Here is a 72,089-nt window from a genome sequence, read left to right on the forward strand (position 1 = left end):
TTGAGAGGTTACTAAGCTACCAACAGGGCATATAGAACACTTGTAAGTCAAATGTTCAATTCATAAACTAAACCGGAGATTGACTGAAGCAACATTCATCTACTATGCAATTGCAGAGCAAGAGCAGTTCGAAGGCTATCTGGCTAACTTCAGGCTCCGTCTATAGTTTATAAAACAAACAACAATAACAAACAAACATCTATTTGATCCCCAGTGGAGTCGCCATTTTGTTTCTGGGAAAACTAGTGTCTTTTCGATCTGCTAGCCCTCTAGGATTGGCAGCTATCCTAGCAAACAAACAATCAAAGAAATTTGGGATTTCTTCTATGTATGATAGATAAGAGAGAAGCAAAGGAACCAACCTAGATCTTCCGCTTGACTCCTTGCTTGATTTCTCTCCCCCTTGATAGAGCTTGCAACTCCTCTCCTACTTATCCCGCTTAGAGAATACTTGTAGAAACAAAGTAACAAAACACCATCAAAGCATCATTATCTATTATATCATAAGCATTTCAGAATCAGAAATACAATGAACATACAATGGCATTCACAAATAACAACATTCGCAAATATGCAATTGTATGGAGGAAAACTCAAAGAGCTTTATTAAAATAGAAGGAAGAATTACAACCCAGCTGTTTGATCTAGCATCATCCTCCCAGCATCAAATCCCTCTTCACCTCATGAAAAGCAAGACCACCCAACAATATAATGCTCTTTCTCAAACACAAACTATTAGCACTTCCTTACAAATTACAAAATTCCAGCCTCCAAATCTCTCAGATGAGGGATCCATTTATAGATGTCTGCAAGGGTGTTAGCCATCTTTAGGGTTTGATTAGTGTCATTCCACTTGTTACATTTGTTCCACAAGAGGGGAGATAACTGAAGTTTAGATCTCTTACTTGTCCTTGGGTGAATGCAGAGAGGCAAGTGTGAGAGGGGAAGTTTCTAGAAGATTCTATGAGCATCCAGTTAGCAAACTGTCCTGGACATTTGTCCATCCTCACTCATCGCACCCTATAGAAGGCCACATCAGAATGCATCGCACTTGGCTAGTGTAGAAGTCAGTATGCATCTCACTTTGACAGTGGAGTAGTCAGTATGCTCTAGTTTAGACCAATTCTGGATGGTTTTTCAGGTGGAACTTTTGGGGAATGATGTAATCAGTTGACTATGATCTTTTTGGGTATGAAACAACACTTTTAGGGGTTAAATAGCCCTAGTTTATTGACATATAAGATTGGGGTTGAAGTGACCAAATATGTCTATAACAGAGCTTCAAGATTGATGTGAAAGAATGAGCTCTGATGCATCGAATAAATACGTTTGTGCTCATGATTCACATGCCACAAATTTAGGAAAAAGTGACACTTGGAGGAAAGTTTCTAAAACAACTTTGCATGTAACCTATAGTTGCTAAAAATAGCTCCCTAAATCATGGGATGCCTTTTTCATGTTGCCTTTTTCTATTCCAGGAAAAATCAAGCTATGCATGCAAGTCAATTTTCCTTGATCCAGGGTGGAACTGGTTAATCAGACTGCTCATGCATGAAGCTACTCAATTGCTTGAGGAAAATTCACATTTCTAGCTAGGAGTTGGCCTGGCTGCCTAGGATATTTTTCACAATTTTTGGGTAGAGCAGTTGACTGCTTCCAAAATTTGCGCAAATTCTAGGTTGAGCAACCCTACTAGGGAAAGTTGCACAATTTTCAGTGGGAGTGCTGACTAGAAGAATTGTACGATTCTGGATCCCAGCAAGCTACTAGACATGATTGCACAATTTCTTAAGGGAAGGCTAGTTTCCCTCCAGAAATGCATAACTTCTTGGGGGAGTTTCTCAGCCTGTGGCTGGACCAAGTCTAGGTGATTAGCTTGTGAGGGGAATGCATCAAGCTGTGATTAACAGGATGTCTTTGTGCAAGCAAAACACTGAAGCTTATGTACTTGACGAAGCAAGACAAGGTGCTGTGAAAGGTTGGTAATCAGGCTCCAAAACGAGGCTAAGGAAAAATTTTGGAGGGTGGTTGTAGCTGCTACAACACTTGGCAACACATTGGTAGAACTCCAACTCTAGAAATGGTCCTTGTTCGTGAAAAGCAAGTCTAACACCTCTGAAAGTATTATTCAGTTCTTAGCTCATCTTGGTTTCACACTAGCTTGATTGTGAGATGTAGCATCGACCAAAATCTTGGTCGATTGAGACACATTCCAAGCCAAGGCAACATAGCTGTTTAGATTGGGGTTGAGGGGTATATTGGTGCACAAGCATTATAGTTGTCAAAGTCTCAGTTTCATCTCTAGTGTTGCTCCGCTGCTAGTAGGCTTGGACAGTACCCTGGTAAAGTCGCATAGGAACACAAGCATGGCTCTGCTGCCAATGAACCTGGTCAGTACCCTGACAAAGTTACTTGCATCACCTCCCTGTGCAGAAATTCTTTCTCTTCTTTCACCTTATTCATTTTTCATTTTTTCATTTTCTCATCTGTGCATAACACTTATTCATTTCAAAGGTGGAAGAGGAAGAGAAGAAGAGGTTGTTCCAGCAAAGAAGTATTTTATTATATCTCTGATGTGCCTATTAAGGCTTTCCCCCTCACCTTACTCTACTTGACTAAGCTGACAAGGGTTAACCCAAAACAACCGACTAGAGAAGGTGGCACTAATTAGCATAAAAGCATTGTGTTTTCACCAAGGTTCACTTCGAAGGGTACGTATTTTCCTTCGACGTATCAGGAACTAAAAGTAACAAGTTCTTCATACAGAGGCAAGATGATAGATAAATAAGTAGTGATAGACGTACAAGCCCTCTTGTACTTCACCCAACTCGTTTCAAGATTCATACATGGTTTCATACAAAACTAACCTACAAATAAAACGAGCGAACTAAACGAAACAAATGAACTAACAAAAAATGAGGTAAAGCAAGAGAAGAAGAAAAAGTGAAAGCAAAGCGAGTAAGCAAACAAGCATGCAAGAAAACTGACTGAAAGCAAACACTACTCCTATTCCTACAATAATGGTGCATTGGCCTGATCTCATGACATGATATTTCCAATCCAGCCACCGTGCATTGGTCGACCCATGTTGGTGAAGGCTTGGTCCACGAGCAACCCAGTTGTGTGAACCAGCAAACAAGAAATATATAACAATGAAGACAACCATAGTTCGTGTTTGACAGTGCCCATAGGACATAAGTGGGTGCAAGTACATGACAAGCAGTCGGTGGACTTATCATTGTGTTTTGTGACATTATGTGTAACTTTGAAGCATAAGCACACACTTGACCGAGACATGCAAGAAAACAAAAGAAACAGAGATAACTTGTGTCATACACGTGTGCTTGCAATGTATGATTCCTCTAATGCATGAGTGATGGGATAGTGTAGTTCGAGTGGAGGAAATATGATCTGTGTGTGATATGGATCTTAAATGCATACAGATGGGTGATGAGTAGCCTTGGGTGATTGAACAATTTCATGATTGGAAGTGAGACTAACCCCAAGAGAGTGAGGGCCTGACATAACCATCATCTTGGGCTAAAGTGCCTCAATAGTCTTGGGTGTTTCAACTTCTTCATCAGATAGATCATCATAGACCGGTGGCTTCAAAAGATTGACTGTGATAGAGCCATGATTGTGATCAAATATTGAAACAAATGGATCATGACTGCCACGATCAAAAAAATTAATGATTGCATCGGCACTCCTCATGGTCAGATGAATCAAACAAAGGGGTATATGAAAAGTAGACAAACTCATCCTCCATGTTTCTAGGAAAAGACAGATGAAAGATCAAGTGGATTTTCATTAAATAACTTATCCTCTCCATTATCAAATGATGGACCAACATCCGACGAGTCCTACGAGTGATAAAAAATGGGTGCATCCGTGGATGAAGACACACATGTGAAATCATGGATGGCAGGTTCACCAAAGATGTTAGGAAAGAACAGAGGGGGCTTGGACAGAAGGGAGTCTCCTTCGCTGAGTGTTGATGCTGAATCTCCCATTCATACTCTTCATGAATGGCAACGCATGTTTCTTGTGCAACATGAACTCTACTAATGACATGTTCCTCATTCACAAAAAGTGAAGAGTCCAGAATGGACGAACACAAGACAGTATCATTTGGAGGAACACTCGAGTGTGAAGACGGAGGTCATAGAACATAATGCATATGAGGACTTGAAGGACTCACAGCTAAATCTGTGTGAAAATTGAGTGAAGTGATGTTGGGAGGATGTGAAAGTTGAACAAGTGTGTGAGCATGATCCTCAACATCACTCGATAGTGGTGGAGCTATTGAATGAGGGGAAGGCAGAAAGTTAGTCGAGACAGTGACCACATCCACATGAGATTACACTGCTACCTCATTGAAGAATGTTGAGTGAGTCTTGATCTCAAGCTTCTTATTGGGACATGAAGATTTCTTAAGCCAATACTCGAACCAGTCCCAAAGATAGGCAAATTTCATCTGGTTCCTCGGAGATTGAAGCTGCAAGTCACAGAAGCGCTGCCAAAATCCCATAACCGATTCATGCGGAGCCTTCCGTTGCTATAATATTTTTCAGTCAGGATGTTTTCAATCAAAATGATAGAATGTGTCTTCAATAAGATCACAAAAGTGCTCAAGTGAGTGCACGCTATTAGTCGGTAGGCTGAGAAGCCATCGACGTGGAGACTCGCGAAGTGCGTGTGCAAGCAGCAAGCTGGCATGTTCGTTAGAACATCCATATTCCTCATGAAGCATGGAAAGAAAGTCATGTAAGTACTCAGGCCAGGGCACTTCACCTTCACCATCATACGTGTAAGTGGACAAGAGATCGAAAAACTCCCCCTGTGATGGACACATCTTCACAATTTGAGAAACGTCACGGAGGACAAAGAGTGCAAAAATCCTTGAAAGGTATGCAAAGAATCAAAACTGGATAACAGGACACAACTTATTATTTGGCCCTCCTTCTAGTGCTATAAATGTTGGTGGTGTTGGACCCTCCAACATGTCAAGGCGATCTCCCAGGTAATAAGTCCCAATTAGACCTCAGATCGTTTGGTGTAGGAGTCCCAGTAGTGGGCCATGAGGCAAGTAAGATAACTCTATTGGTAGAAACGGTGTGACCGCTATAGTGAGTCAAGGAAGGTGCATGAGAAGTTCTAACACATGTGGGTTGAGATGAGTGGACCCCTTGGCAACCTGTAATAGTACACCAATGGGAAGGGAACACATGAGTGAAGATGCATCATAAGCTAGAAAGCAAGTTAGCCAACAATCCAAAGTGATCGTTAAACCAAAAACACATCCGCAACAAGATTCATACAATTTCATACAAAACAGTTCATACACAACTATGTAAGTTAAACAACATGCAATGCTACAACAACCGAAATAGTCCAACTACAATAACAACATATGCATGAAAACGTGCTGGCTATTATTCTATAAAGAAGTGTTATTATTATATAAAGAAGTGTAAGTTCCAGTCATACAATACATCCATGTAAACCCACAAGCCCCAACAGTGGAACATTACAGCCACATCCGCTTTCTCCTCCAAAATGATGTACTAGCTTCGTGCAATGGAGAGGCCAAGGTGCGTTACAATACTATCCAAGCTCTCTCCAAGATAGTCTTATTAGAAGCTTGGCTGACCAAAAGCCTATATAATGAGTTATGAGGGACTATTTATAGCAAATGGTCGGGTGGTCCTTGACATTCCCCTTTCTGATCATTCAACTACCCTCATGATTCTTCACCTACTCTATGACTGCACATCTAACTATTGAAACTTGAATTACACTTGACATGACTTAACATTACAATGCTCATGTACCCATGTGAACAAAATGGCTTGAGCAAGCCAAGCTAGACATCACTCTGACTTAGACAACCATGGAAGTCCAACTCCTCAACATCCTCATGTTGATCAACAGTAACATATTGATGCCAAGATCTATAGTCCTTGATGATGTCCTTGTGTTCTGCGGTAACACCCATATGAAACCTGACTCTTGCCTCGATAGCATCCAGGTACACTGCTCGAGCTCCTCTGTCCAACTCATCTAAAATCATGTGCATCATTGTCTTCAAGGCAGCGGGACCAACAATTTACTTGTGCATGATGTGTGCACTAATACGCAAGTCTCAGCTAGTGGCAATGCACATCAACTCATCGAAGTACGAGTCAAGATCTAGTCAGACCTATTTCTTTGTCTTCGCCTGGGCGAGAGTCCCAAGTGATGGGATCACATGTGTGCACACCAAAACATCCATACTCTTGAATACTCATGCCTGAGAAGCATGTATGCTAGTGATGAACTGCAGGAGATCTTCATAATTCTGGATCTGACTCTGGATACATGCTTTCAGCTTGGCCGCATTGACCCTCATCATCTTAGGCAAGTGAAGTGGGGCTCCCTTTTACTTCATCATCCATGTTTGCATGTCATCAACAATAGCATGCAAATTCATCAAGATACATGCTCTTCTAGCACATCACTGCTGCCATCCATTGAGATGGACGACTGCCTTGTGCACGGTACCAAACTTGGAGTACAATGCTTGCATAACTGTGTCAAGAGACAATACTTCATCTAGTATTGCCTTTTTCAGTTCAGCTCAGGTGGACATTGTCAACAAGTCTCCTCCTTGCTTGGCCATTTGTAGTTCCTTTTCCATTCTCTCATTCTCACCTATTAGGAAGCAAACACTTGAGCTAGTGGCTTCAACATACACTCTAGTTGCATCAGCCAAGGCAGCTAGATGTTTGCACACATTAGTCATGATCACTCATTCCTCAACTTGCACAGGAGATGTATGATCCTTCGGAGTTGACATTCTGTGAGATTGTAGAACTCTATGATGGGATTCATCAAACAAGATGTTGTGCATCTCTTCTTCTAGCTGATCACCAAGGATCTCAGTGCGTCCTCGGTTGTTCAAGACTTGCTCATCATCTGGATGCATTGAAGCAAGTGAGTTGACCTCTTTGTGGTGAGGCATGAGGTCGATGTCCTGTTCCAACTCCTGTTGCTCCATGTTTGCATCCAACTATTGAAGTGACTATTATATCTCATGAGCGAAGTCTTTCCCCTATGATGGTTCACCCTATTCCCGTGATGCCAACTGTTCTAATGAATCAACTACTTGTACGAGCGCTGCTTCGTCTTTTTGCACATATTTCACCCCCTGTTGTATCTATTGTTGCTATGATTCCCTCTCCTATTTGTGAAACTCTTGTTCCTTTCGGAGTTGCTATCTCAGCTCATGCAACTCCTTCTCTACTTCTTCCTTTCTCTTCTTATCCCTCTGCCTTCATGAGATTCACTTGTCACGGTGCTGCCTATTTGCCTATATAGCTATAGTTTCTTTCTCTACAAGTGGATCTACTCAAAACTCACAACTTTTCTCCTCCTCCATGCGATTGAAAATATTCCTCTTACCTTTGTCGTGCACTGGTATGCTTACCTCTGCTGCTATTTCTAGTGCTCTCCATGATGCTGCTTCATGTTGCTTCGCTAACCACTCCATAGTGAAGTCGACTGGTTCATTGGGTCTGTAGAAAATGTAGCAATATCTCCATGGGTCCTCCTTAGCCTAATGACATGTCTCGTGGATCTAGTTGAACTACAATCTCATGTAGTGATCTTTCAAAATCCAACATGGGTCATATGGATTGTAGCTTCGGAGGCCAAATAGGTACTTCTTCATCGATTTTTCTTTGGCATCCGCTTGCTTGATACTCTGGATCTCTTATAATCTAATCCGCAACAGAACAGTGGGACAAGGTGCCTTCTTCTTCCGATGCAGTCTAGCTGTCAATCTTGCTGAGATGTGATATGATACTTCCTGCATGACAAGTACATCCAAGGAAAACTTCAAAAGAACATGCAGAGCCTTCTCTGCATTGAACATTCAGATGAAAGTTCTAGACGGTGATCCATACCAATCTACAATGCCTATCAATGCCTCCATTGCTTCCTTTGAGATGCAGGGTGGACCCTATTCAATTATCATATTATACACAAGGGTGGAAAAATGATTGGACAACCGTGTGATTACTCCTTTGAAGCTGCATTTGGACAACAACTTGAAATATGTGTTCACAGCAGTTTCCTTCGGTGACCATGCCCACTCCAAACCCGGGAACTCTTGTTAGGCACAAACTGCATCTAAGATGTAGGTGGACATGTAAATCTATACATGCATAGCTCCGGGTGACTTTTGAGTCTGCGTTACTTGTTCCTTCAGCTAATGAGACAGTATGCCAGGCGAGTTACATGGTTTTCCTTCTCTAGCCAATTGGTCCAGTGCAACCACCCAACTCTATGGGAAGGTTTCCGTGCTTGCTTGGCCATACATTCAACATGCAAATATGACCAAGTATTGGTATGCCTTCCTCAGTATCTTTGTCTTGTAGATCTGGTTGGGTGTCAACTTGAATCGAGCTAGCTCCTTTACCTAATTCTTCATAATGTCTTTGGAGTTAGCACTACTATTGGGTAAGCTCAGTGGAGTCTTCATGATAGTCACGGGCTCTAACATCTGATACATCTCATCATAATCTCATTCCCAAAAGGTCGCAAGCTTCGTCCCACTGACACTACTCAAGGTCATCGTCTCAGGATTAGTGTGAGAGACAATCCAGTGTATCATGTCTGCTCATGGGAACATGGGATATCTACATGAAATTTGATACAAGACAGCCTTTTGAATGTTCACGTACACCTAACGGTCTTCAAGGTCTTCCCCAAAAGTTCCTGCAAATGTTTCATTGGCCTCTTGCCACTTCAGTTTGATGTCCTTGTCTAAATACAACTTTGTATCTTCATAGATTGGAAGATTAGAGGACACTTGCTCAACTGCTGCTCTAGCTACATTTCCATCAGTGTCCTATGATCTTGTTCTCTTGCAAGCCATTGAGACAGATGAACACCTGAAATATTTGGAGACAAGAAACATGCATGGCAAGAAATCTGTTAGTGAAAACCAAAGAAAATTCGGAGAATGACACAACACATACCTGGGAAACTGATGGGTAAGATTGCACAATTTCTTCTGGGAGGTTGGGTTATTGGCTGCTAGAACTGCACAAAAGGTAGTATGGACTATCTAGGAGGCAAGAATGACTACCGGACTTATGCAATGTGTAATCCAAACTAGATGCTGGCTACTGGGATTAGACAATGCGCTATTCCAGCTGTGAGAGACTACAAGCTCAGGGACTGCATTGCACAATTTTCTGGGACAACAATCATTGTCCCTAAAAAATGCAAAAAACAGTCTTGGAGGATCGTGTTGGGCTGAAATTTGCATTCCTGGGGAGAAATATAGAGCCCTCCTTCCCTAGATTGCATAATGCTATCTCAGTGAACGTAGAGTCTGGGCCAAGGTTGGCCCAACTCATCGACGGGCAACTGAAAGAAATATGTCAATGAATACATGGAAACACTAAGTGAAAGTAGAATTGATATATAGTGCATGTAAACATGAATGAAAGATTCAACGAATAGATCAACATGCATGTGGGTGAAGCGATTCACTGAATTGGTGAACATTCATGCAAAATAGTTTCATGCATGTGACAATAGTGAGATAGCAACGAAAACTAAAACAGAGCTAGGAAAAGCTAGTAAACATGTAAACGACAGTAAGCACTCAAAGAAATCAAGAAAACAACATTCACACAAGTGAATACATAAAAGGCGACATAAATGCTAAAAAAGACAAGTTGAGGCCACTTACCCGTGAATCGCTGAGCCGGATGTGTCGAAGACTCCTGGATGTGCTGTGGGATGTTAGAATTCCAAGATTGATGTGAAATAATGAGCTCTGATGTGTCGAATAAATAAGTTTGGGCTCATGACGCGCATGCCACAAATCTAGGAAAAAGAGAGACTTGGAGGAAAGTTTCTAAAACAACTTTGCATGTAATCTCCAGCTGCTAAAAATATCTCGCTAAATCATTGGATGACTTTTGCATGTTTGCTTTTGCTATTCTTGGAAAAAGCAAGCTATGCATGCAAGTCAAGTTTCCTTGGTCTTGGGTGGAACTGATCAACTAGACTGCGCATGCATGAAGCTGCTCATTTGCTTGAGGAAAATGCGCATTTCTGGTTGGGAGCTGGGTTGGCTTCCCAGAAGATTTGAGCAATTTCTGGGTAGAGTAGCTAATTACTGCCTAGATTTGCGCAAATTCTAGGCTGAACAACCCTTCTGGGGAAAATTGTGCAATTTTCAGTGGGAGTGCTAAGTGGCAGAATTGTGCGGTTCTTGAGCATAGCAGGCTGCAAGACAAGATTGTGCAATTTCTGGAGTGAAGGCTAGTTGCCCTCCATAAATGTGCAATTTCTTGGGTGAGCTTCTTAGCTTGTAGTTGGACAAAGTCTAGGTGATCAACCTATGAGGGGAATGCATCAAGCTATGATCGACATGTTACCTTTATGCAAGAAAAACACTAAAGCTTGTGTACTTGAAGAAGCAAGACAAGGAGCTATGAAAGGTTGGTAAGGAGGCTCCAAAACAAGGCTACGTCAAAATTTTGGAGGGTGGTTGTAGCTACTACAACACATTTATATTAAGTTGCCTTGAAGGACTAAGATCCCAGGTCTCTACATAGACTAAATTAGCTCCCTTTTCCTGGTTTCGATCCTCCCATCAAGCAATAATTTCAAGGCAATATTTAGTTGAATGTGTATTTACTCAACAATATGAACACCATGGTATCCATGGCAAGGGACATTCTAACACCATATGTCCCTCCTCATCACAATTATAACATCTAATCGGGTCTCTTCCACCTGTCCTTCCTCCCCTCGGAGCTCCTCCTCCTCATCCTCGAGAAGTCTCATTAACATGAAAAGAAGAACAATCAAGATGGTCTACTAGTGAATCCAAGGACCGACATTGATCCATATGACTATTTGGGGATCCACAAAATTCACAAAAAAATTATTTGGAACATTTAAATACTTCTATAAAATAGGACATAGATGAGGGTGATAACCAAAGTTTTAACATATCTCACAGTAATCAGTAGCAGACATACCTTGCAGACTAGGAAACAACTGGAACTAAGTATGACCTTGATAGGGAAGCGCAGATAAGATTTGTGCAACTCCCAAGGGTTGTGGTGATGAAGTTTCCATAAGTATATTGTATGATCTTGGCCCTCTTAGTTGTGGGTACTTTGTAGCATGATGTTTGTTATAGATCCATTTAGGCACATCAACCCCAACCTACAGATCAGTACTATTCAGGCCCATCAAACCCTAATTCAATTGTTACATGCCCTAAAGAAGTTAATCATCATAATGCTTAGCTTCCCAAGAAGTTCCATGACTAAAATCATCCAAAAACTGCCTTTAAGAAGATTAGTGGAGGCAGGCCTTCATTAGGGTGAGCTGCAGTGCAGTCCAGTACACTGCTAAGGTGCTATGTAGTGCACTTGAGCCCTCTTTGGCTTGTGCTGGGTGAATTTAAGCAAAATTGCATTGGGGTTTGGGAATATTCTTATCCATTGGATGCATCGAGAAGTTTCCCAAGTTTATCTACTCCTTTGAGCTCGAATTTGGATGAGGTAGGGAGTTAAGGAACATCAATCCCTTTATCCCTTCCTACATGGAACTAAATCCTGAGTTTGGGAGGGCATTCGTTATCACAATTTATGGCATAAATTCCTTCATTCACCTATAAAAAGGCCACTCATCTAAGTGATCAGGGGCTGGAAATCATTGAATTATAGGGAGATGCTGTTAGTATGAGACTTGAGTTGATTTCAAGTATTGTAATGATGTCAAAATGTCTTGCTTCTTATGAGGGGAGGATGGGATTGAACTGGAGGAGTGATGATGAATCAACAAAATTGGGTTGTAACTCTTCCTTTTACTAATAAAGTGTTCAAAGCTTTTTCCATATGCTTGTGTTATTCATTGATGCTTTCATATGTGTAGTATGTGCTTGATTCCATTCCATGTTTAATCAATAGATCATTATCATATGCTTTGATCAGTTTTTGTCTTCTGTCTATGTGAAGGTACTCTTTAATACAATTAAGTATGGAAAGGAGCAACATAATTGGTCAAGGGAGATAAGGAGTAAGTGAAAGCTACTGGTAGGCTTCTTTACTGTCTTATTTAATCTATTGGTTATAGAAAAGGTAGAGAATGCTTTGCACTGTTGTTCTAGACTTAGCTACTAGTCTAAGGGTTTAAGCATTTATCTGTAGACAGTAAAACTTCCCAAAGAAAATTGGTGACTCTGCTGTGGATTGATTATCCATCTTAGTAGCTTATCAGCCTCTTAAGACATTTTTGGATACTGTACTTGTGGTCATTTATTGAATTTTAGTCTTCTTTCATTGAAAATTGAGTCAAAATTGTGTCAAAGTTGCCTTCAAAATGTCTTATTGTCACCAGCGCAGCCCAATGAAGGAAACAGTGCACTGCAATGCACTTCCCACATAGAGCCAACACAATGAAACACATTGTCTTTCACTGCTGCCTGTGCTAATCCCTTGAGGGTCAGTTTCCCATCTAGGAGCCGAAGTTTTTTGCCAATTTTCTCTTGTTTGAATGATTTGCTGAATGTCAATGATGTCCTGTCCTTGAAAATAGTTTTTCATCTCCTTACCTGGCCCTACTTAGACTAGGATTGATAAATGTTTCTTATGTATTTACTTTGTCATTTTCAATCTATAGTAGAAAGTTAGTTTTGGTTGATTAATCTTTGTTGAAAGAAAGTGCCGTTAAATCATGTTTTCCTTCGAAAGTTGAATTGTCGTAAAGTCCTTATTCATGAAATATCGATTGATTGATGTGTGAATATGATTAGTCTTTTCGTTGAAAGTGTCATAGTTCCTCATTTCCTTTAAAACGAAAGTGTCATAAAATCTTCCTTTCCTTGAAAAGAAATTGTCGCAAAATCATCATTTTTATGAAAAGAGTTTATTGATCGATTGTGCATTAGTTTTCCTTTTTTTTCATTCACATTAAGGGAAATCGAAAAGAAATACATGCATGTTGCATTGAAAAAGTTTGTGAATGCTTGAAAGGAATAGCTAGGGAAATTGCATTAGTTGTGCTCTTTTCTCTTTGTCAAAGATTTGATTGCTCTATCCCTACTAGCTAAGGATTTTCATCGTTAAATTGAATGGAAAGCATGCTTATCATAATAGTTGCATTTTAGGAATTGTAGACATACACCACATGGTGAACCTTGAAAGGAAAATTCTAAAGAAGATCAACTTAAAATTTATCTAAATTTACCTAATGGAGCATTGTCACATAACAAAAAACATTTAGAGGTCTAGGCTAGAGACGTGTTCCGACGTCGTAAAACAAAGCAGTTGTTGCTAACTTGTTTGCAATACATCCCGAGTGTGATACCTCATTCCATGTACATGAGTATATCATAGCTCATCCATGTACCTTCGGGTATATAGGGCGGTGTTACAGTATGTAAAGTATATGGGAATGCTCTCACTGTGCGGTTTTGCATTAGACATCACTTATAGGGATTGGGCCTCCACATACTTTTAGGTATATATGGGAGGATAGCTCTAGGTTGCTATCCATCCTTAGGTAACTGAGTTGGCTACCTTGTACACTGTGATAAACCGAACACAACATTTGGGGAGATTTCCTGCCCGTACTTCTTGGTTCTCTAGGAGGTATTCTGTAGTTCATAGTTGCTTGGTAAACCTTTTTCCTAGATTATCCCTCTTTTGTTTTGTTATGTTACTTTGATTAAAATAAAATTAACTGACCGCGGATAACATCCTCCACACTCAATCCTTAGTTGATCTTAGGTTGAAACATATGGTGACAAATCGAGAATCCACCGATCAAGGATTTCCTTTTAATGGGAATCCTAGTCCTTTTCCTCCTTTCAGAAATATTGGTGCTCCTTATATGGCTACATTGTCCCTTCCAGGATTTACCATTGGCTTTCCAGTATGGTTGTTTTCAACCTCCTTGGTTCAAAATATTGTGATTTATCCAAAATCGAGTACACCTCCAACTGGAAAAAATCAACCTCTATTTGATCCTAAAGTTGACCCTTTGCCTTCTTCCTCTGTTGTTTCTTCCTCTCCTTCTTCCTCCTCGCCTAGTGAAAATGTTGGTACTAGTAACCACGTGGCTAAGAAGAAGAAGAAAGGGAAGAAGAAGAAGAAGAATCAAATTTAGCTGAGGGGAAACCAAGCAACCATTTCTTTGAATGCAACAACAGATGAGAAACCACCCATCAAGCCTCACAAAGTTTGATATCCATGCAAACGTCGTGCGGGAGACCATCTTCTTCGAAATTGTCCTGATATTCCATAGACCTTAGAAGAATGTTCTTCTCATTCACAACATCCTGTGTCATTAGCTTCTAGAGATCATGTTAGTGACACACCATCAACTAGTGGTAGTAAAGTTCTTGGACATAAGGGTAGAGTTAAGTTTCCCTATAGGTTATGTGAAGGGAATCACCCCATTCACGTTTGTACCTATCTGGATGAAGCCAAAAAAGTGTTGGATAACTGTCCTGCTTCACCGCAGTGACTTCCATCTGGTTACAGGAAACTATCCCTAAATCCTTCACTAGTAGATGAATTTAATGACCAACATCAACCGTCAGTCAAACCCACTCTCTCTAAAAGTGAATCCTATGATTTTATACCCAACCCAAATCAACAGGTCGAGGTAACAGTTGACCCAATTTCACCTTCAGATAATCGTACCTTTCCCAAAGAGAGTGAACATGATACACTTAGGTTCTTTTTGTTTCTTCAGATTCTAATGATCTTGGGGGTAGTCCTCCTGTTCCATCAAGATAGGAGGCAAATTCTCTAGTTCTCCTAACTCAAGGGGTTAATTCTCCCATTCTTACGGTATCCCCTCCAAGTAGTCTGGTCACTTCCTTCGATTGGAATCGACAGGTAGCATTCCATCTTCCATCTTATGTGCCTTTCCAGATCATAGTACAAGTTTGTAATATGATTGTATCTAGAACAATTATAGATGAAGGTGCATTTGTTAGTATCCTTTCCTCAACTGCTTGGCAAGCGCTTGGTTCACCACCACTTGTTCCTGTTACCTAGAATCTGTTGGCTTTTAACATAGGAACCAATCAACCATTAGGGATCCTCCCTCAGTTACTTATTACTTTGGGAGGAAAAATCGTTTATCTGAATGTGATGGTAGTCCCAGGTCCTTTAGATTACAATTTACTTCTTGGGCACGACTATGTTTATAACATGGGAGCTATTATTTCAACACTCTTTCAAGTGATTTATTTCCCGTATGAAGGTAGAATTGTCAACGTTGACCAGCTTTCATTTCCCGGTCCAAATATGGCTCCTAGTCAACCATCTTCCCTAAATTGTCCTTTTTGTATCAATGTATCATCCCCGCCACGAGTTAATTATGTGGCAACTCGTTCCATACCTACAACAACTGATGATCAATTTTGTGATGTTGTACATCATGTACTAGGGGCATTGGAACCAAACCTCTCTAGACTGTTGCCGAAAGGGCCGATAGTGTGGGATTTGTTTGGCTAAAACACTTCTGAACCTGAGTTAGGCCCCAATAAGCCAACAAATGGTTCTGTTGCTAAGACCAGGATCTACCTAAGAGATGTCTAATTTCGGAATGTTGGAACCCTACGAAGAAGGAAACTGAAGATTGGTTAGATCAGAAGCTTCAAGAATTTGTGGTACAGGAAAATAAAACCCTGCAGATATCTGAAAAGAGGTGGATAGATCGCTACGTATATATGAAAATCCACGAGATCTTCTCCATGTCTTTCTCTTCAGAACTGTATGAGTGGATTGTGGGGCTAGAAGATAGCCAGGGAAGGTGCAAGCATGAGCAACCTGTAGTGCGGACTCCAGAGTTGGTACGCAGGCTAGAAGGATTTGAAGATAAGATCACGTGGGCTGTAGACCACTGGTTGGATCAGATCATAGGAGGGTTTATCAATGAATTTGCGATAGACACAACTGTCAGCTATAGCGAAGGAGAAAGACGTTTTCTCAAGGGACCGCGAGGTAAGTACGTCAAATCGTTGAATACCTAGATTAAGATGCTCTTATGTGAAAAACGGGTGATGCGAATCCATTAATGAGTGAATGACGCAGAGTGGAAGGGCCTACAAAGGTATCGAAGGGTTAGGAAACAGTCCTCTAGTTTCACCTCCGCGAGTGAGCGAGGAAGAGCATGCTTGCGTCTCTACGAGGAGTGCGGTCAGTTTGATCAAGCAGTGCATTCTGCAGATATCATCCCCACTAACGCCTCCACTCCCGTCACTCTCTTAACCCCCATCTTTGCCCACACCACCTCCACCAAACCAGCGGTTTAGCATGGTGAGCGCGATTAAGTTTCCTGTATTCAAAGGGGTAGGGAGCAAAGATCCCAATCAATTTTGGTTCATAGTAAGAGTAGTATGGGAAGCGCACAGAGTTACAGATGATAACATTAAGAAGACCACCTTGGTAAGTGCGCTGTAGGATCGCGCGTTGACTTTGTATATCAAGCATTCAAATGATCATCTGAATGTCAGAATAATGGAAATCCAGATTGCATTAAATAAAGAATTTAGCTGGCAAAAATCGGAGATGCAGTCGATCATCAGATTCAAGGAGATCGTGATGCTGCCAGGTGAAACCTCTTGGGATCTAGATTAATGATTGAAGAGCACGATCCGCGAGGCTAACATGAGGCTGACTGATGCGTAGCACTGTGCATGGTTTGTGGCGTCTTTGACACCACATCTGAGGATGGTGCTATCATAGCAGAAGATTTCAACCTAGGCAAAAGCACTGGAAATAGCAATGAGGTTGCATGAAACTCCGATACAAGATCTTGGGTTGGGAGTACAACAAATCCACGCGCAACTACAAACCCTATGCTTAGAGATGCAAATTTTGAAGCTGGATAGGGTGTCCCGACCAGAGGCATGCGAAGAAGTGTGGTGTATCAAATGCAAAGGCTAGGGTCACGACAAGGATCACTGCCCTGTAATCACGAACTATTTGGTAGGAGGGGGACCAATGCTGTTGAAACCGGAGGCACAGGCAGGGCCAAGTGTGGCACCTGCACTCTGGTGCACGATTTTTCAAGTGGGAGGAAAGCACATGATGGAAAATTGTCACCTATTGCAGAAGTATACCCAGACTCCACATACACTGTACTGTAACTTCTGTAGATCAGTGGGCCATGACGAGCGAACGTGTCAGAGCATGAGCTAACGATGGATAGGACCCTAGCCTATCGAATGCAAACTGAAACGTGAGGTTTCTATCTAGCCATAGCAATGGCATGAGATGGATTCCAAGGACGCAGACGAGGGCAAGGAGGAATGGGACCTAGATGAGGGCATGGACAACTGAACTGTTATAATGCCGGAGGACCGGGGCACTACGCTCATGACTGTATGAATCCAACTAGGATATGTTGTCTGTACTGCTATCAGTTTGATCATGAAGCAGTAGATTATCTGACGTTGATCCCACAGATTCACGAGAAAGGGGTACTATAGCCTACTCCAACTCAAAATATCCAAATGATGAGGTCTGAACCATGCGAAGAGGACCCCAACGTGAATATGGTGCTTAGAAGTGGTGTGACTATAGGGGAAGATAAGGGAAATCAACCTGAGGATGATACGTGGGTTCACAAGGCCCATACCAAGCATCTTGCGTTTGACTTGGAATGCGCAAAGGAGACATTTATGGAAGTTAAGAAGAGCTTCACGGAGGCCTCTACTACAGGTCGTAAGGATCAACCCGAGCCAGAAATGGATCCTTCTATGCTAACTACCTTTTTAGAGACATGTATGAAGCTGCTACGGGACAATAAGCCAATTAACGGATTACAAGAGCTGATAACTAGGTGCATAGGGACGGGCGAACCATGCGTGGTCAGGAAACTAGGAAAGCATGCTTTGCGCACCAGATGGGAAATGTGATTGACGGCATAGATTGGTGACTATGAGATGGATCAGGTCATTCTGGACTTAGGTTCAGATGCGAATGTGCTACCTAAACAGACATGGGAATGCATGGGTAGGCCCGCATTACAGTGGTCTCCTATTCAATTACGGATGGCAAACCAACAAAAGATCTTGCCCATGGGGAGATTGCAAGGAGTAATAGTGGATATCGAAGGCGCAAGCACCCAAACAGATTTTGAGGTAATAGAAATCGTGGATGACAGTAACCCTTACCCCGCATTGTTAGGAATAGACTAGGCCACGGACATGAATGGAGTCATCAACTTAAAAAGACGGAAGATGATATTCGAGAAAAAGTCTCTCCATGTAATAGTTCCGCTAGATCCAGCTGAAGGAGCACGCTACACTGAACTTGTGCATGACGAGGACAGTGATGATGAACTGGACTACATCTACCAAATAACAGCGCAAGACCAGGATCGAGTGAATCGGACAACGGACGGGAGAATCTCATGTGAGCACGACAGTTCCTGCATGTCAGATTCGGATGAAGAAATAGAGTGATGGCAAAACCGATTGCATGAAGTAACAATGCTGAATTGCAAGGGAACTGCCAACAAATGGGGGCACAACGAACATGGAGGAATTAGTAGACTGCTGTGAAATTGCAATACTGGAACAAAAGCAGAACGATGTACAAAAAGGGGCACTGCACGCGAAAACTGCACAAGGGTGGAACACACATTAGAAGATTAGGTGGAACTAGTGTGAAGATAGAAGGCAGGTGCATGTATGGTTTGGAGGTCCCCAACATAGACCGTGCTCGAGATAGCAAGGACGAAGCGGTTTGAGCACCTACCTACAGTGAGGGATGTAGATATATGTTGCGTAACCACCTTCACAACTAAGAATAAAGAATCAGAACCTGATGCTGCAGTAGGAAATGTGACGCATTCCACCAGCCGTTCGTGATGGAGCGTTCGAAAAAACATGCGAGATCTTGAATAGAGTTCGTCGGATGAAACAAACCACTTGGAATCTACGCGTACCAAGGGTTTGATAGGCCTATAGGACCATAAGCAAAAAGAGGTATGTGAAGATGACCCTATCAATGATCAGAAAAGGTGAAAGCAAGAAGACGAAGAGAAGTCCCTTGACCACAGCCCCAACAGCTCAGACTAAACGCAGGGACTTGGGTAAGGGAATACAGTAGTTACAGGAAGCCATTCAGTGAGGGAGTTTGAAACTCTGTGCCCTCAAGGAAGAATGGGCATGACTGAGGAGGAAAAGCGTAATATTGGGTGAAGGAATCAGAAAACTAGAAACCAAAGTCACATAAGCGGGCCGTGCGAGACTAGGTATGATGAGTCTAGGCTTGGCTGACCCTACTACTATGGAAATAGTTATGACCCTACTATCATTGCTGCGACCGCACTTTACCAAATAGGGGGGCACACCATACAAGGAAGAACGATATGCACTAATGGACACAACGGTAGGTGAAGGGTGCCCACAGCCTAGGCTAGCAGGGAAGTTGAAGTCTCATACCTGGGGTGCGACCACCTGATTATCTGTGGAAAGCATAGTCTCAGTGCTCCAAGCAGTTGAAAGAAGGTGTGGGACTATAAACAAGTCTACAGGAGAGCTACGTGGACAGGAGGTTTTGTGCAGGGCCGGTAGGTCACCAGGATCGCGGTTGCGCATAAGAGGCTACCCTCTCATGTGGGTAGGCTGGGAGGTGACCATTAATGTCACTATTCATGACAAGAAGTCTGACTTACTACAAAAAGTAGTGGGCGATGGGCCATTACGACCAAAATTTAGAGCTAGATACGGGAAGATCTACCGCCAAGAAGATATTAATGACTCAGAAGTGGAGGGAATGGTCAAATTCAAATTCAAATGCTACTATAAAACCCCTTGGGGTAGCCTCAAAACAACACTTGGATATTTGAGATTTGAGCGAGTACAGAGCAGCAAGCACTAATCTACGTTGCCACCTGTGACTAAGTACCCGAGGAAATCCAAGATAGAAACCATGTCAGCCACTAGAACTAGAGTGAGATTCGCGAAGGAGCCCCATCTAACTTAGGAGGAGCCTGGAGAAGTATTCACTGCCCTAGAGGTTCCAAAGTCTCCATGCATGCCGCGACCCCAAAAAGACAAGCAGACTATGGGGCCAGTCCGGGTATCACTGCGATTCAGTAAATTGTCAATGGCTGAAAAGGGCAAAGCTATCATCACTGAACCTAAGGAAGAAGAGGAAGATTTACAAGCCATGATTGCTCAGATTGATGCACAAGACGAGGAAGAGGAAAATGTTTCCCAAGTACCTTCGGTGGTAATGCTACCACCATACATCTCCTTGTGGAAAGGGACGACCAAGATACCGAAGGACCTAGAGGCCATGAAGAACATGTTCCAAACCCCACTGCTTCCGGATGAAATAAGGTTCGACGGTTTGCCACTGGGCCAGGTATCGAATATCAAGTTCAAAGATTGGGACCTCGCGGGCAGTGAGAAGTTCCCCCAATTGGCCGTGGAGAAATTACGTGAGGTGTGGAGAGGGCAGGATTACTCAGTCTAAGGTGGATACCACACTATCACCGCATGAACATCACAATTTTTGTTATCCGACAGCTACTATGTCTAGTACATGATCGGTATCTATGGCTAGAGGAACTGATTCCCATCACGGCCGATTTAGTACATCGAATTTCCTAGCTGCCTACTATAGGAAACGATCCTGCAACCATAGTAGGAACGAGTAGCAATGTGGGTCTCATAGAAGCCATGAAGACTAAATATAAGCTAGGGAAGCGGAAGTGAGGGTATGTAATAGCAAGTATCAAAGACCGAGGGGTGTGTGTTTCCACCCAGTTACTGGCCAGCAAGCTCATGAGGAAATGCCATGTAGGTGAGGTGCCAGCATCTGTCATTGCACTCACAGAGTAGTGTGCAAAGGAGGTTCAGTTCAATTGGGTTCAGTTTCTCTGCGACGAATTTTTGATGAATTGTAGGGAAGCCTAGGAGCAGGGTAAGAATTTCCACTATGCATGGTTGCTCCTATTGATCCTACTAGTTGCAGGGGAGCTGCCAAAGGGCAGCTAGTTTCCCAACATTGAGAAGAACCTACCTGAAGCCGTGAGGTATAACTCGCTTTGGGCTACAAAAGACACCATGAGGGTTCGTGAGATCAAGGTGTTTTGGATATTTATGGAGAAGAGTATCCAAAATGGATCAACCACAGACCGCGGTTATCCCTGATAGTATACAGTAGTTTTCAAAGCTCGGCCGAGTTCAATATGGATATGCATAATCTGTATATCCAGTCGCAAAAGGATCCAACTCGAACATGGGTAAAGCTTCCGTTCATTGCAATGGACGATGCAATTTTCGAGGCAGTGGTAACATGGCCTTCGGAGTGGCACACCTTGGACTTGGCCGAATTAGAAAAGATTGTAGCATAGCAGCGGAAGAAGGAAATCAAGCTGTGCATCACAAAGTTGGCAGAAAGAATGCGCTAGGAATAGAAAGCGGTCACACAGTGGGAGTCGACCGAGGTAGGAACATAAACTACCACTGCGCCCGCCGAAGAGATCTTGGAGGATCAGGAAATATCCATGGAGATGGACATGCAGGGGGAAGTAGAGACACAGGAAAGCATGAACGTGACCATAACATTGACCCAACTTAAGAGGCCACGCGTTCAGGAGCAGCCACCCACACACAAAAAGGCAAAGGAAGCAAAGACCTTGGAGGGAGATTTTCTTGCCAGAAGTGAACCAGTATGTGATGTCAATAAGGGTACTATGGAGGAGTTCATGATGGAGCAGACAGCTGTGTTGTGGGCACTTAGAGCTTAGTTGTAGGCATTATCAGTGCGACCCTCAGTAGGGATGATGTCAAACCTTGTGGAGGGTACATGCACAGCTGGGCAGATGGTGCGTGCCCACACAATGAATACTGTAGTGTTACCAACAGGCATCGTCTTAGTAGAGGCCAAAGGTGACATGAGGGGTTGGGGGTTGAATTTGGCCGCCCTTCCTAGAGAGACCCTATACTAGCTGCAGGATGGGATAACCGTTGAGCTCCACGCTAGGGAAGGTCGGGCCCTCCAGGTCTTAATGGATCAAAAGGGAAATGTGGAGCAGATTAGTCTACAACGCGATGACTTGGTTGCACACAACCAAAGACTGGAACAGGCCGTGACAGAGGTCTATAGCAGTGTACCAGAACTAGCTGTGCTAGCAGAACTCCCCGCAGCCGAAAAGATTCATCACATGGTAGCAGGATTCCGTAGGGCCCAAGAGGAGGCCGCGAAAGCGCAGTTGGAGTTGAACTTGCAAATCGTGGAGCTAAGGCTGGGAGCGTAGCCCCCTACACCACTGGAAGTCAGAGAGCAACGCCACCACACCATTCAAGCAGGGTTGGACATGATAGAGCGCGCTGTTGTCGTGGCGGAAAAAGTCGTTTGTGCGGACACAACTGACCTCCCTAGGAGTCTAAACTCTCTAGCGACAAACAAGACAAAATGGAGTGATCTTTCTCTAAATATACCTTTTTAAAACATGAAAACTACAAGTGTTTAGGCTTACCTTATTCCAAAACGCTGTTGTTGTAGTCCATCCTTGCCGATCCGGATGAGCTCCTCCTTCACATCAATTCCTGCAACCACAAACAATCAAACAATTACCAAGCACTTGCATTTCATATAATAAAACATATATTCAACATGCAGACCAAGGAACACATGAAATAACTCATTAACACAAGCTATTGAGAAAAATAAACCAGTTTGTATTAATAACGAAACAAAGAAACTCTTACAACCTGGCCTTGGTGTTGTGCAAGTTCCTCTCAGGGTCCATCAAGGGTTTTCCTCTACTTTGACAAAGCTCACCCACTTCCAAGTAGAATCAAGCAAAGACAATATCTCCTCACAAGGTTCTAAATGGGAGTCCTAATTCCTGCAGCATTTACCCAAAGAAAATGTATAGCTCCAACCTCTCCTCCCTCTGGCTCAATGCCTTTATTTATAGTGCTGTAAAGAGGTTATTTAGGTCCACCATCAATGGGATAATCCCCCTCTTTGGGTGGGATAGCTCCCTTATTGATGGGATAAGTTCCTCCTTAATAGGGATACATGAACCAACTGGAGGCGCATCCATTTCATCAAACCGACCTCTAGAAAGTTCTAGAAGTAACCACAAGTAACTTTTTTAAGATGAAACTCGCGCATTTTGCCTTTTACAGAAGGACGCACCTATCCCTTAACATACAGAGCGTCCAAGGACGCAACTTTTGTGAACATTGTGAGCGTCCCCGCAGGTAAGGCTAGAGAGAACCTGCGACCCCAGAGATAAACACATTTTTTACAAGACTTTCTCTCTTCTTTGAGTTTGAGATGGATAGCAGAGGCATAAGACTTGCCTAAGAGGGTAGCATGACTGTTGATTTGAGCCATACTAACTATAAGTAGTCATGGTGACATTTTTTAGTGTAACAGATTGCCCCCTAAAGTGCGAAGCCTGGAATAGATTAGGGTTTTGTAATTCTAGGAAGGGTGAAGCGCTTTATCATTTCAAGGATTGTCTTGTGGATGACCTGGTTGGAACCTGCAATTTTCAACACAAAATACATGTATAAGATTATATCATCACTGAGGTAGGCATTCCCATACTCAGATTCAAAACTTTAACTAATGGACTAACTACTCTGATACAGGAATGATCTTGCAGTACATCATTTTTATAGACTTTTGTAGACACAGTATGGACGCAGCCATCTGTTTATGATTAGTCTACATAGATAATGAATACAAAACTCCTCGCAGCCTGGATGGTAGAAACTAGATCCAGGGTCTTCACTTCTACTTCCCGAATTGGTACGATTCTAGCCATGTGATTAAATGATTTGATGTCGAACATGGTAGAAACCACTTGATTACCAGTCGATGATGTAAACTGTTAACAAGCGTGAGAGAGACCACCAGTAATGTCAATGGTTCTCAAAGTACCAAGCACAACCCGTGAAATGTGAATAAATGTTTTGATGTCGAACACTTCACGGAATCCTTTGATCGAAAGTCAATGATGTAAACTGACGTCAAAGGCGAGAAACCTGCCATTGATGCATGCAGACTTCAAGGTACTGTCGATTCCTAAGTCATCTTTCTAGATAATGTGTCGATGTCGATAGAAAGCGACCCGTTGCAGGCAAGCCCGCAACACGAAATCATTGTTCAAGTTGAAGAAATGTTGCTGTAAGGACTGACTCAGGGATGGTCAAATGGATGACAAGTATTTTGCAGATGAAAGTTTTGCTTGCAGACCTCTTGAACACATAACGACACGACAGATGGCTTGGTGACGAATAACTCAAAGTTAATCCCCGGAACCCGGTTAAAGACTTTCAAAGTGGTTTGATCAACTGTGAGGTAAAAGATTTCCCAACCCAGGTGAATGAAAAAGTGTCGTGTTCAAGAGTGGTAATAAAGTTTCTTTTGAGACAAAAGGGAACAAATAGGTTCATTCTTCTCTCTTTTCCCCCACCATTTCTGGCAAGTACCTCTTTATTTTTAACAAGCTTGAGGAGGATAACATATGCTTGATTATAAGCTCATCCTTCGGACGAGTCCAACCTAGTTTAAATTCGAACCCTAGGAAGGAGTGGTTCGTTCCTGTTTGTAATTGAACAGGTCCTCTACTGTAAAAGTTTAACGAGCCCAGTATAGGAGAAACTCGGCGTTTTTCAATTTTAGAGAGTCTGAAAAAACTAAAGGAGACTCCACGTTGAACTTTTTCGTACATTTGTGTCCCTCAAGCCCGAAAAAGTATAAAATAATACCTGGGGGAACCGCTTGATCTTGCGACCAAGGAGTACTTTCATAATAGTGTCGTTGACCTGAAAAGTAAAAAGCGATCAAGGACACGTCGTTTTATTTCCTTATCGAGTTTGAAACGACAAAAACCCGGCAATCTTTTCCTGATTTTGCGGTCAGAAAAGAGCTAAAAGGGGACCGTCTTTTAATTCCGTTTTAACGAGTGTAAAAGAAACGCTCGGCGATCTTTTCATGTTTTAGGAGTCAGAAAAGGGCTTAAAAGATGACTCTGATATTTTGTTTGTGAAAAAATGACAATTTCCCTCGAAATCCCTTTGTCCTGCACAAAAGCAACACATTACTCATACCTGTTTAAAATAGGCAAAAATACATCGAAAAACATCTTTTCATGGTAAAAAATGAACTAATTCATCCAAAAAACCTATAAAAAGACCTTTTACCATGTCATTTTTACCGTTTGACTGTTGAGGTTGAAAAAGGAGCTTTTGACAAGAAACTTCCCGTGGTCGCTGCGGAAAATTCGACCGTCGGAATCGAACGCCGTCTTATCCAGGTATTTTACACATCCTACTCTGCATTTCTATCCGTTTAGAATTAATTTTTAGGTCTTAGTTTCATTTTTTGGGGGGGTTTTGGTTTTGGAATGCGCCTCTCGGCGGACGCGGGTGCCCTTCGGGTGACCCGCGTCCCCCGACTTTTTCTCATACAGGAAAACGGTCGGAAGACGCAGCCCGCCTTCAGGCCAGTCGCGTCCGGGCGCCCTGTGCTGTAAAGCCGGGGTGCGTCTTCCGAGAAACGCGCATTTCAAAACCCCAACTCCCTCAAATAACTACCAAAAATTCCCAAATCAATTTCTAATGGCTATTTGTTGATGTGCAGGGCATTAACCATGTTAGATTGGAGAGAAAGAGAGCATGTAGAGGATGATGAAGCTGCAATAAATCATCAACCTTCCCTGGATGCCCTAAGAGCATGCGGATTATACAAATATTGGACCATACCGGGCATGAGGGGCCAGGTAAGATTCTTGGAATGGCTGGTTGAGCGATGGAACGTTCAAGAACAATGCTTTTACATAGGAGGGCACCAGCTCGAGATAGAGCCCTCGGATGTATACTTTCTCACTGGCTTGCCGAACAGAGGTGAGCAACTCAGTCTTGCGGGGACTAGGCCGGGTGGCCAATCCCTTGATAGTCTCCGCGACGAGTGGTGCACACCTGGGGCTCACCATTCAAAAGGCATAGAGATAAAACACATCACTCTGCCTGAACTCAAAGTCATAGCGTTCACGGTTACCAGAATTTGCGGCGCGGCCGCTTTACACATTGCTTCCGGATCCCAAATGCGGATGGCAATTGACTGTTACCAAGGCACCATTTTCAACTGGTGTGAAGCTGTGTCGGCTCATATGAAGAGCCAACTGACCAAGGCAAAGAACGGACGACTAAAGACTTTTGGATATGGGCCTCTAGTCGTGAGCTTTGCCTTGGAGAGAGTTCCAATGCTGATCCCTCAGCAACTCACTGTTGATATCTTGGGTCCTCGGGAGCCAAAGCTGATACGATGGGTTGCGGTGATGGCCCGGCATCCTGACGAGGGCGCGACAGTGGTTCGATTCTCAGATAGTTACTTTCACTGGTTAGAGGACCAGGTTTTTTCGATACAGGACTTTCCGTATGCCGGAGTGGATTTTAGAGGTGATCCGGACATGGTTCTTCCACCGGGAGAACAATGGGATGACAGAGGTACTTTTATTTTCACAAGTTTTCTAATTATGTATTTTTTTTATTTTTCATATATATCGTCTCAAAACTAACAGTAAAATTTTCAAAATGCAGATGTTGGTCCACAGCGTCCAGCCAACCTCCGGCCTTTTGATAGACTACATCCAGCTGCACCGGTACCGGCCCCACAGGACGCGGCTGCAGAAGTACTAGCTGAGTTGGAGCATGATCTAGAGCGTCTCACGGCAGATATACCTGAGACTACTATGGATGACATTCCTCAGGCTTCAGCGCTTCGTAGTCGCGGTCCCTGGACCGTTTAGGAGATTTTTGCGTAAGGTAGCCCGCGCAGTGGTGTCATACAGAGAGCACCACCAGTGATTGACTAGTCACTTTTGTAGTCACATGTGACATTTTGACTTTTTGTACTATCATTTTGCCGATCATAAGGTGTTTTCAACCTATGATCGAAGACGATGTATATATTTTTTGACACACTTCTATCTATATATATCACTATTACCGGCTTATCTTGTTTAACATATGTGATGAAATGTTTTTAAATTTACTTGCATGATTATCGTAAATGTCTGTCCAACATTCGAGAAGCAATTGCATCTGCTAATGTATTCAAAGACCTTGGAATATGTTGATATTCAATGTAATCAAATTCACGTTCCAAGAGACGCACTCTCAAAAACAACCTTAATAACACAGGATTTCTAATGGCATAAACTCTATTAAGCTGTAATACAACAAGTTCAGAATCTAACCTCACTATCAAACGTCGAATTCCAAATGAAATAGATTCGGATAATAATTCAATCACTGCACTGTATTCTGCAATGTTGTTCGTTGTTTGACCGAGGCTTACCCCATGCATAGAAACTAACTCGTCAGAGGGCGAATAGATAACCCAAGCTGCGGAAGAGATATTCCGTGTACTACGACAAGCACCATCAGCAAATCCAATGTATGTTTGGAGAGGCGTCGACATCTGCAATATCAAGAGTAAAACCAAGATAAGCCAGAATAACGACGAAAAACCACACTCTCTAAGCTAAGCACACTGACTAAACTAACACACTTGCTAGCTAGAAAGAAAATCTAACCTATCTAAAAATTTCTCCATACCCATCATTTAAGCATAATACCTCTTTAGGTAAAGTCCATTTCTGGGTTTACCCAAAGAGTCCCCATCAAAGTCAACTAGCTCATAAGCCCCTTTTGCTAGCTTTCGCTTTACAATGTAGGGCCCATGCCACATGGGAACGAATTTTCCGGCACCTAGCTTATCGTTAGCTTGATCATATAATAGTACTAGGTCTCCTTCCGAAAAACTTCGAGGGGTTACATTTCTATCATACTGAGCTTTCATTCGTTTCGCGTGAGTCTCGATTGCCAATGTAGCGTCACGTCGAGTCTCATCTAATTTAGCCAAGTACAATAAACGTTTCTCCTCTTCGGAAGTAGCTGGAAGTAATTCGACAGCCATTTGAAGTGATGGGATTTCGCATTCAATGGGTAACACAGCTTCTAAGCCATAAACTAGCTGGAAAGGAGTGAACCCTGTTGAATTTTTCACTGAGGTTCGGTATGCCCATAGCGCCGAAAATAACATGTTGTGCCAATTCGACCGATGAACACCAATGGTTCGTCGGATCATGATAACTAGAACTTTGTTGATAGACTCAACCAAACCGTTGGCTTGCGGATAATAAGGAGTAGAGCTATCGTGGCGCAAACCAAGCTGGCTTGTAAGCTCAGTCATCATGACGTTTCGAAAATGGCTCCCATGGTCAGTAATGATTGCTTGTGGGACACCAAACCTAGTTATGATATGATTGAATACGAAAACTGCAGCTGTTTTGCCGCTTGCGTCGAATGTAGGCATCGCCTCGGCCCACTTAGTAAAATAATCAACCGCAAGGATGATATACGCATGCCCCCCGGCCGAGTGAGGGTTACAAGTAATAAAGTCGATACCCCATTTGGCGAATGGACCAACGGCAATTATAGGGTGGAGAGGAGCAGGTGGAGCGCGCATCTTGCGATCAAACACTTGACAGTTGTGGCACTTCCTGACTGCAATGATACAATCTTTAAACATAGACGGCCAGAAATAGCCAGCGCGCAACACCTTCTGAGCTGTGGCATACCCAGACATATGACCGCCACATGCTCCAGAGTGACAATCATTCAAAACCCTCTCAGCCTCTTCGTGAGTTAAACAACGTCGAAAAACTAAGTCTGCCCCCCGGCGATAAAGTGTATCTCCAATAATTTTGTATGGCTGGGATTGAAACCGAATTTTTCGACGTTCCGCTTTGGAAGCTTCAGGCCGAAAGGTTTGGGTTTGGAGATAGATGATTATATCCCCGTACCACGGATCTAAAGTACTGATAAGAAACAAAGATTCGTCCGCAATGGACTCCTCTGCCACAGTCTCTGTGTCAGCACTCGGGAAATCACACATCAATTCCGCAAAAACTAAGGATTTCTTAGACTTGGACTTCTCGAACTCCAAGTCGAACTCTTGCAGGATAACAATCCATTTAGAGTACTTGCCCCCTAGCAGTTGTTTTGTCAAAATATAAATCATAGGGTTGCAATCCGAAATAACTGTAGTTTTGCGGAGAAGAATGTAGTGACGAAAACGCTGGACAGCTTGAACGGCTGCCAGGGCCAATTTCTCCACATGCGAATATTTTAGCTCAGTGGGATTCAAGGTCCTACTAAGATAATATATCACATGCTCCGCTCCGAATTCATCTTCTTGAACTAACACCATTCCAATGGTGGAATGCGAAGCTGCGAGGTATAAGAAGTAGTCCTGGTTGTAGTTGGGAGGATGCAATAACGGTGCATGGGTCAACGCGTGTTTAAGTGCATCAAAAGATTGTTGGGCAATCTCGTCCCAAAAGAATTGTGCGTTCTGTTTCAACAACCGTGTAAAACCTTTAGTGACCTCGGCGTAGTTTGGGATGAATCGGCGTAAAAAGTTCGCTTTCCCTTGCAAACTTTGGAGTTGGCGCAAACTCGAAGGAGGAGGCAATTTGATGATAGCCTCGACTTTCGAGGGATCGACGCGAATGCCGGCTTTTGAAACAACAAATCCCAGCAATCGACCTGTTTCTATACAGAAAACACACTTGTGGGGATTCAACCGAATTCGATAATGCCTACACCTCATAAAGATTGCTCGTAGGTGGACAAGGTGATCAGCTCGATGTAAAGAATGAGCAGGCAAATCATCGAGATAGGGTTGCACAATGTGCTTGATGTCATGAAATGCATAAGACATCGCCCGTTGAAAAGTGGCCCCGGCATTCTTAAGCCCAAAAGGTAATTTGCAATAAGCAAATGTCCCCCATGGACAAATGAATGCCGTTTTTGGTTGGTCGGCAGGTAGAATATTGATTTGATTATAGCCCGAAAAACCATCCATGAAGGAAAACATTTCACTTCCGGCACAATCATCAATAATTTGATCGATATAAGGCGTAGGATAGTTGTCTTTTGGACAAGCTCGATTTATATCCCTATAGTCGATACAGATTCTTATTGTTCCTTGTTTCTTATTGACCGGAACAATATTCGATACCCAATCCGTTAACGGGATCGGATAAATGAAACCTGCTTTCAACAGCTTTTCGACTTCTGCTTTAATCGCAGCCGCTTTTCGAGGGTGAATTTGACGCAACCGTTGCCGGACGGGTTTAGCATCCGGGTAGGTCTTTATTTCATGAACAACAATGGCAGGATCAATTCCCGGCATTTCCTCGTAAGACCAGGCAAACACGTCGCGGAATTCTTGGAATAGGGCCTTGTAAGTTTGGATTTCTTCTTCAGTACATGCGGCACCTATATGAATGTTTTCCTCGATTCCGGGCTTCACTGAAATATCAATGGGAATAGTACGAGAAATATTCCCTAAATTCAACTCTGAATCAGAATGTTTCGTTGGATCCTGAGCGTCTTTGACATATTCAGCGGTAAAGATAGATGAAAAATCATTTTCAAATGCATCATCCTTAGGTAAAAACGAAGATCTGTGATGGAGATCCTCCCATGGTAGATCATCTACACTTAGGATTTCGCGAAGTTGTTCGTCAGATGACACGACTTCGGGAAACGTTATCCGTTCTAAGGGTGAGGTGAAAAGTGACTCTTCACTGACCACATTCATTTGGTCGACTTCGGTTGAATGAAAGTCGGTAAAAGACATGAGAGCTTCATAAGCAATTTCATATGGACTCAAAGGCATAGCATCACCGAGTGAGTCTATCTCAGAGTCAGATGGGACGAACCAAGGATCATCATAAATAATGTTTTCTGATGTAATCATATGAATTGTTGCAAACGAAGGATCTGCGCTGAGTGGAGGGAGAGGAAAAGTTCCCAGTAAACCGGAATCCTTAACTAAACCTACACCAACGTCCCTATAAGGGATTGTCGTCTTACCGACATGCTGGATACTCTCTGAAGAGGCTGGGTCGGATGAAAAGTATGTCAGCTGATCAATAGTCACGATCTTACCGTTATGTGGAAACTTAATTACTCTGAAGACCGATGAAACGACCGCTGTCATAGCATATGACCAACTTCGACCCAAAAGAAGGTTGTAGTCTAGAGGGGCATCAACCACTTCCACATCCAGACTAACGGTTTTACCTTCAACCCCTATAGGCAATTCTTGTAGAATACCAAACGGACGGAACCCACGGCCATCAAAGGCCTTAAGGATGGTGGGGGATTGGTTCAACGAAGGAGAACCAAGCGATCTCCAACATTGAATCGACATAATACACGTAGAAGCTCCCTCATCAATCACAGTCCGATGAATAGGCCTGTTTTTGACTATCACTGGAATTTGGAAAGCCATTTGATGGGGGAGACGTGGTGTACTATTTTCTAGATCAAAGATCATTAGGTTCGGGTCCTGAACATCGACAGCTCCGATAGCCGACAAAAGCAATTTCCGTTGTGCTGGGCATGATTGCAGCACTTCGAGTGCCGACATTGCTGAAGGTGAAACAGCTAAGTCCTCAACAATGTTGTAATTCTGGGCTGCTCTCGCATGTGGATTGAAAGCAGACCTTCGAAGTACACCCTTGGCGGGCGGCTTAATCACTAAGTCTGGGTTAGGTTTTTCGATCTGTAGTGGATCGGAACCAGGAGCTGAGGTTGATGGGTTAGAGTGAGAAGATTCTGCTTCCTTACCATCAACAGGAGCCTTACTACCATAATCTTGCGATCGAGTCGCAATCCTCACATGAGACATCATCAAAATGGGTTCTTCACTGGCATTCGAAGAAGAACCTATCATCTTATTCTCCTGCTCTGGAAATGGATTCTTTAACACAGCAGGAGTGGGAGAACCTTTGACTATTTTCACAACCTCGGCCCGATGAGGGCAATCTCTCGTAAAATGATCCTCTTCACAAATAAGACAAGGATATCGAGGTTTGCGTTTTTCGTCATTGGTTTCCGACTTTTCAGTTTTCTCCTTTGGAGCCTTGTCTGCTTTAGCCTTCTTCTTTCCTTTCTTCTTTCCACCGTTTTTTGATTTGGCCGTAGATGACTCTACAGCGTGAATGTCGGCGGTAAGTTCAGGAGAAGACTCTCCTGTCGGAGAATCAGGCAAAGTGATAATTGGAGTAGTTGAAGCCTTGGAAGACTTCTTCTTGCTCTTCGTAGTCACGATACCAATCATACCATCAGCGGCATGAGATCCCGAAGGAGCAGCAGCGATTTGATTCGACTTTGGAAGATCCGGAATCTTCTCGTGTAACGTACCCGACTGAGTGTAAACTAAGTCAAGGTATTGTGCCTGAGCAATGACTTGCTCCTCAGTAACTACTCCGGCCTTAGCTACATCTTCAGTAATCTTCGGTAATAATGATTTGACAAACCATTCAGCTAAGATTTGGTCCGGGATAAAAACTTTCACTAATCTCCTTCGACGTCTCCACTCATGAATGTGATCAGAAATATACGTGGACGTCGATTGTTTTAGTGAAGTTAATAACTCCGTGCCGTTATCGTATCTGACCGGCAACTGAAAGTGAGTTAAGAACGAGGTAGCTAACTGGCTAAAGTTGTAAAAAGAGGCCCGTGGTAACTCAATGTACCACTTGGCCGCGAGACCAATGAGTGTACGCTGGAAAAGACGTAAGCGGATGGAATCATCTGAGATAGAATTCGAAGCACACCAGAGGTGGTAAGTCATCACATGATTGGACGGATCCTCTCCAGACTTACCTTCGAACTTGGGTATATCGCTGGGCAACTTATTTGGCATTGGCGGCCAGAACTGAAGATATTGAATTGGATCGTTCGTTAGGCGCGTCAAGTCGGGTAAATCCAAAGTTGCAATAAACGGTAACTGCCGGTTAGGATCTCTAAAACTCTGGGTCACAATACCAGCCCCAGGAGGAGGATATCCAGGATAACTAGGAACAGGAGTCGCATTTGGGATATTATATCCTCCTGGAAAACCAGGATTAACCGGACCGTACTGGGGTTGTTGAGGTTGTTGATAAGTGTACCCAGGATACGGTTGATACTGGTAAACCGGTTGTTGGACAGCTTGCCCAGGTTGGTACTGTCCCTGGTACGGAGGTTGAACAAATTGAGGTTGAGTAGTGACAACCGTACTTATACCAGGCTGACCTACAGGCATCTGGACTGTGGTTTGAATCGTAGATCCAGACAACGGTAAAGATGTCTGAGGTGTGGTAACAGGGACAGTAGAAACTGGAGCCGTCGATACTCCAGAAGTAAGTATGGTAGATGTAGCGGTAGTTGCAGCAGCCGTTTGAGATGGAGTACTAGGTGCAATTGACGGCTGAGTAACTACCGAAGCTACAGAAGTTTGAACATTTGGCTGGACAGGTTGCGGTTGCTGGGTTGGACCAGAAACTACGGGTTGTCCAGCTTGAGGAACCATCTGTACACTTGGCTGCAACACCTGTTGACCCTGTGATGGATCCCACACTAACATTCCAGGGTATTGACCCGTAACAGGTTGAGGATACTGAGATCCATAACCAGATTGAGGGTAGGATTGATAATTGTAAGGTGCAGTTCCCATACTTGGAACATATGACTGACCTTGAGGCGGTTGATAACCTTGACTTGAGTATTGACCTTGAGGTTGATAACCTTGAGGTAAATACTGATACTGGGGTTGACCTTGACCTTGAGGTTGGTACCCTTGAGGTTGATAACCTTGGGGTTGATACCCTTGAGGTTGCCATCCTTGAGGTTGCCATCCTTGAGGTTGATATTGATACTGAGGTTGACCTTGGGGTACATATTGAGGCTGAGGTTGACCTTGAGGCACGTATTGCACCATAGGTACATACTGACTTTGAGGTTGCCCCCCAGACATGATTTGTGTACCTTGAGGTTGCCCCCCAGGCGGTAATTGGCCACCTTGAGGTTGGGAAACGGGAACTGAACCTGACATCATGTAAATGTCTCCTACACCCAATGGTATATTACCACTGTTTCCAACAAATAACCCATGATCAACGGGTTGAGGAGATGCCCCCGCAAAGGTACCAGAAAGTGACTGATACCCAGTGGGAACAGAAGGACCGCCGTGTAAAAAAGATTCAGGACTTTGAGTAAACACGGACGACTGACCAGACATATTTACAGGAGTATAAATACCTCCAGGTGGAAAAGGAGTACGAGGTGTAGAAAAACCTACTGAGTTGTCTAAAAAATTGGTTAACGCAAGGTACCAAGAAGTACTTCTAGGAGGACTGTAAAAGATGGATTCACGCTCCCTTAGATCAATAGTAAGTTGACCTTCAAGATGAGAGACACCTATATCTTCTTCTGGAGCAAGTTCTTCTATAGCAATCAAACCAGAAGGTAGATTTTCGGTGATAATTCTTTCTATTCTCGGTGAATCAGGGACACTAGAAGTTGGAGTAACAGGTTCGGAAATTTCAGGTTCTTCGCCTGTTTCACTGGCAGATGAAAAACTACCAGCAAGCTCGGAAACTGTAACAGTTTCGGGATTGTAACCTGTTTCTAAACTTTGGTAATCTGGATGGACTACCAAGGAAGATTCTCCTTCTTCAGGTGAACCTACTCTACTGTCACTAGGAGGAGTTACAAGGACCTTTAACCCTTCGTACTGACCCGGAATGTCTTCAGGAGATTCACCCCGCGATTTACGGAGTTTTCTTAACAAATCTATTCGGTAACAATCTCAGGAGACTTGCCCCGAAGTCGACGGGACTGTCTCGGTAATTCCGCCACAATTAAAGATTTTTAACTACAACACACGAAAACAAAGTAAAAATTTCAAATCAAACCACCTAAAGTCTTCTAAAGAAGCAAACAAATTTGAAGCACACGCCTAAAGAATCTAGAGCGTCAAACCAAACACAAACAGTAGTCTTCCGGACCAAAAGCGCTAGTTGGTGATTAGGCCCAACCTCGCAGGATTCAGTACAGAAATGGCGGGTGGAACAGTTACCCCGGCAACCTGCTTAATGAATAGACCGACACAAGTTCCTCCACTTTAACCGTCTCGAAGTGAAGTGAACCCCCGGAAAATCCAAGTGAGTATAACCGACGTCTGCTCCAGGTACAGTGGGACCTTCCCTCCACCGTCACCTCGGTAGAACCCTAAAGATTATGGTCACTAAAGTTACCAATCACAACAATTACACCTGGGGGAACAGTCTAAACTCCGACAGCACGCAAGGGCAGAGTAACAAGCTCAATCCCCTTACCGGCTCCTTGACAATAATCCAAGGTTTACCGATAAGTGACCCCTGGCTCCTCGACAATGGTTAATCCGAGGTTTACCGTTTGTAATACGTACTGTCTGGCGTCGTTCCCAACGAGGGGGGAATGATCCCCTCACTGGTTCGGACACGAGCTCGTGCTTCTCCTTTAAGAGGAGCTTTCCCAGAGTGCAACTGAAACAATTGGATTTAATCTACTCAAGATAAACTATCTGTTTGGTTTTGTAGTCTTGGAGAGTTAAGTACTCACCTACTCCAAGACCCTAGCCTAAGCTATGTTGGTGTTTCAGAGCCCTAGAAAAATAAAATTTACTAGATTGATTTTAATTTAAGCGTTACTTTTAAGGTTGTTTCTTAAGTCAAAAGGTGATGGAAGTGAAACCAGTGGTGTGTTGACTCGACTCGAAACCACTACAAAATGCACCTAGGATGATTTACCCACTACTTTACTTTTTCGATGAATTGCTTAACTAAAAAGTTGAGAGAATGCAATCTTTATAAAAGCAACTTCTTAATTGAAGACAATCAAAGAAACAATTCGTTTGTCTTTTCCAAGCATAAAAACATGACCGCTCTTTACATGCACGAAAAAACTCTTTTTCTCTTTCAAAAACAAAAAGCTACTTGAAACAAGACTTTTAAAGAAGATGTTTTTGTATTTTTCTTTTAATAAAGCAAATAAATCTAATATAACAAAAAATCAATCTTAACAACTATTAAAATCTACGAAAATTCACTCATAAGCAAACTAAAAGGTAAATTTACTCTAAGCAATCTTAACGAGGCCAAAACCAACAATGATTATTCTAAGGTGTTTTACTTGATCACAATCAAATCAAGGACTAGCTTATTGCAGAACCAAAAACTAGTCAAAACAAAACTCTAATCTTTTTGTTCTTTTGTAAAATGGAAATCAACACTTTATAAACAAGTAATTCGAAATTTGACCCAAAACAACTTAAATGGCAAGCTGCTCACACAAGGAGACTTTACGACAGGCCCGACTTCTAAGAAGGCTGACAAACCAGAGAGATCTAAGGCTGGACAACTTTCTACTGTCAAAGTCACTACAGGACCTATTGAAAAATCAAACCCTAGGCCTAAACTTCGTTGAAATCCACTAAAACACTCAAAGCTCACAAAACAAGTTCAGGTGAAAATTTTTGACAGGGTACTAAAGGATCTGGGCAGAAAACACTAAGAAAAATCAAAATCTAAAAGCAATTAAAGCAAAAAATGGAATTTTCCTAAATTTTACAGGAAGACGCAGGCAACCCGTTATAACAGGCACGGGCCCGCTCTGTGCAAACGGCAACAGCGCGTCCAAAGACGCACTGTGCAGTACTCAGAGGGTGCGTCCTTCTGGAAAAGTTAAGAAAAACCAAATCTAACTAAATCTAAAGCTAAGCCACCCAAATACTAATTCTCACAGTCAAAAACCAGAAAATAAAAATGATTTTCTCAGAGCAAAGTTCACACAAAGGAAAAGACTTTCTCATTAATGGATTCCCCAGCGGAGTCGCCAATTTGTCGTGGTGGAAAAAGTCGTTTGTGCGGACACAACTGACCTCCCTAGGAGTCTAAACTCTCTAGCGACAAACAAGACAAAATGGAGTGATCTTTCTCTAAATATACCTTTTTAAAACATGAAAACTACAAGTGTTTAGGCTTACCTTATTCCAAAACGCTGTTGTTGTAGTCCGTCCTTGCCGATCCGGATGAGCTCCTCCTTCACATCAATTCCTGCAACCACAAACAATCAAACAATTACCAAGCACTTGCATTTCATATAATAAAACATATATTCAACATGCAGACCAAGGAACACATGAAATAACTCATTAACACAAGCTATTGAGAAAAATAAACCAGTTTGTATTAATAACGAAACAAAGAAACTCTTACAACCTGGCCTTGGTGTTGTGCAAGTTCCTCTCAGGGTCCATCAAGGGTTTTCCTCTACTTTGACAAAGCTCACCCACTTCCAAGTAGAATCAAGCAAAGACAATCTCTCCTCACAAGGTTCTAAATGGGAGTCCTAATTCCTGCAGCATTTACCCAAAGAAAATGTATAGCTCCAACCTCTCCTCCCTCTGGCTCAATGCCTTTATTTATAGTGCTGTAAAGAGGTTATTCAGGTCCACCATCAATGGGATAATCCCCCTCTTTGGGTGGGATAGCTCCCTTATTGATGGGATAAGTTCCTCCTTAATAGGGATACATGAACCAACTGGAGGCGCATCCATTTCATCAAACCGACCTCTAGAAAGTTCTAGAAGTAACCACAAGTAACTTTTTTAAGATGAAACTTGCGCATTTTGCCTTTTACAGAAGGACGCACCTGTCCCTTAACATACAGAGCGTCCAAGGACGCAACTTTTGTGAACATTGTGAGCGTCCCCGCAGGTAAGGCTAGAGAGAACCTGCGACCCCAGAGATAAACACATTTTTTACAAGACTTTCTCTCTTCTTTGAGTTTGAGATGGATAGCAGAGGCATAAGACTTGCCTAAGAGGGTAGCATGATTGTTGATTTGAGCCATACTAACTGTAAGTAGTCATGGTGACATTTTTTAGTGTAACAGCTGTACAGGATTGCACGAGATTGTTGGATCAGTCCCTTCTTATGCTCACATCATTGCAAGAAGACCCAACATTGCAACAGGTAGAGACAGAAGCACGAGAGTTACTGTCACATGGAATAAGTCGATATTGCGGACAAGATAGACCTTCCTAGAAACTAAAGAAGACCTAATGACAAGCAGACCAACCAGACATTATCTTTCTCTAAATATGCTTTTATAAACAATGGCAAATAAATGTTTTTAGGGCCTACCTTAGGTCCAACGCAAGTTTGTGGATGCCCTCGCTCCTTCGATCCAAATGAGCTCCTTTGTCGTAAATCTGCAAACACAAACAAGGCAAACAAATTAAATAGCACCTGAAAAGCCAATATCATAAAACATATTTAACATGAAAGTGAAGGAGTCCATGAAACAAATAACATGAGATACTTGTTGAGAAAAATGAGTTTTATTGTATTAATTGAAAAGAAGAAGAACTTTACAACCTGTGCCTTGACGCTGTACAAGCTCCTCCCAGGGTCTAGCAAGAAGTCTCCTCTACTTTGACAAGTTTCACTCTCTTCCCAATGAAGCCAAAAAGGTATGTGATCTCTCCTTTTAAGCTCAACTAGGAAGTATTAATTTCACCAGCATTTACCCTAAAAAATGTTCAGCTTCTAACCTCCCCAGCAACTAGCCCAATGCCTGAATTTATAGTGCAATGGAGGGAGGTTACTAGGTCCTCCTTCAAAGGGATAAAGCCCTCCTTCAAAGGGATAGCTCCTCTCATCAAGGGATTAGCTCCTCTTTTGGGATGCATGAACCACCTAAGAGCGGCAAATCCACGTCAAAATTCCTTCTAGAATCATCTAGATTTAACCCAAAGTGAGTTTTTTAGAATAAACTTGTGCCTTTTTTACTTTCACAGGGGTCTGCACCCACACCTTTAGGGACAGAGCAGGCAGGTCCGCAGGTTTTGTAAACAGAAGGTGCGGGACCGCAGGTAATAGTGAGAGAAAGTGCGGAACCAGAGTTTCATTGAATTTTAATGTCTTTCTCTTATTTCCAAAGCTTGACTTGAAGAGCTGAGGTCTAAGACTTGCTTAGGAGGACAGTACAAGTGATGATAGATCCATATTGACTGGAAATAATCATGGTGAGGCTATTTTTGTGTAACAGATTGCCCCCTAAAGTGCGAAGTCTGTAGTAGATGAGGATTTCATTTATCATTTAGGAAGAGTGAAGTAATTTATCATTTCGAGGATCATCTTGTGGAGAGCCCGGTTGGAACTTGTAAAAACATTCAATGCAAGATATATATATGAGATCATATCATCGCCGAGGTAGGCATTCCCATACTCAGATCAAAATTTGCTAGAAAACTAATTAGTGCTCTGATACAGGAATGATCTTGTAAAACATCAGAAGTATAGACTCATGTGGACACAATATGGATGCAGCCATCTGTTTATGAATAGTCCATTATATAATGAATACAGAATTCCTCGCAACCTGGATTGTGGAAACTAGATCCAGGGTCTTCATTTCTACTTCCCGAAACAGTACGATTCTATCCATGCGAATAAATGTGTTGATGTCGAACATGGTAGAAACCACTTGATTACCAGTCAATGATGTAAACTGTTAACAAGTGTGAGAGAAACCACCAGTGATGTCAATGGCTCTCAAAGTACTCAGTACAATCCATGAAATGTGAATAAATGTGTTGATGTCGAACATGTCATGGAATCCTTTGATCGAAAGTCAATGATGCAACCTGTCGTCAAAGGCGAGAAACCTGCCATTGAGGCATGCAGATCTCAAGGTACTGACGATTTCTAGATCATCTTTCTAGATAATGAGCTGAAGTCGATAGAAAGCGATCCGTCGCAGGCAAGCCCACAACACAAAATCATAGATCAAGCTGAAGAAATTTAGTTGCAAGGACTGACTCGGGGATGGTCAAGATGGATGAAAGATATTTTGCAGATGAATGGCTTATTGGCAGTGACCTCTTGAACACATAATGACACGATAGATGGCTTGGTGACAATTGACCCAAAGTTAATACCCAGAAACCAACTGAAGACTTTCAATGTGGTTTGATCAACTGTTAGGCAAAGGATTTCCCAACCCAGGTGAATAAAAGTGTCGTGTTCAAGAGTGGTTACAAAGTATGACAAACAGGCTCATTTTTCTCTCTTTTGCCCCACCATTTCTGGCAAGTACCTCTTTATTTTTGACAAGCTTGAGGAGGATAGCATTTGCTTGATTATAAGCTCATCCTTCGGATGAGTCCAACTTACTTTAAATTCAAACCCTAAGAAGCAGTGGTTCGTTCCTGTTTGTAATTGAACATGTCCTTTACTGTGAAATTTTAATGAGTCCAGTATAGGAGAAACTCGACATTTTTCAATTTTAGAGAGTCTGAAAAAACTTAGCAAGACTCCAGGGTTGACCATTTTCATAAATTTGTGTCTCCCAAGCCTGAAAAAGTATAAAATAATACTTGAGAGAACCGCTTGATCTTTTACGACCAAGGAGTACTTTTCGTTATTAGTGCCCTTGACCCGAAAAATTAAAAAAGCGATCAATGACACGTCGTTTTATAACCAATATCGAATTTGAAACGACAAAAATCCGGTGATCTTTTCATGTTTTTACGGTCGGAAAAGAGCTGTAAGTGGGCCGTCTTTTAATTCCGTTTTAACGAGTTTAAAAGAAAAACTCGGCAATCTTTTCATGTTTCAGGAGTCAGAAAAGAGCTTAAAGGTGACTCTAAATGTTTTTTCGTTGAAAATGATAGATTTCGCCTAAATAATCCGTTATCCTGAACAAAACGCAAACATTACTCATACCTATTTGAAATGGATAAAAATGTCGCAAAAATACCTTTTCAAAGTGAAACATAAACAAATTTGCAATTTATTTACTCAAAAAACTTATAAAAAGGGCCTTTGTCAATTCGTTTTTACCGTTTGAGTTTTGGGTGAGAAAATAGTGCTTTTGTTCAGAAAACTTCCCGTGAAGATTGCGGAAAATCCAACCGTTGGAATCGAACACTGCCTTCTCCAGGTAATCCACATCATCCTACTCTTCATTTTTAACCGTTTCATTTTTATTTTTTAGTCATTCATTTCATTTTTGGGAGGGTTTTTAGGCTTAAAACCCGTGCGCGGGGGCCCGCAGGTTTACGACTGCTGGCCTACGGACCCCAACTTTTTCTCCATTGGGAAAAAGTCAGGGGTCCACACGTTCCATGTAGACAAAGTGCGGTCCCACGCACTGTGTCTAACCCGGAGGGTGCGGCAGGGAAAATTTTAAGAACCCCCCCCCCCCCCAAATTTATAAATATAATAATTGGGCGAATCTCCATGGTATATAGGAAAAATGGAAGGCGATTTTATCAATAATATAATATGTATATATAATTTTCTGGCGAATCTCTCACCAGGCATGGCGAATATTTTACTCAATTATAAAATCTTGTAAGAACTTGGCAAGTCTTTCACTAAATAATAAAACTTTGTAAAGTCCTAGTGAATTTTAGCATTGTGAACTCTTAGAGAATTTTTTGAAGAAGTATAAAACCATATATGATAAGAGCCACATGGTGGCAATATCACTATCTTTTTTCACATTTCCACGACATGGAACTTATCTATAAAATTATAAAAAAACCAACCAGGAACAGGAACAACTCAAATGCTTTGTGAGAGCTAGTCTAGAAAAAACAACAAATAACATGTCGGCAGAATTGTTCATCGGTGAGCCGCTATTTCGTGGGCAATCTATAAAGGAGCAGTTGGATATCATATTTCCAAATCCGGGAAAGCCTTTCCCATCCTTCACAAGATTTGTTAAAAATGTTGGGTGTCTAGAAGGTGTGGATTTGCTGAAACAAATGTTACAAGTGGATGGAAACAAAAGAATAACAGCTAATGAAGCTTTGCAACATCCATACTTTCAGTCCTACAGGACTATAAACAGCTGCCATAAAGATTAAAAATGGAAATCAGCTACAAATCTCTTGATGACAACACTATCAAGATAGAGGCCGATGCTCTCTTAAAGACAGAGCTGCTGGAAATGGAAGCAGGTGCTATGAAGCTGACACTAGTAAAAGATGGGACAGGACAGCTTCCCATAGTGCATCCCACTCTGGGACAATCAGTTTTTTGATGTTTTGCAGATTGGGTTACAGTCTTGCAACTTGTTTTGGATTTGTCACCAACCTGATGTTTTGCTTCTAATTTATTTTCATCTGGTGATAAACAAAGTGTCAATCTTTTCTCAGGATAAAATAGTATTCTTTACAGACATATTAACTTGGCTGAAAAGTCCAGGACAATATGAACAGGACAGCTTCCAGGTTTTTTTGATGATTTCTCCTATCAATTTACTGCCGGAGGGTTTTCTGTGATTTCTTGCACTTCTGAAATTTAATCAAATTTCTACTTGAAATAAAAGTTCAGAAGAGACTATATCACTAATGCTAAACACACATAATTGAGAAGCCGATATGAAGCATTGTTTTTTTGGGTGTGTTACAACTTTGGTGACCATGAAGCTCAGTCATTGCATGTTCAGTTTGTAACTCCACCTTGAAAGAGTGAAATGTGTGGTGTAGGATAAGAAGCTCTCTGTTAAGGCGCAATTGTTTTTCCCCAAAATTCTAATATCTAGATTCTATCTTGTTCCTGTCTGTGTCAGGTGATGTTTCTTTTCATGTGCATGTGTTTAGTCAGATATAAAATACTCAAGTTCTCACCAGCCTGGGCTACAGTGGCCATTCTGATGATCTATTTCATACTCATTGCATTTTTCTAATAAAATGACATTATATTCATTTAAATTATGTGATTGAAATAGGGATACAAGAGCTTATTTGTATTTGAAGGTCTATAAGGCAGAGTATAAGCTCACACCAATCCTTGTTATTCTCTGCAAGAGAAAATCAGTTTCTATTTCACTCCTCAATAACACTGACTAAATCTCAGTTTGAAAATCAGTTAAATTAAGAAGACTAAATCCTAGTTTGAAAATCAGTTAAATTTAGATGAAATTACTCATTCAAAATCATTTGGATGAGGAAATTGTCAAATAATTGTAAGTTGTCGTCTTAGAGAACATGAAGGGAGCACATTCGTCATATTCTACCAACTGCAACATACCTACCTTCAATGCACTCTCTGTAAGGACCATAACGGGAGCAAATGTGGACCCATGTACAATTTTTTACTGCCTCAGGGTTTGTTTCGTCCTGTGACTACTAGGTAGTCCTTCACATAACTCTCGAACAAAATGAATCCAAGAGTGGAATATAGACTCTTTACACGCAATTTATTTTCTAGAAAGTCTATACAGAGAAATGAAAGTTGAAAGTATAAGAATTATGCTTCAAAAATGAATTTTCTTGTGTAGTGAGCTATACCAAGGGTATGCTTTTGCAAAGTTTTATAACAGAAAAATTTGTCAAGAGGAATTTATTAAGGAAATCTCTTGTTAGAAATGAAATCCAGTTGAGTTGAGATAAAGTCCATAGTTACAAAGAAGTATTGTTGTGGAAAGCAATTCCACTATGACATTCCTGTACATTTTAATACAATATAAAAGGAAATTGATGTGATTTCCAAGCTACTTGAATCCATTGAACACAGAGAGAATCAGTTGAGAACTGATGAATGAACATGGAAATCGATGTAATTCCTAAGCTACTTGAATCCATTTTGAACACAGAGAGAATCAATTGAGAACTGATGAATGAACATGAGCTGAAGCAAAAGGACACTATCATTAAGCTAGTCGACCCTGAAATTGAAGAAAATGATCATGTCAAACAAATCTACTAGCAGTGTACTAATAACGGTAAAATCGACTTGCAAGAAGAAAGTAACTTAAATACCACATTTGTTGGAAAATGAAATCAATCAAAAAATGTTCTAACCAGAGATGAAGTTGATTCAAATGAAAGAAGTTCAAATCAGGGTGAGGTGAACCCAATAAACGAGATGTCGATAATCCCAGGAAAAATCAACTAGCAACAATGAAGGAAATCGATTGAAAATAATTAGTTAATTCCATTGTTAAGATTTCAACTTGGATATCATTTGTTGCCCAGGCACATTCTCTTGGAGAAATCGCCCTGCATGTTAGGATGTAAATAAGTTCCAATTAAACAGAACATTTTTATTTGAGGGGAATTGAAGTCCAAAAGAGCAGAGTTCTTGGCAAAGGAACAATATAATTGCAAACACCCATTCAATATCTATGACTGTAGATTGAAGTTCTGCAACCTTGGAAGCACTATTGAGTACTTAACCAGAGCTGTAGAATCATTGGTACTTTATTAGATTTGATATGAAATACAATGCTTGATTCGCCTTGATTCCCATTTATTCTGTTTAATTTCTGCATACTGATTCCTACTGATACCGTTCCAACTGCTTGAAACAATAACATTTTCAAAAGGTCTCTTTCACTCTCACTTCAATTAGAACAGTACCCCTTTCTCTACTACATTCATGCACATATGCTTACATTTCCAATTCTGCAGATTGGTTTTCATGAAATTAACCAATACTTGTTTTGCATCTAACGAATTCACATAACTAAACAAAGCACTGAAAATATCACCAAAACTGAGTGGCCTCTCTAGTATTACAAGAAGATTTATTCAAAAGAAACAAGAAGTTATTTTAAACTACCCTAGAACAAGTCCATGTGGATGCTTATTTATGACATGCCACAATGTTGTCCATCAAAATATTTTCCTAAAAACTGTCTCTATATTGGGTTTCAATGGTAGGAGTTTTAGAGTTTTCCCTGATGATGACTTGATTTTAAAATAACTTACTTACTTGGGACCATTCACCCTTAATTTCAGAGGTTGCCGTGGTAGAGGAGGCAGGCACTCATCTAACAGTCGAAAGCCCTTTACAAAGGGGAATGGTACCAGCATAGAGAAGAAACACAGACAGTTTGAAGAGGATGATGGATCTGCCAAAGATGAACGATCAAATAAGGTCCAAAAGCTGGAAAATGATGGTGAATTACAAGCATCTGAGACTTCCAAAGCTGCTGAGGATAATTGAGCACCTCAGATGATTCAAGAGACCATGCCATACGCTTTATTTTTTATTATTGATTATAGCTTTATTTTCTTGAACAAATTTTGGGTTTCATATTGTATTTCTTGCCTTTTCTTTTTTCCCTACAAAAGGTGTAGGCATTAAAAATTTTGAAGTTAGAGATGTAGGATAGTTTTAATGTTTTGGATTTGAAGGCTGAATTTTTTAAGGTGTAATGTTATAGAACAGCTTTGCAATTACCTGAACTCGAGAAGCAGCGTTTCATGGCAATAAAAATTGCCAAAATATAAATACTATATAATTATAAGTTGAGCTCATATATTTGCAAAATCTGTTAGATTCTTACAATTATTATTCTTTCAGTGATGAGATTAGTATGTTGTTAAGTCAGCAGAATGGTACTTGTCTCTTCATGTTATTATGTAGCAAAATGGTACCATGGAAGGAATATGACCCATGAACATATAGTGGTGGAATTTTACACAACCTAAACCATTCTTATTGAATTTTGTGGATATTGTCATGATTATGGCTTGGTAATTAAATAAAAAGGAATTAGGTTCAGTCCTTTACAATAAGTGATGAATATGCACATTAGTATGGTGACAAGGTCTTTAGTTATTGCTATTGTTAACCATAAATCCTTCCATCGATGGAAACATTTCTATGGATGAAAAGTGAAAATGCAGTGTGGTGTGTGCTGTGATATCCTTGAAGATGAATAAATGCATTCTACTGTGTAGCTTTTAAATTTTGATTCTCATTAATACCATAGTATTCACCGGTACACCTTTGCATTGTCTTCTGTGATATTCAACCTGAATCTTGAAAACCCTGCATCTGTTCATTCCTGATATTATGCAATAAAAATTGCTAGTGTTATAAATGAAGTTTGAAAATTAGACATGGCTACTCTGTTTTAATAGTTGGTGAATGCTAACCATTAACTATTTGAACCCTTGGTCCTTTTGTTAGACCAAAAACGCATCAGGCATGGCCCTTATGGCGCATCAAAGAAGGATCTCAAGCTTCAGCACATTTTCATATTTTTTACTTGAACAAGCTTGACATTTTTGTAACAGAAATGATTCAAATGGCTAGCCTTTTCCATCATAAAATAGACTTGTTTGCTACTTTTTTTTCCATCGTTTATAACTGGTTAGTCCCTTCTATTGACTTGACTTTACATATATGGTTGTAAGGCCTCCTGGTTTTAGTCATCCATTAAAACAGGGGATATTTGTGCACTAAATGTTCACTCCATGCTTTATTTTTCTGCTGAAAAAATATTTGAATCAACAATAACCTCACAGTCATGTTCAAAAGGCCTCTCATTGTCATGCTTATTTGAACTAAGCACTAATCCAGCATTGTAGGCTTCCTATCATTTCCTTGATTTTAGTCTCTACTTCAAAGCAAGATCATTCTAAAGCTACATTTATAAAAAATGATCTATTATTGTTTTTTTGAGTAAATGTTCGCCTTTTAATTATGCCATCAATCATTCACAACTGATTTGACCTTGCATTATTGATTTTCCCGATGGGAAAACAGACCAATAACACAAGTTTATGAAGGCAAAGTAACCCCAAAGCACAGAAGTTGGGATCTTTCTAATGATGGGCATTACTGCAAGGCAGCCAACCGCCATCAGAGATTGCAACAAATTACTCAATTCTTGTTCTTTCACCTCAATAGGAAGCAGGTCATCCACGTCCTTGTCAACATTAAAAATTGATTCATCAACTGGGCATCCATATTCCCAGTACTTGTGGCCAACTGAATTGTGGTCTCTTTCAATTCCTTAAGTGCCTGCATAAATGGTTGGGACATGACAAGACAATAAATAAAGGGAGAGGAAAATTAGATAAAATGAAACACCCAAACTCAAAAATAAGACCATTACCAAGGCAGGTGGAGGCTGATAAACCATTGGGGTCTGCATTTGCTCATAGGCTTCTTGCATGTTTCTGTATAATTGCCCTAAGGTTGAATTTTTCTGCATACTTTTCCAGATTGTTGTCACTAACTTGCTAAGCACCAACTGTAACAAAAGTACTTGTAAGTTACTCGTCTATAAAATGTCTGAATTGTGTCTTTTCCCTGAGAAGCTGTAATTGATAATTCCAATATATTAGTACCTGATGTTTGAGGGTAGCTAAGCCTTTCATGTGCATTGGAGATTCAGGAATAACACCATTTGAAGGAGGTATGCCAACAATACCACATAAAATAGTCTGTCACAATAAAAGGAAAATTTATGAATCCACTAGAGATTTTTTATGGAGGTGAAAACAAAGAATGAAGAGTTAGATCAAGATGTCTTCAGGAGAGCAAAAGCTCTTCCAGAATAGGGTAGCCAGTGATAGTTGAACCTAAACATGAACCCTGACAAAAATTACAACATAGTTCTAAATAATATATATTTACTGTGGTAATGGGCCTTGACACAATCTCTGCAATAATGGCCCTGCTTGATACAACATCATTTTTCAAGGGTTTTTTGTGAAGTTTCCTTTAAACTTTTCTATGCAAACTTCTTCCCTTTCTTCTTAGTGATTTCAGTGTAAGTGCTCGGTATACACTCTTTTAAGTGAATCTGTTCCAACAATGTTCTTTCTGCAGTAACATTCCACCAAGAAAGTTAGCCACTTTATCAGTGGCATTCACACTGGTCACAAATGGCTGAAACATTTTTTTCAACCATTGGAACAGTGGCACTACGAACTTTAGGATCAATTCTATCATCAACTGCTCCAAATTGATCTTGCACATCCTGAATACGTATCGTATAAACAGTGATATACACAACCAATCATTTAAAATGCATACAGTCATTTCCTAGAATAGAGAATCCTTGTTCTGTTAGAGAATCCTAGTCCAAATCTTACAAGAACTAATCAAACTTCTAATTTGAGGACCAATATGATCTGCAATAGTAAAACTTATAATTTACTGCACATCTTCATTGTGCGCCAAAAGCTTTACTAATTCTTTAGCAACAGTGCAATTTGTCTTCTTACCCTCCACAAGTCTTAACAATCAATTCTTCAATTATATGTTTAGCACCCTTCACTTGAAGATAGGATAATTCTTCCCATCAAGCTTAACGTTGGGTAGAGGGATGCTTTAAGATGAAGCTATCCTCCCCCTTGCTCAACAATTCTCTACAGATCTCAGAACAGAACCAAAGGTAATCTCAGGAACAGCGTACTATACTACTATGACAAAGAACCACAATTCTGAAAGAAACATCAGTTTGGTTAGGATCTTCAAACAGCTACCAAGGAATCAAGCAAATGCTGCTCTGCAATTCCAAGACTTCAAGTATCTAGATGCATTGCATTGCTCTATGGCACATCAATGCAATTAATTAAGCATAGAAATAACATCTCTATGTAGCGGCACTTAAATTATTACAAAAGGTGATCATTCACTGAGGTACATTCCAAAAAATATATAATTATTGTTGCCACATCATCCAGATTTAGAATAATAATCTATTGGAATGGACACATTGATAAAAATTCCATTGTTGAGTTTGGGTTTGAGTTATTTCTTCCTCTAACTGCTCTCCAAAGCTAACTATTCAAACCAAGTCACCCTTCAATGACATACAACTCACAAGGTTCTCAAAGGCAGAAAAATCAAAAGCGTATAACAGTTAATATGTCCTTTACTGCTCCATTTTCAGGTGAAAGATTCTCAGTAATATAAACAGATCTTCCAATAGTCAACATGTAACAACAACCAAGAAAATATAGGAATCCACCAATAAACTATAATGCAAGGTCTTTTTTTCTCTTTTCGAAAGGTTTCCATGAAAAACTTGTTCAAATTCATTTGTAGAGTAAGCACATAAAACGTTAATGTAATTAACCTTGAGCATGGAACATAATTCTTCTTAATCTCCATGATATTCAAGAATCAAACTCCAATGGCAGCATTGGCTTCAACACGTCTTCCTTTTATCCCTTCAAAGCTGCCATGGGTCATGATGGCTTGATCAATGATCGCATGATCTTAAGACCAACAGTCTATACATAATTAGACTACAGTCTATACAACAGTCTATACAGACACTGTGTTCAATCCAGATTTTGATTACAAACACCATTGAGGCCAAACGGTATCTCCAATTTTTCACATCATTGAGGTCATCAGTATCTCCAGTTTCAAACAGCATTCAAGCCACATTTGCTTCAAAGTGCTTACAAGTATTGTCAAACGGCAGTACATTCTAAATTTACTCATATTACACTTGAGAACTAGAACACATACCGCTTGAGAAGAGAGCTGCTGCCGCTTCAAGTACCTCAAGTGTAATATGAGTAAAGTTAGGCCTAAGCACCTTTATTATTGAGATTGAGTGCTTTCAAATACCAGGAGACAGGTGTGTGTGTTGACTTCAAGTTTGGCCTGGGAGAATTATTACACACTTTAAGCAGATTCTGTGAGGTTTCAAGGCACAGTGGGAACAAATCTTCAACTAAGGAGGTTGAGAACTGTCTAGTGACCTAGAACAACTAAGTGGGTTATGCGAAGATATTTATTAAGGGTGGTTGTGTTGAAGGTAGTAGAGAGGTTTAGAACGCAAGACAGGGGCGAGTATAGTCACTGTGAGAAAGAACTTGTGGAAAATCTGGGAAAATCAAGATTTTTTGTTATGTCAAAGGTCAAAGGAATAGAGCAATTGACTAGTGGGTCATAACGTAAGGTTCCACAGTTAAGGCTGCTAGAAAAAGGGACCGGAAGAGCCAAAAATGTGAAGGTGAATGAATGAGATGGACTACGTTGAATGATGGAAATATGAGAGTAGCCAAAAGGTATGCATTAAGTCGTACTCCTTCTCTTTCTGTGGCTGGGAATGTCAAATAAAATCCTAATTTAGGAGAATGGTTAGAAGAGAATTGGCATGGACCCAGACAATGCATTCTGTAAAAAGCAATGACTCTGTGGATCATTTATTTGTATACTCTTCATATGCAAGGGAGCTTTTGACTCTGGAGTGAAGTAATGAAGCTACCAAATGGAACAAATGATTGCAGAGGAGAATCCCTTTTGACCTGTTTTGTAAACTGATACAAGGTTAAGACAGTATAGCTGCCCATAGGGCATTGCCATTTGTTCTATTGTGGGGGCTTTTGCTTGCTAGAAAAAACATGATATTCCAAGATATAGATAATCCTTCAACTCAGGTATGCCATCAAATTAGATATGCCTATGGAGGGTCATGAAAACCTGGAAAAGTCAAACGTCCAAGAATTCTTAAGGTTCCACAGATCAACAAAAATAAGGCTGGTTTTTTTTTTACAGTGCCTATCAAGGAACTCCAAGGAAATGTGAAACTAGTAGCATTTTGTATTTAATAGAAAAACGTTATGTTTCTTTCAAGTATGCAACAGACCAGAGGACTAATAATAGAGCTGAGTTTTACACTTTATGGTTACTTCTGAAATGTGCAACTTAAAAAGGAATTGATGGTCTCTAAGATATGGGGGATTCAAAACTGATTATAGATTGGGCAAATGGAAGAAGCCATATTGAAAATCTGGTGCTTATTCTAACCATAAACAGGATTTCAGAGGTAAGAATGAAGTTTGCAGAAATTATCTATTTTCATGCCTATGGAGAATTCAATGAACATATTGTCTAAGTAAGAATTGTCAATGCAGAAAGGGCCACTGCCAGAAAAGGAATTTAAGGGTAAAGTTACCCATCCAGAATCTGTTTAATCTTTATATCGAACTTCAGAAAAGAAAACAAATAGTTTTGATGCCACTATCCAGTCGTAATCTGGATGTTCAAGTTTTAACAAGTTTGTGAAAAGGCCTGGTGGTTTAGGTAAAGATCTGAAAGTCTCATGGGAGGTTAGCTAGAAGTGCTCGTAACATATATACCATATGGGGCTAAAGAGCTTGGTGATTATGATACTGATGCTATGTGTATAGATGCAGATGATAAGGATTTTCGAGAGGGACAATCATTCATAGTTGTCATAAGAATATAAGAAAGAGAAGGAGTACCTTCCTAAAGCATGGAAGGAAGACAAAATTTGATGTTGGAGGCATCATAAGAGGCCAGGTAACCTTTTATTTTTAAAATTGGTGAATTTTATGTGAATGCATGCTTTGCATGTGAGGAGAATGGACAATTGGTCCAAAAGGAGAACGAGAGCACTAAATTGATCCAAGAAATCCAAATTGAGGTAGTAGATGCTAGACAATCCTCAAGGAAGGATGAGTTTCCAAAAGGAAAAAACAATGCATAATGAAGCCAAGATAACCTTGCAAGCAATTTTCAGAAGTGACCATGGATCCTAGCAGCCATGTGAAAGATGGATAACAAAACCAAGTTTATGTTAAGACAAGGAAGGAGGCAAAATTATCCCTCAAATGTCATTAAGGAGGAGGCCTTGAACAATCAAAGAATGCATCTATAAGAGAGAAATTGTAGAAGAGGGGATGAACAACATCATGATGCAATGTTCTTTAGAGATCGGTTGATCAATCCAAGGTTTAAGGATTGGCTTGAGTAACATTGTTCAAAGAATGCAATCAATAAGACAAAGGTGTCGAGCTTATTGCTGCAACTGGAGAGCTTGGTTCAACAACAAGAATTATGAATGTTGGCACCCAAGGTATAGTACAATTAACCACAAAGAGAGACTCATTTGTCATGTGAAGTCCTTGAGATGAAGACTACAATTGTGGAGGAGATTGTATTCTAGTATGATGGCAAAGGATAACCAAATGAAGAGGAGAAGGGAGAAGGATTATCTCTCATCGGGCAACGATGGTGGAGGTAGCCAAGTTTTTTGAACACATTAGAGTTGTTGTTGGATGATGAAATGACAACTAAGGTAGTACATTCTAAATTTACTCATATTACACTTGAGAACTAGAACACATACCGCTTGAGAAGAGAGCTGATGCCGCTTCAAGTACCTCTTATGAAAACTTTTCAAAAGGTCTATACAAAACTTGAACTACAGTATATACAGACACTGTGTTCAATCTAGATTTTGATTACAAACACCATTGAGGCCATACGGTATCTCCAATTTTTCACATCATTGAGGTCATCAGTATCTCCAGTTTCAAACAGCATTCAGGCCACATTTGCTTCAAAGTGCTTATAAGTATTGTCAAACGGCAGTACATTCTAAATTTACTCATATTACACTTGAGAACTAGAACACATACCGCTTGAGAAGAGAGCTGCTGCCGCTTCAAGTACCTCAAGCTCAAACTAGTCTGTTGTTCTTTCTTGCATCAAAAGAACTGAGTACAATAAGAAACAAGTTCCATGAGTATAAAATCAACAAATACAAATGAATATTACATTTTTTATCATCACCCAACGAACAAGAACCAAACAAAACTCAAGTCTAAGGGAAGGTTTATCAACTTGATGTCGAAAGAAGTACCATGAACAGGTATACCCCATCTTCCGGAAAGCAATTGCAATCCCTGAGAAAAGAAATCATCTTATTGTCTACCACAGTACAGACTATCGACATCTGAGACAAAAATTCATTCCCAAGTAGTCCAAAGCACCTCATAGCAGTTTCTCTATTACAAATCAGACAATATTAATACAACAGATTTCTTGCCTCGAAAACTTTTCAGCAATAATAACTGTCAGCAATATACCAAAAGTGAGGAGAGAAAGAGATTGAGAACGGAATACAGGATTGGAGCATATTAAAGAAGTACCAACCAAGTGTAAAGCTAGGAAGAACTGAGATATTGAGACCTCAGAGGTTAAGGAACTAGTAGGTAACTGGTTTGTATTTTTTTTTAAATGTATACAAGATCTGATCAGCAAGATCTGATACGCTTAGGCCTAAATCAAGATCTGATCAGCAATAATAACTGTCGTAGAAATATTGGAAAAAGTTCAACTGCCAATATACATGAAATAAATGCCATATATATATGATTTGCATCGACTAAACGCTGTGGAGTAACATGATCTTGGTTGGAAAAAGGAGCATGTAGTGAAAAAGAAAGGTTGGAATATAAATCAGACCATTCAGTAAAGCAAATAAAATGATGTTTGGAACAGCAAGGGGCTATTAACAGCCATTCGCACTTTTTGCTTGGGAAGGGAAATCAATAATTCTTCTATTTTTTCCCAGATCCACCTATTGGAAGATCCAGGCTCCATGTTTCCATAAGTCCAGATGCTGTATGTTTCCCATATACTTAAGGGACCTACAACCCTATCTTTTTCCAATAAAAATAACTACTGCGCCACATTTTAGACAACACAAATCTAATATTTTTTAGCAGTCTGCATTTCTGGGTTTGTGAGAACAATTTGGAGCCACGGTTATATTTGCTTCCAAACCAACGGAAGCATTCAACGTTCACTGGCAAAGTGATTATCACCCCTGTTCCAACTGCAGAGGCATGAATCCACCTAATTTGGCCTTCCAGAACAACTGATAATCTGTAAAAACAAGACATATGAAGCCAACTTACCCTGGTTCAAAAGCCGGCTACAGATGGGCAGGACCTGCATAAAGGGGCCTAATTTCTCGCGCTCAGCCAACAATTCGGTCAAGTACCGACTGTTGTTGTTGCTGCTGCAGTGGCATGAGCCGTTCAAATCCAAGAAACAATGGATACCGAAACCAGAGAAGAATAAGCGGATTGAAATCTGAAAATGCAAGAATATCCCACCGAAACTGCTGCTGCTAGATTTGTGAACTAGGATGAAAAAACCTATTTCAAAACCATTTTTATACAGGGACCCAGGGAGCCATATACACCAAAACAGCGGGCTGAATCCGTCAAAACAGGGAGCCGCCCTCGCTCCGCCCTCCATTTCAAAATAAATCTAACATCCCATGACCAAATCGACCCTCACAAACCACTCCCGGGACCAAATCGACCCTCACAAACCACTCCCAAACCAGAAAACCCAAACTGTAAATCAAAATGGGGGCAATTTTGATCAAGTACGATTTCGCAAATATCAAAATGGGGCTATTTTGATCAAATACGATTCGGTTAGTTTATCCGCCCTGGGCTAAAATAAAAAAATAAATTAATTTTTAAATAAAATATGGGCTAATTATATAAAAAAAAAATATCATTTTAATTAAAAATTCGCCCCATTAAAATATAAAAAGCCTTAAATTTCGCCTTTGGGCGATTATTCGCCCCTAAAATTAACCTTGGGGTGTGGTCCCCGTCGTAAGGGTTTTTAACCCAAAAATTCTCAAAATTGGACCAAACAAAAAATTTCTAGCATTTTAACTTATCTTTATACTTGATGTAGAGAGTACATCATGCTAGATTGGCGTGAACAAGAGCATGAGGACATGGATGCTGCCACATGGAATCATCAGCCTTCACTTGATGCTTTGAGATTGGTGTGAACAAGAGCATGAGGACATGGATGCTGCCACATGGAATCATCAGCCTTCACTTGATGCTTTGAGGGCGTGCGATTTGTACAAATTCTTGGCCATTCCTGGCATGAGGGCTCAAGTGGATTTCTTACAGTGGTTGGTTGACAGACGGAGCATACAGGACCAGTGCTTCTTCATTGGTGGCCACCAGCTTGAAATCGAGTTGGTGGACATATATTTCTTGACTGGTTTGCCTAAGAGAGGTGAATACTTGACTCTGTTTGGGGTTAGGCCAGGTGGCCAGTCTGTCGATAGCCTCCGGCTAGAGTTCTGCAACAGGCAGGCTAGAGACAAAGGGATAGATATAAAGACCATATCCCGTCCTGAACTCATGGTGATTGCCGCATTACATATTGCCACCGGATCCCAGATGCGTATGGCAGTTGATTGCTTTCAAGGCACCATCTTCAACTGGTGCGATGCTGTGTTGGCCAATGTGAAAGGCCAACTGACTAGGGCCAAAAACGAACAACTAAAGACCTTTGGTTATGGGGCTTTGGTTGTGATTTTTGGCCTGGAGAGGGTTCCCATGTTGATCCCGCAACATCTTACTGTTGGAGCTGGGCTTCCTCGAGAGCCCAAACTGATGCGATGGGTTGCAGTTATGGCCCGTCACCTGGACGAGAGGACAGAGGTTGCTCGATTCAAACCTGAGTATTTCCAATGGTTGGAAAACCAGGTATTTTCTATTCAGGACTTCCCTTACGCTGGGGTAGATTTTCATGGTGACCCAGACATGGCTTTTCCACCAGGAGAGCAGTGGGATGACTCAGGTAAAATGATTTTCAACATTTTTCCTATTTTAATTTGTTTTATTATTTTTCCATCGTCCCAAAACTGATAGCAAAAGTTTCAAATGCAGATGTGGGTCCACAGCGACCAGCCGCTCTCCAGCCTTATGAGAGGAAACAACCAGTTGCAGCCGTGCCAGCCCCACAAGGCGAACCAACAGAGGTTTTGGCCGAGTTGGAGGGTCATCTCGAGCGCTTGAAAGGAGATATTCCGGAGACCACTATAGATGACATTCCTCGTTGACTTCAGCGCTATGTGATTGGGGTCCCAGGACCTTTTAGGAGGTTCCTTTGCAAGGTGGCCCATGCAGTGGTTTCTTATTGAGATCATCACTAATGATAGGATGATCACCTATTGTGGGCACATATGACATTTTTGTTTTTTGTACTTATCATTTTTGCCGATCATAAGGTGTTTTTCAACCTATGATCGAGGACGATGTATTTTTTGACTCACTCCTATATATATATCACTATTACCGGATTATCCTGTAAATCATGTTATGGAATGGTTTTAAATTTACATGTATGATTATTGCAAATGTCTATTTAACATTCGAGAAGAAATTGCATCCGCTAATGTATTTAAAGATCTTGGAATATGCTGATATTCAATATAATCAAATTCACGTTCCAAGAGACGCACTCTAAAAAATAATCTTAATAATACTGGATTTCTAATGGCATACACTCTATTAAGCTATAATACAACGAGTTCAAAATCTAACCTCACTATCAAACTCCGAATCCCAAATGAAATAGATTCAGATAATAACTCAATCACTACACTATACTCGGCAATGTTGTTCGTTGTTTGACTGAGGCTTACCCCATGCATAGATACTAACTCATCAGAGGGCGAATAGATAACCCAAGTTGCGGAAGAAATGTTCCGTGTATTACGACAAGCACCATCAGTGAAACCAATGTATGTTTGGAGAGGCATCGACATCTGCAATATCAAGAGTAAAACCAAGATAAGCAGGAATAATGACAAAAAAACACTCTCTAAGCTAAGCACACTGTTTAAACTAAAACACACTAGCTAGAAAGAAAAACTATTCTAACTAAAAATCTCCATACCCATTCTTTAAGCATAATACCTCTTTAAGTAAAGACCATTTCTGGGTTTACCCAAAGAGTCCCTGTCAATGTCTACCAATTCATAGGCCCCTTTTGCTAGCTTTCGCTTGATAACATAGGGACCATGCCACATAGGAACGAATTTTCCAGCGCCTAATGTATCATTAGCTTGATCGTAAACTAAGACTAGATCTCCTTCCGAAAAATTTCGAGGGGTCACATTTCGATCATACTGAGCTTTCATGCGTTTTGCGTGAGTCTCGATCACCAATGCAGCATCATGTCGATTCTCATCTAATTGAGCCAGGTATAACAAACGCTTTTCCTCTTCGGAAGTGGCTGGAAGTAACTCGATGGCCATTTGCAGTGACGGGATTTCGTATTCAATGGGTAGCACAACTTGCAGACCATAGACTAGTTGGAAAGGAGTGAACCCTGTTGATGTTTTTACTGAAGTTCGGTATGCCCAAAGCACTGAAAATAGCATGTTATGCCAATTCAACTGATGAATCCCAATGATTCGTCAAATCATGATGACTAAAACTTTGTTGATAGATTCAACCAGACCATTAGCTTATGGATAATAAGGAGTTGAACTATTGTGATGCAAACCAAGCTGGCCTGTAAGTTCGGTCATCATAATGTTTCGAAAATGACGCCCATGATCAGTGATTATCACTTGCAAGACACCAAACCTAGCAATTATATGATTGAACACGAAAATTACAGCTGTCTTCCATCTACCTCAAATGTAGGCATCGCCTCGGCCCACTTGGTAAAATAATCTACCGCAAGGATGATATACGCATGCCCCCTGGCCGAGTGAGGGTTACATGTAATAAAATAAATACCCCATTTGGCAAAAGGACCAACGGCAATTATAGGGTGGAGAGGAGCAGGTGGAGCGTGCATCTTTCGATAAAAAATTTGGCAGTTGTGGAATTTTCGGACCACCGTAATACAATCTTTAAATAAAGACGGCCAGAAGTAGCCAGCGCACAATATCTTTTGGGCTGTGGCATACCCAGACATATGACCGCCACATGCTCTAGAGTGACAGTCATTTAGAACCCTTTCAGCTTCCTCGTGAGTTAAGCAACGTCGAAAAACAGAGTCCGCCCCACGGTGATAAAGAGTATCTCCAATAATCCTGTATTGTTGGGACTAGAATCGAATTTTCCGACGTTCTGACCTTGAAATTTCTGGCCTAAAGGATTGGGTCTGGAGATAAACGATGATATCCCCATACCATGGATCTAAAGTGCTGATTAGAAACAAGGATTCGTCCACAATGGGCTCCTCCGCCATAGTTTCCGTGTCAGCATGCAGGAAGTCACACATTAACTCCGCAAAAACTAAAGATTTCTTAGATTTCTCAAATTCCAAGTTGAACTCCTGCAGGATAACAATCCATTTAGAGTACTTGCCCCCTAGCAATTGCTTGGTCAAAATGTAGATCATAGGGTTGCAATTCGAAATTACTGTAGTTTTACGTAGTAAAATGTAGTGATGAAAACGTTGGACAGCTTGAACAGCTGCCAATGCCAATTTCTCCACATGTGAGTATTTTAGCTTAGTTGGATTTAAAGTTTGACTAAGGTAATATATCACATGTTCAGTTTCGAATTCATCTTCCTGAACTAAGACCATTCCAATGGTGGAATGAGAGGCGGCGAGATACAAGAAGTAATCCCGGTTGTAGTTGGGAGGATGCAATAACGGTGCATGGGTCAACGCGTGTTTAAGTGCATCAAAAGATTTCTGAGCTATCTCATCCCAATAGAATGGAGTATTCTGTTTCAATAACCGGGTAAAACCCTTTGTAACCTCGGCGTAGTTAGGAATGAATCGTCGTAAAAAGTTTGCTTTCCCTTGCAAACTTTAGAGTTGGTGAAGACTCGAAGGAGGAGGCAATTTTCCAATAGTTTCTACCTTCGAGGGATTGACGTGAATGCCGGCTTTCGAAACTACAAACCCCAGTAATCGACCCGTTTCTATACAGAAAATGCATTTGTGTGGGTTCAACCAAATCCGATAATGCCTACACCTCATAAATATTGCTCGTAAATGGACGAGGTGATCAGCTCGATGTAATGAATGAGTAGGCAAGTCATCGAGATACGATTGCACAATGTGCTTGATGTCATGAAACTCATAAGACATGGCCCTTTGAAATGTTGCTCTGGCATTCTTAAGCCCAAAAGGTAACTTGCAATAAGCAAATGTCCCCCATGGACAAATGAAAGCCGTTTTTGGTTGATCGGCAGGTAGAATATTGATTTTATTGTATCCGGAAAAACCATCCATGAAGGAGAATATTTCGCTGCCAGCACAATCATCAATAATTTGATCGATATAGGGAGTTGGGTAATTGTCCTTTGGACAGGCTCGATTAATGTCCCTATAATCGATACATATTATTATTGTTCTGTACTTTTTGTTAACCAGAACAATATTCAATACCCAATCCGTTAACGGGATCGGATAAATGAAACCTGCTCTCAGTAATTTTTCAACTTCTGCTTTAATTGCAGCAGCTTTTCTTGGGTGAATCTGACGCAAACATTGCCGGACAGGTTTAGCGTCTGGGTAAGTCTTGATCTCATGAACAATAATCGTGGGATCAATTCCTGGCATTTCCTCATAGGACCAGGCAAACACGTCGCAGAATTCTTGAAATAGGGCCTTATATATCTGAATTTCATCATGTGTACACGAGGCACCTATATGAATGTTCTCAACAATTTCGGGCTTAACCGAAATGTCAATAGGAATAGTTCGAGAGATGTTTCCCAAATTTAACTTTGAATCAAGATGTTTCATTGGATTCTGAGGTTCCTTGACATATTCAGTTGTAAAAATTGATGAGAAATCATTTTCAAAACGATCATTCTTAGTTAAAAATGAAGATCTGTGATGGAGATCTTCCCATGGTAAATCATCTACACATAGGATTTCACAAATTTGCTCATCAGAGTGAACAAGTTCAGAAAACGTGATTAAATCCGAGCTTGATGTGAAAAGTGATTCCTCACGGACCACATTCATGAAGTCAATTTCGGTTGAAGATGGGTTGGTAAACGATTGCACGGCCTCATACGCAATTTCATATGGACTCAAAGGCTTGACATCACCAAATGAGTCTATCTCCGATTTAGAAGGAATGATCCAAGGATCATCATAAACAATGGTGTCTGATGTAATCATATGAATGGTTGCAAATGAAGATGATGCGTTGATCGGGGGAAAAGGAAAAGTTCCCAGTAAACCGACATCTTTAACTAGTCCTACTCCAACATCCTTATACGGGATAGTCGTTTTACCGACATGCTGAATACTTTCAGAAGAGGCTGGGTCGGAAGAAACGTAAGCCAGCTGGTCTATTGTTACGATCTTTCCATTATGTGGAAACTTTATTACTCGAAAGACCGGTGAAACGACCACTGTCATAGCATAATACCAACTTCGGCCCAGGAGAAGGTTGTAATCTAGAGGGGCATCAACCACCTCCACATCTAGATTAACGGTTTTTCCTTCAACCCCTAGAGGCAAATCCTATAGAATGCTAAAAGGATGAAACCCACGGCCATCAAAGGCCTTTAGAATCATCGGGGATTGATTTAGCGAAGGAGAACCAAGCGATATCCAACACTGTATCAACATAATACACATTGAGGCTCCCTCATCAATTACAGTCCGATGAATAGGCCTGTTTTTTACTATCACTGGGATCTGGAAAGCCATTTGATGAGGCAAACACGGTGCACTATTTTCTAGATCGAAAATTATTAGGTTCGAGTCCTGAACGTCAACAGCTCCTATAGCTGACAAAAGTAATTTACGTTGGGCTGGACATGGTTGCAACACTTCCAAAGCCGACATTACTGAGGGTGAAACAGCTAAATTCTCAACAATGTTATAGTTTTGAGTCGCTCTCGCATGTGGATTGAAAGCTGACTTTTGAAGTATACCCTTGGCAGGCGGTTTGATTACCAAGTCTGGATTAGGTTTCTCGGTCTGTAGTGGATCGGAACCGGGAGCTGAGGTTGATAGATTAGAATGAGAAGATTATACTTCTTTACCATCAACAGGACTTTTACTACCATAATCTTGCAATCGATTCACAATCCTAACCTGGTACATCATCAATATGGGTTCTTCATTGGCACTCGAGGATGGACCTATCATCTTACTATCTTGAGCTGGAAAAGGATCCTTCAAAACAACAGGAGTTTGGGAACCTTTGAAAATCTTCGCAACCTCTGCACGATGAGGGCAATCTCTTGTAAAATGTTCATCGTCACAAATGAGACAAGGATAATGAGGTTTGCACTTTTCATCATTGGATTCAGATTTTTCAGGTTTCTCCTTCGAATTTTTATCCGTTTTATTCTTCTTCTTTCCTTTCTTCTTTGCACCGGATTTTGATTTGGCTGTAGATGACTCTACAACATGAATATCAGCAGAAATCTCTGCAGAAGAATCTCCTGTTGGGGAATCAGGTAAGGTTATGATAGGAGAAGAATTCTTGGAAGACTTCTTCTTACTTTTAGTGTTAACTGTACCAATCATACCATCGGCAGCATGAGATCCCGAAGGAGCTGCAGCGATTTGATTTTGCTTGGGAAGATCAGGGATTTTCTCATGTAACATACCTGACTAAGTATAGACCAAGTCAAGGTACTGTGCTTGAGCAATTACTTGATCCTCAGTAACAACTCCGGCTTTAGCTACATCTTCAGTGATCTTTGGCAACAAATATTTTACAAACCACTCAGCCAAGATCTGATCCGGAATAAAAACCTTCACTAAACACCGTCGACGTCTCCACTCATGAATATGATATGAAATGTAAGTGGATGTAAATTGTTTTAACGAAGTTAACAACTCCGTGCCATTGTCATATCGGACTGGCAACTGAAAATGAGTTAAAAACGAGGTAGCTAGCTGACTAAAATTATAAAAAGTGCCTCGCGGTAACTCAATGTACCACTTGGTTGCGAGACCAATTAGAGTGCACTGGAAAAGTCGAAGACGGATTGAATCGTCTGAGATGGAGTTAGACGCACACTAGAGGTGATAAGTCATCACATGGTTCGATGGGTCCTCTCCTGATTTACCTTCGAACTTAGGAATGTCACTGGGCAACTTATTCGGCATTGGCGGCCAAAACGGAAGATAATTAATGGGATCGTTTGTTAGGCCCGACAAGTCAGGCAAGTCCAAAGTTGCGATAAACAGTAACTGACGATTAGGGTCCCTAAAACTCTAGGTCATGAGACTAGCCCCAGGAGGAGGATATCCAGGATAACTAGGAATAGGAATTGCATTTGGGATATTGTATCCTCCCGGAAAACCAGGATTAACCAGACCGTACTGGGGTTTTTGAGGTTGTTGATAAATGTACCCAGGGTACGGTTGATACTGATAGACTGGCTGCTGCACAGCAGGACCGAATTGGTACTGTCCCTGGTACGGTTGATAAGTAAATTGTGGTTGACTTGTCACAACCGTACTTGAACCAGGTTTTCCTACAGGCATCTGAACCGAAGTTTGAATCGTGGATCCAGATGGTGGTAAAGATGTCTGAGGAGTAGATACAAGAATAGTAGAAACCGGAGCTGTCGATACTCCAGAAGTAGGTGGGGTAGATTGAACAAATGTTGTGGCAATTGTAGCAGTTGTTTGAGGCAGAGTATGAGGCGTACTAGGCCCGAACTGAGAAACTACCGAAGGTACAAAAGTTTGAATGTTAGACTGGACTGGTTGCTGGGATGTACCAGAAAATAAAGGTTGTCCAGTTTGAGATGACAACTGTACATTTAGCTGCAACACCTGTTGAGTTTGCGATGGATCCCACACTATATTCATTCCGGGGTACTGACCCATAACAGGTTGAGAATATTGAGGACCATAACCGGGTTGAGGGTAGGATTGATAATTGAAAGGTACATTTCCCATTCCTTGAACATATGGTTGACCGGAGGGTGGTTGGATACCTTGGTTTGAGTACTGACCTTGGGGTTGATACCCCTGAGGCATGTACTGATACTGGGGTTGACCTTGAGGTATAAATTGATACTGGGGTTGACCTTGGGGTACATATTGAGTCTAGGGTTGACCTTGAGGAACGTATTGTCCCATAGGTATGTACTGTCCTTGAGGTTGCCCCCGAGATGCAAATTGGGTACCTTGAGGTTGCCCCCCAGGCGATAATTGAGGCTGCCCCCCAGGCGGTAACTGGCCACCTTGAGGTTGAGGATTGGGAATAGAACCTGACATCATGAGAATGTCTTCTACGCTCAACGGCTTAGTACCATTGCTTCCAGTTAATAACCCTTGCTCAATGGGTTGAGGAGATGCTCCCGAAAAAGTACCAGAAAGTGACTGATACCCAGAGGGAACAGAAGGACCGCCGTACAAAAAGGATTCAGGCGATTGAGTAAACACGGACGACTGTCTTGACATATTTAACGGAGGATAATAACCTCTAGGTGTTGGGTGATAAGGAACACGAGGTGGTGAAAATCTTAACCCTGGGTTTTCTAAGAAATTAGTCAAAGAAAGATACCAAGTACTGCTCCGAGGCGGACTGTAAAAAATTGATTCACGCTCCCTTAGTTCAATAACAGGTTGATTTTCAGGGATAGGGATGCCTACTTCTTCTTCTGGAGTAGCAAGTTCTTCAATAGCAATAAGTCCAGAAGGAAGATCTTGGGTGATTACTCTTTCTACCCTAGATGAACCAGGACCACTAGAAGCCAGAGAAGCAAACCCCGATGTCGGAGTAGCAGCAAATTCACTTTCAGGCTCGGATATTTCAGGTTCCTCACCTATATCACTAGTAGATGAAAAGCTACCAGTAACTTCGGAAACAGACACTGACTGTGGATTATAATCTGCTACTAATGCTTGAAAATCAGGATGTACTATCAAAGAAGACTGTCCTTCTTCAGGTGACCCAACTCTACTGTCTCTAGGAGTTACAAGGACTTTCAAGCCTTCAAGCTGGCTCGATGAAAACTCAGGAGGTTGGCCTCGAAGTCTATGGGACTTCCTCGGTAATTCAGCCACGGTTAAAAACTTTTAACTACTTCACACACAAACAAAGTAAAATCTCAATGAAAACCACCTAAAGCCTCTAAAGAACCAAACAAATTTGAATCACACGCCTAAAGAATCTAGGAGATCAAACACACACAAACAGTAACTTTCTGTACTGAAAACACTAGTTGGTGATGAAATCCAATGTCGCAGAGTTCAATACAGAAATGGCGGTTGGAACAGTTACCCCAGCAACCTACTTAATGAATAGATTGGCACAAGTTCCTCCACTTAACCGTCTCGAGTGAAGAGAACCCCCCAGAAAATCCAAGTGAGTCTAGCCGACGTCTGCTCCAGGTACAGTGGGATCTTCCCACCACTGTCACCTCAGGAAGAATCCTAAAGAATATGGCCACTAAGGTTACCAACTGAAACAAATATACCTAGGGGAACAGTCTACGATTTGATACGCACGCAAGGGCAGAGTAGCAAGCTCAATCCCCTTGAAGGCTCCTTGACATAATTCAAGGTTTACCAACAAGTGACCCCAGGCTCCTCGACAATGGTTAATTTGAGGTTTACCGTTTTTAATACGTGAATATCTAGCGGCGTTCCCAATGAGGAAGGATTGATTCCCACACTTGTTCGGACATGATCTCATTCTTCTCCTTTAAGAGGAGCTTTCCCAGAGCATAAATGCAACAATTGGATTTCTTCCCTACCACAAGATACAACTACTTGTTTGTTTTTACTGTCTTGGAGAGTTAATTACTCTCCTACTCTAAGACACTAGCCTAAGCTAAGTTGGTGTATCAGAGCCCTAGAAATAAAAATGTTACTAGATGAATTTTACTTTAAGCGTTGTTTTTTATTGGCTTTTGTTTAAGTCAAAAGGTGCGGAGATGAAACTCGTGGTATGAAGACTCGACTCAAAATCACTAAAAATGCACCTAAGATGATTTAAACAATCTTTTTCTCTTCGATGAACTTCTAACTAAGAAAGAGTTTGAGAATGCAAATACTTTGTAAACACAAATCCTTCTTAAGAAACAAATTAAAAGAAGTGCTTTTGTCCTTTCCAATGCACTCAAAACGAGACAACTAGTTATTTCACAAAATTTCCCTTTTTCGTTTCAAAGCACTCAACCACTACAAAAAACAAACTTTTTTCCAAAAGAGATTTTTATTTTTTATAAAACACTCAAAACTACAGAAATGACTAACTTTAAGATCTATAAATTATAAAAAGCTATTTGAAGTAAAAGCCTACAAGATGTCTTTTTAAGGATGTTTTACTCAGCTAAATGTAAGCTAAGGACCAATTTATGCAGAATCACAAATCAATCAAGAACAACCAATTTTGTTTTCTTTTTGAAAATGAAAATCCAAACTTTTAAACACAAGCTTTTCGAAGTTTTGTAAAGAGAAAACTCAAAGCGGATTCCTCAACAAGGGGAGATTTCTTATATGGTCAGACTCATAAGAAGGTTGGTAGACACCAAGGTGATCTAAAGTCCCTACAGCTTCTAAGCTCAGAGCCACTACACAACCAAAATGAAAAACAAGCCCAACAAGCAAAACTCTTAGGAATTTCACCTAAAACCCTAACACTAATGAAATCAACCTAAGGAATGCTTCTGACAAGTTATATGTAGGTCTATGCAGTGGATAACAATTTCTAAACAAAAGCTAAGCTGACTAACAGAGGAAATCTTAGGTTTTTCAAAATTTTGACAGGGTCCGTAGGTCCACAGTTAACACAGGTGCGGTCCCGCTCTGTGCTAAAAGAAAAGGTGCGGATAGGTACGCATTGTGTCAAAAGGCTAGGGTGCGGTCCTCTCCCAAAGCTATGAAGAACGAAAAATAACCCTGGATCTACAAACTCTACCCAATTTTACACACAAGAAGCCAAAAACAGAAACAAAAACACAGTTTCTCAGGTCAAAGTAAAAACAAGGAAAACAATCAATTCCCCAGCGGAGTCGCCATTTTGTCACACAGAATAAGTCAATCTTGTGGACAAGATAGACCTTCCTAGAATCTAAAGACGACCTAATGACAAGCAAACCAACCAGACATTATCTTCCTCTAAATATGCTTTTATAAACAATGGCAAACAAGTGTTTTTAGGGCCTACCTTAGGTCCAACGCAAGTTTGTGGATGCCCTCGCTCCTTCAATCCAAATGAGCTCCTTTGTCGTGAATCTGCAAACACAAACAAGGCAAACAAATTAAATAGCACCTGAAAATCCAATATCATAAAACATATTTAACATGAAAGTCAAGGAGTCCATGAAACAAATAGCATGAGATACTTGTTGAGAAAAATGAGTTTGATTGTATTAATTCAAAAGAAGAAGAAATTTACAACTTGTGCCTTGACGCTGTACAAGCTCCTCCCAGGGTCCAGCAAGAAGTCTCCTCTACTTTGACAAGTTTCACTCTCTTCCCAATGAAGCCAAAAAGGTATGTGATCTCTCCTTTTAAGCTCAACTAGGAAGTATTAATTTCACCAGCATTTACCCTCAAAAATGTTCAGCTTCTAACCTCCCCAGCAACCAGCCCAGTGCCTGAATTTATAGTGCAATGGAGGGAGGTTACTAGGTCCTCCTTCAAAGGGATAAAGCCCTCCTTCAAAGGGATAGCTCCTCTCATCAAGGGATTAGCTCCTTCTCTTTTAGGATGCATGAACCACCTAAGAGTGGCAAATCCACGTCAAAATTCCTTCTAGAATCATCTAGAATTAACCCAAAGTGAGTTTTTTAGAATAAACTTGCACCTTTTTTACTTTCACAGGGGTCCGCACCCACACCTTTAGGGACAGAGCGGGCAGGTCCGCAGTTTTTGTAAACAAAAGGTGCGGGACCGCAGGTAATAGTGAGAGAAAGTGTGGAACCAGAGTTTCATTGATTTTTAATGTCTTTCTCTTATTTCCAAGGTTTGACTTGAAGAGCTGAGGTCTGAGACTTGCTTAGGAGGACAGTACAAGGGATGATAGACCCATACTGACTGCAAATAATCATGGTGACGATATTTTTGTGTAACAGTTACAGTAAGCTTATGGCAATTTTTGGGGGACTCCGCAAATGGTTTCTCTCACTCAGCGCTTAGCTAAGATTAGGGAGGCCCAAGCCCTGAAGGAACAGGTGAATGTCGCACGCCAAAAAGAGGTTGGGCTTAAAGTACGCATCCAGCCTTGGCTTGAGGAAGCATTCACGATCACCACTACGATCGAGGGGAAGCTGAATTAGCTATAGGACACATATGAGCTAACGCAAGAAGGTGCCTCTGATAATGCATCAGAAAGCCATGCAAAATTGATACAACAGACAACAAAAGAATGTGTGGCAGATGTCAGCATAGCGTGGACGTTGCTAGATGGACTCTGAGCAAAGATCACTGCACCAGCCGAGTGACTCAGGACGAGTCATGAGATGAGTCATGATGACCGTATTAGGGGCTTGTTGGGCAATGGATCCCCTGCATAACGGTTTTGGGGCTTAAAGCCCACAATTTTGGGTATTGATGTGGTAAAAGTTCTGTGAAGTGCACAAAGCGCGAATTGTAATGGGTCAAGTCAAAGGGTTGTCCACCCAAAAATAATGTAAGATAATAGAAAGTGAGTCGACCTACCCATGGTCCATGGACCATGGGAATGTATAAATAGAGCGAGGCTCTAAGGGTAGAAGGCATCTTTTTGGTTTTGATCTAAGTATTATGGGTTTATGAATGCAATATTCGATCTGAGTTTGTAAGTCCGAGTCAGGGTTGATAGTGGTTAGAGAAGGCTCTGTAGCTATGTGCACAGAGGCCTAGTAGAGTCCACAGCTGTGTGCACGGACCCCTGCAGCTGAGTGCGCAGGGCAGAATTGGATTGTACTAAAACAGAAGATTAATAAAGATAAGCATTTTTGAATTATTGTGCATTTGGTCACAGATCTGTATGTTTATTCTTATGTTATGGTTTTATGCATATCTTTAAGATTTATGGTTGCACGCACTAGTTATAACTACTGAATTCTTGATTAAGACTCTAAGAATTAGATCAGATCTATAATAACTGCAATAATAATAATGGATCTAAGAATCACCTCGTCGTCGAGCTACATGAGGGCCAGACAATTGTGTAGAGTAACGTGAGTGCGCAGTTCATTTTGCAACCCCCCCAGAACCCATCAAGACATCCCTAGGGTGTGGAAACCTAGTTCCAACACCCTCCCATACTACCTCGAGTGAGACTTCAGACTGCGCTCCATGGACTGTTGCCGAAAGGGCCGGTAGTGCAGGATTTGTTTGGCTAAAAAACTTCTGAACCTAGGTCAGGCCCCAACAAGCCAACACTTGTGTCAACCTCGTTAAAAAATGAAACCAAGGAATATGAGGATAGTTCTTTTACTCTGTCAACCTTGTTAAAAAATGAAACAGTTCCATGAGGAGAGTTCCTTGTCTTGTGTCAACCTCATTAAAAAAATGAAACAAGGAGTATGAGTATAGTCCTTTTACTATGTCAACCTCATTAAAAAATGAAACAACTCCGATGAGGATAATTCCTTGTCTTGTGTCAATCTTGTTAAAAAATGAAACCAAGGATATGAGGATAGATCCTGGCCTTGTGTCAACCTCGTTAAAAAATGAAACAAGGAGTACGAGCAGAGTTCCTTATCTTGTGTTAAGCTCATTTAAAAAATGAAACAAGGTCCCAAGTTCCAAGTCGAGTCTTTGATTAGATCTCGTAAAATCCAAGTCGAGTCTTTCACTTGATCTCGTAAAAGAACCTTCATTCCATCCACTTGATAGCCATGAGTAGTCTACTTAGGTGAATGTAATGAAACTTGGGGGGCATGCACCTAATGGTAAAGTTAAGTTTCCTTGTAGGTTAGGTGAAGGGAATCACCCCATTCACCTTTGTCCCTATCCGGAAAAAGCCAAAAAGGTATTCGATAACCATCCTGCTTCACTGTAGTGACTTCCATCTGGTTACAGGAGACTCACCTTTTTATCATACTGGGGGCATGTAAACCAATTCCAAGCATAGTTTTTCGTTTCAAGCTTGTGTAAACATGAAACTGAACCCAAGAATAATTCCATATGGTTCAAGCTTGTCTAAAAATGAACCCATTTCTAGTTTAACCCTCGTGATTGCCATTATATCAGCCTCTTTCGTCAGATGTGACTTGGTTGTTTTACCCTTTTTGAGGAATAGTTGCAATGAGTGGTCTTATTAGCCAGCCTCTTCACATAAATCAACATGTTTTGAGAAGTTCCAACATCACCAGAACTAGTTGCTACCCTAGACACCACTTGTTCCTGAAAACAGAGTCCTCTTTAAGCTCTTTTCAGACTCTCTAAACATGAAAATATTACTAAGCGCTTGTCCTTTCCATCTCATTTACGGATTGGAAACGATATCTCTCTTGTATTATTTTATACTTTTTCAGACTTGAGAGATTAATTTACGAAAAAAGAACTTGTGGATTTTTCTTTTTGTCCCTTTTCAAACTCTCTAAACATGAAAAGGACCGAGTTATCTTTGTCGTTAAACTCATTAAAAACATCAAATAGAGACAAAATTATCAATCTAGACAAGACCGAGTTTCACTTTTGTTAGACTCGTTAAAACATCAAATAGGAATGGATTCACCCAAAGGGTGGAATTATATAATAAGCATATGTTATCCTCCTCAAGCTTGATAAAAATAAAGAGGTACTAGTCAACAATGGTTGGGGAAAATTGGAAATGGGGGAAAACACTTTATGGTAGCAAGTCGCTCTTGAACATGACACTTTCACCTCATCACCGTGGCTATGTGGGTTGGGTCATTCAGCTTGATGGTTATCACACTATTGGTCTATCATACCATCCATTACTTTTTTTTTGGGTCAATGCTACCAATCACCGACATGTTCAAGAGAAGTCATTCAGTTCAAACTTCATCCTTTGCAATACCGTAAACCTTCATTTTCATGACCGCCATTCTTGAACCTTTTGTCGTTAGTTGATTTTTCATCTCCAAAATAATTTACCTCGTTTTTTGTTGTTGATGTGGGATACATCAAGGCCCTCCTGAAATGAGTTGCTTCTTGTCGATGTCAACACATTATCGAAGAAGTTGACTTAGAAACATGCCTTCAGTATCTTGAGGGTTGCATACATCAATGGCAGGTTTCTCACTTCTGGCTTTAGGTTGACATCACTAGCCTTCGACTGAAAGACTTTGTATGGTGTTCGAAATCAAATCATTTATTCACACCATGAGAAATGTACTATAGTACTTTGAGGGTCATTATCATTATCGGTGATTCCTCTCGCGTCTGTTAACAACTTACATCATTGGCTGGTAATTAGACGATGTCTTCCCATGTTCGACTTCAGATCATCTATTCACATGGTTAGAATTGTACTTAAGTGAAATAATGAATGAGATTGAAGACCCTGGGTCTAGTTTCATCCATCTGGGCTGTGATATTTTCAGGAGTACTAAATCAAATGTACAATGGCCTTATATTCATTTTCATCCATTCATGGGTCTATATCTGTAGATGACTATATTTGTACATGTAATGGAAGTTTATAAGTTGAGCATGGGTATGCCTTCCCTCAACAAGTTCATGAGAAAAAATCAAATTACCATGATATATGTATTGTAATTGATGTAGGTCACCTTCTGCTTCTTAACCTCCTCTCCACATGATAAAGCAATTCACTCGACATACATATTTACGAATTCATGCTTTTTGGGGCAACTGTTACAGATCCATTTGGGCACATCAACCCCAACCTACAGATTAGTACTATTAGGGACCATCAAACCATAATTCAGTTGTTACATGCCCTAAAGAAGTCAACCATCAGAATGCCTAACTTCCCAAGAAGTTCCATCACTGAAATCATCCAAAAACTGCCTATACGAAGATCAGTGTAGGCAGGCCTTCATTAGGGTGCGCTGCAGTGCAGTCCAATACACTACTAGTGTGCTATGTAGTGCACTTGAGCCCTCTTTGGCCTACGCTGGGTGAATTTGAGTGAACTTTCATTGGGTTTTGGGAATATTCTTATCCATTGTATGCATCTAGAAGTTTCCCAAGTTCATCTACTCCTATGAGCTCGAATTTGGATGAGGTAGGGAGTTAAGGAACATCAATCGCTTTATCCCTTCCTCCATGGAACTAAATCCTATGTTTAGGAGGGCATTCATTATCACCATTTATGGCATAACTTCCTTCATTCACCTATAAAAAGACCACTCATCTAAGTGATCAGGGGCTGGAAATCATTGAATTATAGGGAGATGCTGTTAGTATGAGACTTGAATTGATTTCAAGTATTGTAATGATGTCAAAATGTCTTGCTTGTTATGATGGGAGGATGGGATTGAACTGGATGAGTGATGCTGAATAAAGAAAATTGGGTTGTAACTCTTGCTTTTACTAATAATGTGTTCAAAGCTTTTTCCATATGCTTGTGTTATTCATTGATGCTTTCATATGTGTACTATGTAGTTGATTCTATTCTATGTTTAATCAACATATCATTATCATATGCTTTGATCGGTTTTTGTCTTCTGTCTGTGTGGAGGTACTCTTCAAGCGAATTAAGTATGGAAAGCAGCGACAGAATTAGTCAAGGGAGATAAGGAGTAAGTGAAAGCTACAGGTAGGGTTCTTTACTATCTTATTTAATCTACTGCTTATAGAAAAGGTAGAGAATGCTTTGCACTATTGTTCTAGAATTAGCTACTAGTATAGGGGTTTAAGCATTTATCTGTAGACACTAAAACGTCCCAAAACAATGTCGTTCAACCTAATAGTGGGTACACCAAACATGAGGTCTTTGTCGGATGTGTAGATGATAGTTCTTCTACCCTTTCTGTCAATGTGAACATCTAATTTTGGAGTCCCATAATAGCAAGATCTGATGAAGGTCCACCAAATATGTGATCTTGTGGATAACCAACCATAGCCTCTATTTGCATTGTTTTCTCCAAGGCATCTTGTAGAATGCTAACCTTTGATTGAGATAATTGAATTAGCTTCATTAGTAAGAGAGCCTTGATAAAACAATCTCTCTAGTGATGGGGGTTAATAGGATAATATAATTTATGAATAGCATATTTGTATTGCAGCATGCATTTCCAAGCCGATTCCCCCTCCTTTTGGTGAATATATGATAGTTCCACTAAGCATTTTTCATTTCATTGTGTTAACTTAAACTCATAAATAAATTCTTTCTTAAATAGGTCTATACCAGCATTGGGGTTAGCATCAATCCATTTTATGAACCACCTCAAAGCTCTATCCCGTAATGTGGTCTGAAACTCAATGATCTTGGTAGTATAAGGGGTTTGACAAGCTATCCAAATAGCTTCACACAAATACCAATGCTTCTCAAAATATTCACCCACGTTTCCTGCAAACTTGGGCTATCTTGTAAGTGATCTAGCTGTGACTCCTACCATCGTAGTTTGAATTGTAGAAAAAACTATGAACCCTCGTGAACCTAGTTGAGAATAACTAACTGAAATTGATTGACTAATACTGCTAGAACTACTTTTTCCTTGAAGTGATGATTTAACTTTAATAAACTTGCATACCTTTGAAAAGAGAAAATCTATATTTTGATATAGTACCAGGGGAAGGTCAGCAGGATGAGGAATAGTCATGCTGCTATTCTATGGGGTTCTGTGTTTTGGTGTTGATTTGTTCGCAAAGAAAATATGCCACATCATAAAATGTAAATCTTCATCTATTGGCGTATCATCATGTGATATCTTGGTCAGTCAGACATCTGGCTCAAGCATATGAAAACATTC

The 72,089-nt window shown here is 40.9% G+C and overlaps 1 long non-coding RNA gene across 2 annotated transcripts; it reads right to left on the reverse strand.

Annotated features, from left to right (window-relative positions):
* Nucleotides 1-46,848: 46,848 nt before the first annotated feature.
* LOC149138648 (uncharacterized) lies at nt 46,849-52,231 on the reverse strand. 2 transcript variants are annotated; one of them, XR_016264023.1, is made up of 3 exons: nt 52,143-52,231; nt 47,079-47,174; nt 46,849-46,981 (listed from the first exon to the last, which is right to left on the reverse strand). It is a non-coding gene; the product is annotated as an uncharacterized LOC149138648 (long non-coding RNA). The 2 variants fall into 2 exon arrangements; XR_016264024.1 differs by lacking the exon at nt 52,143-52,231 and adding an exon at nt 47,368-47,465.
* Between the last annotated feature and the right edge of the window lie 19,858 nt (nt 52,232-72,089).

The sequence above is a fragment of the Pinus tabuliformis genome, chromosome X (assembly GCF_031772625.1).
Source record: "Pinus tabuliformis cultivar Carrire ecotype Pingquan chromosome X, CPIR1, whole genome shotgun sequence".
Taxonomy (NCBI): domain Eukaryota; kingdom Viridiplantae; phylum Streptophyta; class Pinopsida; order Pinales; family Pinaceae; genus Pinus; species Pinus tabuliformis.